This window comes from Lactuca serriola, chromosome 9, assembly GCF_051521515.1.
Source record: "Lactuca serriola cultivar US96UC23 chromosome 9, Lser_US96UC23_V15, whole genome shotgun sequence".
Lineage (NCBI taxonomy): Eukaryota > Viridiplantae > Streptophyta > Magnoliopsida > Asterales > Asteraceae > Lactuca > Lactuca serriola.
This window is the reverse complement of record NC_136416.1, coordinates 189687784-189759872: the sequence shown is the minus strand read 5'-3', so window position 1 is coordinate 189759872 and position 72089 is coordinate 189687784. Positions and strand designations below refer to the sequence as shown.

Genomic DNA, 72089 nt, shown 5'->3' with positions numbered 1-72089 from the left:
AGTGTATGCATTACGGTTGTATATAACTAAGATCTTAGAGCCTGCGAATGTTTGGCTTGGCCTTATTTCCTGTTCTTGTCTAATGAAGGTCTTAGAGGAGAATTGGATATTCGAATCTCTATAGGGTCCAGTGTTATGTATGGCTAGCATACACGAGTGTTGCAGGGTTGGTGGAAGTTTCATGGATTATGTAGGGTCAGTCAGCTGGTATGAGTAATTTAGTCTTCCTCTAGGAGTGAGGATTTAGCGCTCACCTATGCTTATGAGTATTGCTATGGCGTTGTGATGATCCCTGAGACAAATACGGGTAGGTGTGGAAGGTAGTATGGGCCCGTACTACTGAAACGACAGGCCCCGTAGGCATAATAGGGAAGTCACAACCGCTAGGGATTCTTTGGGAGTTGGTTTCCCCATTATTTATGTGGATTATCTAATATCTTCTTGGTGTATTTTCAGTATGGCGGTTACGAAGTGATTCGAGACTAGATCCGGGTCAGGATCGAGAGCTGGCCATCAGGGTGGGCCAGCCTTGTCAGAGGACCGTGTCAGGGAGATTATCCGTGATGAATCGGGTATGCAGGTTGATGCTCGATCGCTCATTTATTGTGTTTATCGGTGATATCTTGGTGTATTCCAAGACCAGAGAGCAGCATGAGGAGCATCTCGGGGAGCTTTTGGGAGTTTTGAGGCGAGAACAGCTCTATGCCAAGTTCTCAAAATGTGAGTTTTGGTTGCGATAGGTTCAGTTCCTTGGACATCTCATTAACCAGGATGGGATTTTGGTCGAACCGGCCAAAATAGAGGCGGTGATGCGGTGGGAGGTCCCAAGATCTCCTTCGGATATCAGGAGTTTTCGGGGTTTGGCAAGGTACTACCAGAGATTTATTCAGGACTTCTCCAAGATTGCAGTACCCCTCACTCATCTGACGAGGAAAGGGGTAGATTTCCGGTGGGGCCCTGAGCAGCAGACAACATTTAAGACCCTCCGTAAGCGACTTTGCGAGGCTCCAGTCTTGACCCTCCCGGACGGAATAGAAGATTTCGTGGTTTTATGGTGCATCCATCAGCGGATTGGGAGCGGTCCTCATGCAGAGAGGACGAGTGATAGCCTATGTGTCGCGACAGTTGAATTCGCATGAGACGAGATATCCCACGAATGATCTTAAGTTGGGAGCGGTACTGTTCGCCCTCAATATCTGGAGGAATTACCTCTTCTAAGGGGTGCATTGCACCATCTACATGGACCACAAGAGCTTGAGTCACATTATGGATCAGCCGAACCTAAACATGAGGCAGTGCAGGTGGCTGGATGTGGTCAGGAATTATGACTTCGAGATCCTTTACCATCCGTGTAAAGCGAATGTGGTAGCAAATGCCCTGAGCCGCAAGTCAGTTGGACCTTCTGTTCCAACATTATGTAGGAGTATTTCCATGGACTTTCCACTAGTGGGGTTGATTAGAGAGGCTCAAGACGAGGGAGTGTGAGAGGAAAATTGGAAGATTGAGCGGATCAGGGGCGAGATCACTAGATTTATTCAGGACACACGTGGGTTGTTGACTCGTTGTGGTCAGGTATGGGTTCCAGTGTCTGGAAGGCTTAGACAGATCGTACTATAGGAGGCTCATAAGTCTTGTTTCTCTATTCATCTCCCATTTCTGGTAGAAGTTCCATGAGGAACTGAGCACGAGACTGCATTTTAGCACCGCTTACCATCCGCAGACAGACGGCCAGAGCGAGTGGACCATTCAGACCCTCGAGGATATGTTGAGGGCCTTCGCCATTGATTTTGATGGGAGATGGGACTCCTACCTACCCCTTGCATATTTCTCCTACAACAACAGCTATCATTCAAGCAATGGTGCTCCACCTTTCTAGCTATTGTATGGGCGTAAGCTGCCACACCAGCTACCTTGAGGATCACCGACGAGAGTCGGGGTAGGGCAGAGCCCCCGAAGGCTCGGGGACGCGCTTTCCAGCTCACAGTTGAGTAGGCCAGGACAACACCAGATGTGGTGGTTGGTATGTTTCTATCCCTTATCTCATTGATTATGTTTATTGTATGCTCATGTGTTTGCACCTATGTTAGGTACATTCTTAGTGAACTCTTTGCCTTATCTGATATTGTTTGACTCTGGAGATAGTCTATCCTTTGTCTCTCGATCTTTTATTAGGGAGTTTGGTTTGCCTTTAGGAGAGCTAGAGTGTCTGTTGCGAGTTTCCATCGCCAACAAACACGGGGTATCTGCTTCATCAGTTTATTGAGGCTATGTTTTAGAGATATTCGGGGTGTCTTTTCCGATTGACTTCATTCTGATTCCCATGGGGGATGTTTGTGTTATAGTGGGTATGGACTGGCTGAGTCATTTCGGTGCCATGATCGAATGCAAGGGTTAGTGTGTGGTAGTTCGAAACCCAAGTGGGGACAACTCGTTATCTATGGTGAGGGCACCAGGTTGAGTTCAAGGTTTTGCTTTGCTGCTAGGGCTCGACAGTATATCTAGCATGGGTGTGCGGTTTATTTGGTGTATGTGGTGGATACGCGAGTCACAGATCATGTCTCGGTTTCAGATGTTCAAGTCGTCAGAGAGTTCGCCGATGTGTTTCCGGAGGAGCTACCCAGAGTAGACAATGGAAAGGAAAACCCTAATTTTCATGGTTTTTACCCTATTTAAAGGCCTTAAGCCTCACTTGTAGCCTCCCTTATCACCCCCTTTGTCCAGAGAAACCCTAAATCGTGTCTCATCTCCCATTTTGAGTGTGTGAGGGCTTAAGGAGTACCTTTTTGGTGTTTATGTTGAGAAGCTTGAAGTGGTTGGTGCATAGCTGAAGGGAGAGGCTGAAGATCCGGGGTTTACTTTGCTGTGGCAACCATTTTAAGGTATAAAGTTGAAACCTTGACCTTCCATTTCTTAGATCTCCTTCTATGAAAATTTATGGCCATTATTAGCCTAGTTTGGAACCATTCTTAGTTATGAGCATGATATGAACATATGGCTTTAGATCTGGACATCTCAGGGCCTTTGGGGACTTACACTTGTCAAGTTTATCAAGTCTTGGCCCTCCTTCATGCTCTCAGCCACTTGAGAAGCTTTGATTAAGTGTTTTTAGCCTTTAATGCCTTGCATGCATGTAAAGTTTGCAACTTTACGTGGTAAGTACACTATAAGGGGTTGGAAGAGTTGTAAGACTGCGGGATAGCCATAACATTCACAGATTCTTTTAGAAGAATTAGGCTAGGGTAGGCCAGTTTGCAAGGTTGTGGGAAAGCCACATCTTAATTAGAATCAGGACCAGAGATGTTTGTTCGATCAGTTATTCGTGGGCGAGCCCGGATGGTTATGGGAATTTGGGATGGAACTGGTAGAGACTGTTGAGTCAAGGGTTTGGATCTTGAGTTGCAGGATCATGTGGATAATTAGTATGTGACACAGTAAGGCTATAGTTGGGTAGTCCTGATATTGATCTCTTGGGAACCTGGTGGTTGGACCAGGTGTGAGACGGGTAGTCTCGGGAATCAGCTAAGGGTATATATTTATCGGTCAAGTAGGGGATGTTGGAAGTTATGGTGTATTATGCAAATGCAAATTCATGGATATCGGGGTAGGAGCGGGATATCGCTTCATTTTGAGGAAGATCCTGAATTGGAATCCGTGCATGTTCAGTGCAGGATTTCGTTTTAGTGATATGAGAATTGGGGGTATATATATGCCGAGGGAGACAGGTGCGAGGTTCGAGGGTAATGGTTGGACTCAGTTGATGGTAGCGTGAGTTATTTTCATGTGTCCTAGTTTAGTCTTATCTGTTAAAGGGACACAACGTACTTGAAGTGAGGAAAAGATGGGTCGATGGAGACCAGGGGCGATGTAAGACTACAATGGTTCTGGTAGCAGTCACTTTTCGTATTATATTATGTGACGACAAGTTGTCAGGCGATTATGGTTAGATGTATAAGAAGGATTGATGGAGCCATGACTGGCAGTATAGCTAGGACAGTTATTTTTGGACGAGGCCTCTTTCGAAGGTCGCGTGGGGCGAGTGTGAGGTTGCTAGTCGGCTAAGCAACCAGACGGGAAATAGATATTTTGAGTTTGGATGATCGGCATCCGGTTATGGTAGGTGGATTCATTCAGTTAATAACACCGAGATAACCAGGATCGGAGAGACTTTGGTGTGGTCGAGCCCTGTTGCCTTTGGAAAGGCCATTGAATGATCGGGGTGACGAATGTGTCTCCCGGAACGTCGAGTGTATGTATTCGTTGGGTTGAGAACTATTTGCCAATTATTGGTAAGAGTTAGATACCCAACTTTTATCGGGGTTGAAGTAATCTCAGGGTTTCGACTTGAAGGGTGACACCCGATTCAGGAAGCAGGGTTGAAGGCCAGGTGTGGTGATACGGTCAGAATTTGGCCCGGTTGGGCAAGGAGATGCATCGTGTAGGACTGTGGCGGAAGCTCAGACTTATTCATAGTACATACTATGTATCAACTACGAAAGTATTTGGACGACAAATCTACTGTATTTCCTTATAGTCGAAATTCAGGCAAAGGAGCGTCTGAATCATGGGAGGAAGTTAGTGTTGGTTATCGAACAGAAAATGTAGGCCATGAGGAAGTAAGGTGGAAAGATTAGAGAAGGTGCAATGGGAATCATCAGTCAGGTCATAATAGGTAATGGAAGTGGCGGGCGTGGCTTGTGAGCAGCGACCGGAGGAGAAGATGAGAAAGCATTAACCAGACCCTGTGCATCGGCAAACTTCAAGGATGAAGTCTAGTTCAAGTGGTAGATATTTATAATGCTCGTCTCATATATCAAATTATTTTTAGAATTTTTAGTGTTTTGGATTGGAACTCGATGAGTTGGGAGCTCCAACTCGTCGACTAGAGATCATTTATGAGGACACGGGACTTCGGATCTACTCAGAGAACAAAAAGGGGTTGGATCTATAGTTTTGAGCCTTGGATCTCATTGGAAAGGACTGGACAAAAAGGGTTGAAGGGACTTGACGAGTTTCTTAGCCAACTCGACGAGTCGGGTAGGGCTTTCCCATTTTCGAGATCCTGAGTGATTTCGGTGAGCTGATTTTAGATTCCAGTCAAAAGATTTCAGTTTAGTGTTTTCATCCCTTGGATATTAAGGAACTCGACGAGTTACTCAGGTGACTCGGTGAGTTGATGGACTCTGAAGGAACTCGACGAGTTGGGTCAACATAGACTATTGACCTTGACTGTTGACTTTGACCTTGACCTTTGACTTTGGGCAAATTAGTCCCAATGGGTGCATGGATAAACCAAATTATAATGAAGGAGATTATAGGATTAGAGTAAGGCCCGTAAGCAGTTGGGGCCCAATTTGGAAAATTGGGCCAATGATGGATTTATGGACATCATAGTGTTGGGCTTTTGTTTTGGGCATTGGCCTTAGTTTGGATCATACTGGGCCAGGGTAGAATGGTCATTTTACCCCCATGTATGGATTAAGGATTATAGTATGGAACTTAACTGCTAATTGGGGATATTGGTTGGTATTGATAGCTTGGGAAGTCGGCGGGGCGGCAGCTAAGGATGTCATTCGGGAAGCTTCTGCATTCGAGGTGAGTCTCCTCACCATACCAATGGGTCGAAGGCACCAAGGTCGGCCCATTTTCTGTTATGTGGTACACTAGTTGATGTAGTGATATGTGGTATACTAGTTGGTTATATGCTATGTGATATGCTAGTTGTCTTTATGATACTTGCATGGAAGACTCCGGGGGAGCCCGTGGCGCTTCGTTATAAGACCATGTAGGGGATCCCATGGCAATCCAGGTAAAGACCATGTGGGGAGCCCATGGCACTGGGATGTAAGACCATGTGGGGAGCTCATGGCTTTCCTACTAAAGACCATGGGAGAGCCCATGGCACTTAAGTGTAAGACCATGTGGGGAGCCCATGGCATCCTGGAGTAAGACCGTGGGGACGAGCCCACGGCATCCTTATATGTTTATATGCATGGCTTATGTGATTGATATGGTTTATGTATCTGTTATAGCTGATATAGATTATGTGGTTATGTGGATTATGTGGGGTATGCTCTGGGGAACCCACTAAGCTTCATGCTTATAGTTTTGTTTATGGTTTCAGGTATCATTGGTTTTGAAAGGAAGGGCTGGTTTTATCGCAGCGCACACACCCGTGTTTCCATAATATATGATTTGGGATGAACTCTAATGAATGTTTTTAATTAATCATGTTTTGTGGAATGTTTGGATTTAAAGATATATGTGTCTTGACTGTATTGAAAAATGATATTTTTACCCTTGATTTTTGGGACGTTACAAGTTGGTATCAAAACCTTGGTTTGAGGGATTCGGGTATACCTTCGGGTGTGTCTGAACTCAAACTGAGGATCTGTAAAGTTTTCAAAAAGAAAAAATGCTTTCAAGGAAAAAGTTTTCTAAGACAAGAAAGGGTATGGTGCATGCAATCCACCGACCTCAAGTAAGTTTCCCCAAAATACCCATATATGTTATCTATTATGACTTGATTTATGAATCTGAGAATCGCATGCTAGTTAGGGCTAGGAGAGATGCCCTTATATGTTGTATGAGCTGGTAGACTTGCATGCTAGTGTTGAGTAGTCAGTGATAGGTTGGCCTAATATGTGATGCTTGTAGCCTTAGAGATACTAGATGCCATGCTAGAATGAGAATTATTATTGATATTGGTAACTGCTAAGTGTATGCTTTAAAAACTATATACGGTTAGGATCTTATAGCCTTAGAATAATTGATTTGGCTTGTTTCCTGTTCTGTGTACAATTTGCATGCATAAGGCAGCCGGCAGTGAGAATAGGTGGACGTGGACAGCTGAAGTTGTGGTATGTGGTTCGAATGTTCGATGATAGTTTGTGGGTCGGAAATTACCCTAGGGTAAGCCTATGATGAGATTAGTGACAAGAGTCACCTGATTGCGGATTGTATGTATAGATAGAATTGCTTGATTGGAGTATGTTGGTTAGTTTTTCGTTGTCCGAATGCTGCTTGCTTTATGCTTTGAAGTACATGCTACTAAGTGACTATGCTAAGTCACATGTAGTACAGGCTGGATAATCTCAAAGTGATGGACTTGACCGTATTGCGCAACTTCGTATGAGTCCAACCGTTCTAGTTAGGGCTAGGAGAGATGCCCTTATATGTTGTATGAGCTGGTAGACTTGCATGCTAGTGTTGAGTAGTTAGTGATAGGTTGGCCTAATATGTGATGCTTGTAGCCTTAGAGATACTAGATGCCATGCTAGAATCAGAATAATTATTGATATTGGTTACTGCTAAGTGTATGCTTTAAAAACTATATACGGTTAGGATCTTATAGCCTTAGAATAATTGATTTGGCTCGTTTCCTGTTCTGTGTACAATTTGCATGCATAAGGCAGCCGGCAGTGAGAATAGGTGGACGTGGACAGCTGAAGTTGTGGTATGTGGTTCGAATGTTCGATGATAGTTTGTGGGTCAGAAATTACCCTAGGGTAAGCCTATGATGAGATTAGTGACAAGAGTCACCTGATTGCGGATTGTATGTATAGATAGAATTGCTTGATTGGAGTATGTTGGTTAGTTTTTCGTTATCTGAATGTTGCTTGCTTTATGCTTTGAAGTACATGCTACTAAGTGAATATGCTAAGTCACATGTAGTACAGGCTGGATAATCTCAGAGTGATGGACTTGACCGTATTGCGCAACTTCGTATGAGTCCAACCGTTCTAGGGATGAGTCTTTTACTTGAAGGATTATCTTATCTCTGCTACATGTGGCTATATTCATGAGGTAGCTAGTTGACATTACTGGGAATCTTTCAGCAGCTGAGGACTGGGTGGGTTCGAGAACCTAGAAGAACCTAGTAGTTGCTTTGGTGGGAATTGTGGTACTATTTAGCCGATATTTGGTGCATCAGTGAAGTAGGTAATTTAGAGGATTTGGGAGGATTCCTGAGGAAAGTATGGATAGGTGTGGAAGGTAGTATTGGTCCCGTACTACTGAAAGCATAGGATCCATACTCGAATCGGTGAGAGTCTTGGAGAATCTGATAAGCCTAAGGGAAGGAGATTCTTGGTTAAGCTTGGACCGTGGGAAAAGCTGTTGTGCAGAATGAGGATGAGCACGCAAAGGGAAGGACCAGGGTTTGGTCTCGGCTCCGGTGGTGAGCCAATTAGTGGAAGGATAACCAGGATTTTGAGTTCGCCTTGGATCTCTCGTGTCAGGTGACAAGGATTGATTGTGCGGTCTATGGCACTTTTGGGATTGGAGACTATGTCTCAAGGATAGTTTATAGCCTAGTTTAGAGCATAGGTTACTCCAGCTATTGTAGTTCAGTCGTTGACAATCGAACTGGAGAGTGTGTCAGGTCAGGGTGAGGGAGGAGGACGTGGAGAAGACCGGATTCCGGACTCGTTACGGACATTACGAGTTTGTGTTGATGATGTTTGGGTTCACCAACGTGTCGGCAGTATTCATGGACCTGATGAATCGGGTATACAGGCCGATGCTCGATTGCTCAGTTATTGTGTTTATCGGTGATATCTTAGTGTATTCCAAGACCAGAGAGCAGCATGAGGAGCATCTCCGGGAGCTTTTGGGAGTTTTGAGGCGAGAACAGCTCTATGCCAAGTTCTCAAAATGTGAGTTTTGGTTGCGAGAGATTTAGTTCCTTGGACATCTCATTAACCAGGATGGGATTTTGGTCGGCCCGGCCAAAATCAAGGCGGTGATGCGGTGGGAGGTCCCGAGATCTCCCCTGGATATCAGGAGTTTTGGGGTTTGGAAGGGTACTACCAAAGATTTATTCAGGACTTCTCAAAGATTGCAGTATCCCTCACTCGTTTGACGAGGAAGTGGTAGATTTCTGGTGGGGCCCTGAGCAGCAGACATCATTTGAGATCCTCATACAACAACTTTGTGAGGCTCCAGTCTTGACCCTCCCGAAGGGAGTAGAGGATTTTTTTGGTTTTCTGGGATGCATCCATCACCGGATTAGGAGCGGTCCTCATGTAGATAGGACGATTGATAGCCTATGCATTGCGGCAGTTGAAGCTACATGGGACGAGATATCCCACACATGATCTTGAGTTGGGAGCGGTAGAGTTCGCCCTCAAGATCTAGAGGCATTACCTCTATAGGGTCCACTGCACCATCTACACGGACCACAAGAGCTTGAGACACATTATGGATCAGCCAAACCTGAACATGAGGCAGAACAGGTGGATGGACGTGGTCAAGGATTATGACTGCGATATCCTTTACCATCCGGGTAAAGCAAATGTGGTGGCAGACGCCCTGAGCTACAAGTCAACTGGACCTTTTGTTCCGACATTATGTATGAGAATTTCCATAGACTCTCCACTAGTGGGGTTGATTAGAGAGGCTCAGGCCGAGGGAGTGCGAGAGGAAAATTGCAAGATTTAGAGGATCAGGGGAGAGATCACTCGATTTGTTCAGGATAGTCGTGGGTTGTTGACCCGCTATGGTCGGGTATGGGTTCCAATGTCTGGAAGGCTTAGATAGATTCTACTTGAGGAGGCTCGTAAGTCTCATTCTCTATTCACCCAGGGGCCACAAAGATGTTCGGGATTTGAGTTTAAGTTACCAGTGGTCGTGCATGAAGAGAGAGATCGCTATGTACATCAATAGGTGCTTGACCTGCAGGATGGTCAAAGTCGAGCATTAGAGGCCGTGTGGCAAGCTGCAACCTCTAGAGGTTCCCATGTGGAAATGGGAGCAGATCACGATGAACTTTATCACCAAGTTATCGAGAACGGTGAAGGGATGTGATGTTATATGTGTCATCGTGGATTAATTGACCAAGAGCGCTTATTTTATGGCAATTTAGGAGAGTTCGTCAGCCAAGAAGTTGGTTGATGTGTATATCCGCGAGATCATTGCTCGCCATGGTGTGCCGGTCTCTATTGTCTCAGATCGTGATGTTCGATTCACCTCCAGTTTCTAGAAGTTCCATGAGGAACTGGGCACGAGACTGCATTTTAGCAACGCTTACCATCTGCAGACACACGGCCAAAGCGAGCGGACCATTCAGACCCTCGAGGATATGTTGAGGGTCTGTGTCATTGATTTTGGTGGGAGCTGGGACTCCTACCTACCCCTTGCATAGTTCTCCTATAACAACAACTATCATTCAAGCATTAGTGCTCCACCTTTCGAGCTGTTGTATAGGCGGAGATATCGTACCCATGTCTGTTGGAGCGAGGTTGGTCATTGGGCTATGGGACGGACCGAAGTGGTTCTGTAGACTACCAAGAAAATTCAGCAGATCAGGCAGTGATTGCAGACTGCTCAGAGTCGGCAGAAAAGTTATGTTGATTGGCGCCAATTCGAGTTGGAGTTTCAGGTTGGCGATATGGTGTTGTTGAAGGTCTCACCCTAGAAGGGTGTGATCCGCTTCAGGAAGAGGGGACTGTTGGGTCCCCGATATATTGATTGTTTCGGATTGTTGCCAAAGTTGGCAAGGTGGCATATAGACTGGACCTTCTGGAGGAGCTCCGTCAGATTCATAGCACTTTCCACGTTTCGCAATAGTGGAAGTGCATATTAGACGAGTATACGGTAGTTTCATTGGATGACATACATGTTGACGAACGCTTGAATTATGTTGAGCAGCTGGTGGATGTCTTGGAAAGGAAGATAAATGTTCTGCGTAACAAGGAAATACCTTTCGTAAAGGTATAGTAGCAACATCAGAATGGGTCCGAGTTGACTTGGGAGCTGGAGGCCGAGTTGCGGGAGCATTATCAAGATCTATTTGCTACACCAGACTTCGAGGACAAAGTCTCGTTCAAGTGGGGGAGAGTTATAACATTCTGGATTTCAGGTATTCTATGAATCCCTCTTTGGTATTTTAATAAGTCAATTTTGGCCCCTGATATTGGTTTGGACCTAGCCCAAGGGGCAGATTGGTAATTTTGGAAAGTTGAGTAGTACCCTGGGCGTACATTTGGGAACGCCCTAGATATTAAGGCGCACCCTAGTATGCTGGGCGTACACTCATGTACGTTGGGCGTACGTGTGTCCGAATGAAACCCTAATTTTTAGGGTTTGTGGGGTATTTAAGCATCATTATGGGACATTGTGGCTCACTCTTTCAGCCTCCAAACCTCCCTTAGCCGTCTTGTGAGAACCCTAGCCTCATAGTGAGCATTTTTGAGCTCATGAGTGTGTTTTTGTGCCTTGAAGAAGAAGCTTGTGCATCAGGGAGTCAAGGAGGGAAGATTGGCTTGTAGATCTTGGTTCATCATTTGTTTTGGGAGCTCCATAAAGTACAAAGTTGCTACCTTTGTGTCTATTTATTCTATATCTCTCCATGGTAGCTCATTTGCATTCTTTTGTCCCAGAATGTCCTATTATAATGCATGATTCATTTTGGACATTTTGAGTTGTCCTTTCAGACCCTAGAAAGGGTTCTAAGCAATAAAAATGATGTCCCAATGGATAGAAATGTCTCATTCAATTGGTAGAAAGGTCTTAATGGATTAAGACTATGTATTAAGGGCTTTTTGGGCGTCCAAAGTCAAGTTTGAGACTTTGTGGTTCTAATATACATTTGGTCAATGGATATGGAATTTGGACTTAAGTGCTTAAGCCATTAAGCACTTATTGGAGTTTGCATACAGCTCACATACGCCCCGCGTAGAGAGTAGTACGCCCCACGTATGCAGTCAACGTCCCCGTTTTCTAGTCAATGCAAGGCTCGCGTATGCTCCGTGTTACTTTGGGGTACGCCCATCGTACGCCATCTGATGGGTTTTTGTGAGTTGGGCTTCAAATTTGGGCCGCCTTTGGGCTAGTTTGGTTTGGGCCCTTGCTGGAATTTATGAATGGAAATGACTTGGGCCAATTATGGAAATGGACCTTAGGATGAGGCCCAATTAAAGAGTTGGGCCCAATTTGGAAAATTGGGCCAATTATAGGCCTTGTATATTTGGACCTTCGGATCAAGGATTTGGAGTTGGGCCTTAGCTCAAATTAGGGAAAGGGTAAAATGGACTGTTACCCTATGTTTGGTCCCTTAGCCAAGATTGATATTCCAACTGTTGACTAGTGTTCGTTTCTGGTGATAGTTCGGGATTTTCGATGAGTCAGCATCCGGAGGTTTTCAGTTCAGTTCGACATTGTGAGGTGAGTTTTTCCTTACTATACTTATGGGTTGAAGGCACCAATGTCAGCCCTTATTGGAGGTTTATCCTAGTAGAATGTTGCTATGTTGCTATGATCTGTTTGATCTGTATATTAATAGATAGGATGATGTCATGCTTAGTGATATGTAAGATCTGCCTGTTTGTCTATAGAATAGTTTTGTGCTAAATTGCTATTTATATGTCGACATGTATGTATGTGTGTGTGGTTGGGTTGACGCAGTCCTGCTTTGTGTTGTATGCCAATAGACCCATGGCGGTCTGGATAGGCTGTAGGCCCTGCGAGGCGGTTCAGTCATGCCGAAGGCTCGGGAGCTGTCCAAATAGGCTGAAGGCCCTGCGAAGCGGTCCAGTCAGGCTAAAGGCTCATTATGCATGTTGTTGTTGGTTATGATTGTGTGGTGGTTTTTTTAGGGAAGACTCACTAAGCTTTGGGCTTACAACTTTTTGTTATATTTCAGGTACTTCAGGTGATCGCGGGAAGACGAGTGCTTGATCGTGCACCTCCTCATATTTTATGTTATGATTTCCAGGATTTTCTCTGATGTGAAACTATTTTGAAAACAATTTGTAAACAATGGATGGTTTTAGAATGTTTAACAGTTTAAATTTTTCATGAATTTTATGGATGTTACAACCCAGCTATTTTCTTGCTCGCTTTTTTTGGTCATACCTTCAGTTTGAGGTGAGGAAGAAGACCAAAACACACACATACACACACACACACACAGAGAGAGAGAGAGAGAGAGAGAGAGAGAGAGAACCCTTTTCTAATTAATAATTAATGAATACTAAAAAAATCATTTAAATATTATATAATAAAACATAAGTATAATACTCTTTTTAATTTCGACAGGGACCAAATGTGCAACAAAGCCAGACGTAAAATGATTATTTCTATAATTTGTGAAGGGTTTGGACCCATTTTATGAATGAATGCAAACCATAAGGACAATTTTTAATAGTACTGTCTTTCTTTTATAATAAAATCTAACATGGACACAAGTTTTATATTTCTCTCGGACAAAAACAAAAACAGTTTACAAATAATATACTCTGATTCCACAATAAAGAAAAATGCACAAAGTTGTGATATTATTGAAGAGTAAAATGTTCTCATATAGTAAACTGTATTTTCCAAGTTATTTCAAGTTTTTATACTATTAGAGAATATTAGTATCATAATCTTTTATTCGTCTATTTTATGGTTAAAGTTGGTGAATATCCACGCTTTGTACTAAATAAATTATATAGTTAACATTTGGCAAATTCATGTCGAAAATAATTATGTTATTAATATTAACCATGAAATATTAAGTTCTTAAATAAATTTGATATATAAAATTGTGATTATTTTGAACCATAATATAACATCTATTTAAATACATATTTTAATGGACGCTACTCGTGAGTGGCATGATAATGAAACTAAATATGATTTTCGATTTATTGTAACTTTTAATGATATGTTTATCTAATTTAAAAATTACTAATATAATTTTTTCACAGTTTTGATCATTATAGTTATTTAAAATGTAAATCATTGCTTGTTAATTAACATAATATAATTTAAAACTTTATGTTATTTATAACTATTATTGTTGTTAATTAAATTAAAAAAAAAACTCTTCTTTAAAAAAATTAAATTCTTATAAACATAGTTTTAGATATTTTTTTTTAGGTAATTTGAAAAATAGATTCAAGTTTTATATTTAAAATATTCAACTAATTTAAACATTTACTATTTAAAAAAAATAGTCTTTGAATATTTTTAAAATTTTATTTGATATCTTGATTTATATTTTTGATTTAACATGATATCTAAATTAATATTTAAATATATTATATTGATAATTCAAAAAAATTATTATTTACTATGATAATATTTTATATGTAACATTATATTTAAAACAATTAATTTAATACATTAATTTGAAATTTGAATAGTTTGGAAATTTCCAATACATTTGGTACAAATAAAAATGTTATAATCCATTAACAATAGATAATAGATAAATTTAATTGGGCTAAAAAAATTTTGAACAATTTTGTAAAGTGAAAAATTTCTTAAAATCTGTGGATGATTTGGACGTTTGGACCCTATGAACTATAAAAGTTTACAAAGGCCCAATTATAGATTTTTTGAGTCCATGCCTCGTTTAGGCCCGAAATACATGATTCGATAATATTTTAACACTCAGGAAAATAATAAATCAGAAAAATGTTCTTAAGTAAAATTTCTTTATATTATTTAACTCTCATAACTTAAGATATATGTTACAACAATAAATCATCTTAACAAATGCATGAAAGAGACTACTCGAGGCCATATGGGATTAAACTAAGAAAAATCTTTTCATGTAATCCTCAAGGAATGGAAAAAACATCATTCCTAACATACTACACATATTCCCGGTAATCATGGCCTATTCCAGTTTACTTCGGAATGGAATTGGAATTGGAATTGGAATTACCTCTTCAAGTTCAAGCTAGACGCATCAAACAACTCCATAAACTTTTGATCCGATACTCTTGCTTTAGCAGCCGCAAACCTTTGGTACTCATCAAAAATAGAAAGTAGACTCCATTTTTGCATTTTTCTTAAACATCCCACAAGGCACCCCGTTCGATGCTGAATCAAAGGGTAAATATGTCAATTCATGTTACGGATGAAACCGAAGATATATAATATAGATATTTAAGTGGATATAACACATACCTTTCCTCTTTTACAATGAATCAACAAAGGATGATTTCTTACATCTGTAAAGAACAAATATAATAATAAGTAAAACCGAAAAAATCATTAAAGTCATCATGTTTTATATTTTTTTCCTGAGTTAAAGTGATCAAAATAGAAATTTTAGTCAAAGTTTAGTGACAAATTTTTTTTTTTACAAAAGTCACTAAACTTTGATAAATATTTTTATTGTGACCACTTTTAGCTGCTATGACATGTCAAAGTGGTGGACAAAGAAAAAATTGTCAAACTTAGGTAGTTTTTATTGAAGAAACTAAATTAAAATTATAATGGTTACTATAAAAATGGTCAAAAATATAATGGCTTTCATGAATATTACCCTAAGTAAAATCCAATTTAATTAGGCTACATTTTATATTTTATAAAATAAATAGATGAAATGAAAAGAATATGTTGTTATATACCAAGGACAACTTTTAAGGCTTCTCTAATGGTATCTTCAGGAATATCATAGAAGCTTTCCTGCATCATTACAAGGTATTATAATTTATATGATTTGATAAACTAAACCTTAATTTGTTTACTTCTTGTGTTGTTTTTGTGAATTTGTGTTTGTTGATCCAAAACATGCTTGCAGTTACTAGAATGCTTACTCTTTTAATTATTTAAGTATGTATGCTTTAGAAAGTGTTAAAGAGATAGATTCATTATTACCTATTTGATTCCTGAATTGACTTAAATACTTAGATATGTAAGTCAAATAGGCTTTCACTCCTACTTCGGAATTTATGTTGCTTAGCTCAAGTTATGAGCACAAAATTTCTCGTATTTTTTCAGGGAAAATGATTCTCAAGTTTGATAAATGAAGGTACAGTTGTTGATTTTGAGCTTTCAATGATAAAAATGATAAATCAGAAACACAAATTTGAGATTTGTGGAATAGGTGAATGGTGGACAAGTAGAAAATTAGAAGGAAACATGATAAGATAACTATCAGATCTCAACTAATCTCATGATTACAGGAAGAGATCATGATGAAATTCAACAAACTTACCATCAATTATCACATGGAGTTGTCGGTTAGTCTACAAAATCTCTAAACAAAAGTGACAAAATAAACGATCGCAATCCGTACCTTAGTGCCTTCAATACCAAAATGAAACAATTGAATCCGATTTGACTTCAGGAACTCCAGATTATGCTCCGGATATGCCTCAGGACACAGATATCTAGAACAAAAAATCCCCCAAAACTGTAATATTTCAGTTAACACATTAATGTGATGTGAAACTGATATGAAGAACGCAATAACACATGATTTATCATCCAACGCGTATGTGTTGATTGAAAAATGAAGGATCAGAATTCAGAAGTTATGACTCTTAGAGTTCCCAAACGCAATCAATGTTATTCGGCTAACAATTAGCTTTAAGATCGAGTAAATAATGACTGACTTACACGATAGAGCGGAGGTCAAGGGATTTAAGGAACGAGAAGTTGGCGGAATCCGGGAAACTAGAACGGTAGATTCCATAATCGACCATGGAGAAGTTAAGAGGAGGATATAGCACTTCGCCGGTAGCATCAACTTTTCCGGTAGCCATTGTTGATAGCGTGCGAAGTGGCTCAACGAACTTGATCGTTCTGCACACGTCACCACCTTCTTGTTTGAGTTCTTGGTCCAGTTTCATGGTATGAAATTTTCAGAGAGAAGATCCAGAGAGAAAATATGAAGAAGAAGAATATTCCAGGAGTGTTTGTGGTCTACGGCAGTTATCGAATGTGACAGGGAGCACCGGAGCAGCGTATTTATAGGGTTCGGATGATGGTTAATGAGCATTGTGGGATGTGTACATGGTAACATGGCTAGTTAGATAAGCTACAAAATTACAAATATGTTTTTTAGTGGGGTCCAAATCTATATTTTTAGTTTAACTTTTGATACTTTGACATGGTTAATATGTGGTTTCGAAATAGGGCTAATGACTTGAAAGGGTAACGAACTTTTGATTTTGTTCAGATTTAGTCACTAAACTTTTTTTCGTTATTTATTTGACATTGAACTATTGAAATTGTTCACATTTTACCTTTATGACCGGCTGTTACCGGTCATAAGGGTAAAATGTGAACAGTTTCAATAGTTTAGTGGCAAATAGATAACGAAAAAAAGTTTAGTGACTAAATGTGAACAAAGTCGAAAGTTCGTTTCCCTTTAAAAAGTTCAATGACTAAATATGAATAAACTTCCTATTGTATTATGTTTTAGCAAATTATTTATTTTTATTTAATTGTAGCAACATTTGTTGATGAAGAAATCTATGAAATAAAAAAACAAAATGTAACATCCGGATTTCCAGGCATCATAATTTAAGTATTTTTCTTTTGAGTTAAAAAGAGAGACTCAACGAGTTGACGCCTCAACTCGTCGAGTAAGGTCGCGACTGATGACTCGGATTAATGAATGGACTCGACGAGTCCGCGCTGTTGGTAGAAACCCTAAATCTTTGGGCCCGAACCATATTTAAAGGCACTTATGGCCTTCAATTGCGACTACCTTTCCCATAAGTGAGAACCCTAGCGAGCTTGAGTGTGTAGAGTGAGAGGAAGAGCTATCTTGAGCTTTTTGATGTGATTTTGCAAGAAAGGAGAAGAGTTCCAGCAAGAGGGACCAAGGAAGGTTATTGTTCTGATTTATTCAAGCAAGGAGCTTCATTCTGAGGTACAAAAATGAACCCCTTTCCTTCCCTATTGTGTAGATTCCATTTTGGGGTTAGGGCTTGAATCACTTCATCTTTGGGGTTTTGAATGCCTCAAACCCCTCTTGCAAGTTTGTGTTATAGATCTAGACCCTTCTAGGTCCAGAGAGCCGAGAATATGAAGCTTTAGTAGAGTAAACCTTGGGGTTTGAAGTTAGGAAGCATTTATGGGATTTTTATGGTATATGTAGTTACTTTCATCTTACACATAGATATGAAGTATTTTATATAAATTACGTGCTATGTGTGCATATTATTTGAATACTTGTTGTCTATGCTGGATGAACGCTTTTATACATGTTTTAAAATATTTAAACGGTATATTTATTTTATATCTACAAATATGTTGCGGATGAAACATGGGTAGATGAAATAGTTGGTGTGTGATGAAATAAAATGATGATAGAAAGGTGATGATAGAAAGGTGATGATAATTAGTTAAATAGATGATGATGAATAGGTGATGTAGGATGAAAGGAGATACCATAACCTTAACCGTAGGGGTGTAAGTGAGCTGAGCTACTCGTGAGCTACTCGGGATCGACTCGTTAAAAGCTCGACTCGAGATCGAATTAAACGAGCCCGAGCCGAGCTCGAGCCCAAATATGAGGCTCATTTATTAAACGAGCTCGAGCCGAGCTTCAGCTAGTGGGCCCGCGAGCCTAAATGAGCCTAAACGAGCCTGTATATATATATATATATATATATATATATATATATGTGTGTGTGTGTGTGAGAGAGAGAGAGAGAGTGTGTGTGTGTGTGTATATATATATATATATATATATATATATATATATATATATATATATATAGGCTTGTTTAAGCTCGTTTAGGCTCGCGAGCTCACTAAATTGTTCACGAGCCGAGCTCGAGCTTCATTTTAAGGCTCGAATCGAGCTCGAGCTCGAGCTCGAGCTTCTTCAAATTAAACGAGCCGAGCTCGAGCTTGGTTAGGCTCGGGCTCGGCTCGGCTCGTTTACACCCCTACTTAACCGGAAATGTGGCGATGTAGTCATCTACCAGAGTATAGACGGCGACCACGGACTATTCTAGACAACCCAGTGGAAACACTAGCATGCCCATAACCTGTAGGTGATGAATTACGAGTTCAGGCGATGTTGTAACTACGTATTCATGCGATGATACTCTAACCCCTTACTATGAATTACGAGTTCAGACGATGTTGTAACTACGTATTCATGGGATGTCACAAATTCCGCATGCCAAACCACTGGTCATAATTTACATCAGTGAAAATGGTTCATTTTTTTGTAAAACAAAAATCAGATTGAAAATTTTGATTTTTTATTTTGGAAAATGTCAAACCATTGGTTTTTTATTTTGGTTTCGGTTTTTTGTTTTTTCTTTTAAATATATTTTCAGGGTTTTGTTTTTTTTTTATTTCATAGATTTCTTCATCAACAAATGTTGCTACAATTTAACAAAAATAATTAATTTGCTAAAACATAATACAAGAGGAAGTTTGTTCACATTTAATCATTGAACTTTTTAGAGGGAAACGAACTTTCGATTTTTTTCATATTTAGTCACTAAACTTTTTTTCGTTATCTATTTGCCACTAAACTATTGAAATTGTTCACATTTTACCCTTATGACCGATAACAACCGGTCATAAGGGTAAAATGTGAACAGTTTCAATAGTTCAATGGCAAATAGATAACGAAAAAAAATTTAGTGACTAAATGTGAAAAAAGTCGAAAGTTCGTTACCCTTTCAAGTCATTACCCCTTCAAAATATTACGTTGATGGTCCATGAAGTTACTTTGACATGGTTAATATGTGGTTTCAAAATATTACATTGATGGTCCATGAAGTTAACTCTGTCTAAGATTCACCGTTAAATGCTTGTGAAATGAAAAATCCGCCCTTATACTAAAATTGATAAAACAATTATATATTTTACATGCTGGAGCATGAAAATGCTCTACAAATAATGAGTGATAGTTAGGTTATTTATTTCTTTTTATTATATTGTAGGTATGTATTTTCTCACTCCTATATAAAGGGAGAGTTTGTCATTTTCTTAAGTGTGCATTAAAAATGTAACTTTACTAATGAGAGATAGTGGTGGGATCTCTCCCCACCTAGGGAGAGTTCTTTCTCCCACCTATTTGCTTGTATTGTTACATTTTATCTCTTTTTTTATTATTATCTATGAAATTCTTATCATATATTCTTCATGTTATATATTTTTATACCCGTTAAATCTCGAGATATTTTTCTTCCGCGTCTAATGTTCATTCAAAATGGGTTCTATCAATTGGTATCAGAGCGCACCTTGAAGGTTCAAGCGACCAGTTCAAGGGAACGACTCCCGTTCGGTGATTATCTTGAAGATTTTTTGGTGTTTTTGCAAGAATTTTCGGATCCAAACCGGAAATTTTTGATGAGTTTTCTATTTTCTGGTGCTGATTCTTGCTTAGAAGAATAAATTTGTTGTTGATGCTCATTTAAATTTTCTGCTAGAAATCATTTTCTTAATGTTCTTATTATTTTGTTGTTGAAGAAATGGAGAAAAATGGGAGAAGAAATTAATTTTGTGATCTTAAAAAGATGTTGAAGAATGTGCTTCAGAAGGTTCTTATTGTTGGAAGAAAAGACACAAATTATGGACTTATTATTCAAGAAAGTGGAGAATTTTTTTACCCAACAACTCTTAAATATTCATGAGGTATGAAACTTTTATTCCTCAAATTTTCTTGTTGTGAATCTTAAAATTGAAATGTTTGGGCGTGCTTGGTGTTTGCAAAAATCACAATGTCCTTATTGCTCTTTTGGGTAAAGTGTATTCCACTTATATTTGCCTTCCCAAGTAAACCATGTGACTTTGACCCTTCCCATCAACTTTTGTCCCCTTAAAACCCCATGCACACTCCTCTTTTTGCCTTCCCAAGACCTCTTTTTGACCCAAAATGCTTTAAAACGATTCCCTATATTAAAATATGAATAAATGGCCTTTTTGACATCATTTTTCATGAAAATTAACATTTTTCGTCATCTGTTCAGCCCTTCTCGGACCCCCGACCCGCAGCCAAAAACTGCCTACCGGAGTCTCCTAAGAAGCCTCCCTGGTACCCCTCTTAGCCTTGATCCGCAACCCTTCTTAGCCTAGGTACTGCAACCCTTTTCAGGCCTAAGTACGACAACCTCTTAGCCAAACTGACAAGCCCGCAGCCTCATTCTCCCTTCTGACCGATGTCCCTTTTTCCTGCTAATCGAAGCCTCTCTTTCTTGCCTTCTTGGCCCGCAGCCTCGATCTGCAATCCTTCCTCATGCATCGCAGCTCGAACCGTAGTTCTTCCCACTATAGTTTCGCATCGTAGCTCAACTTCGCCTACCGCAGTCTTCCCTCTTCCCTCGTTACCGCAGTCACTACTTGACTCTACCAACGTAACCCACTCACTTCGGTACCCACTGCAGTCCTTTTATCCCGCAGTTCTCTTATCCGCAATCAGCCCCCTGACCCGCAACACTTTCTTCCTATCCGCTACTAACTTTTTCTCCATCTACACCTCCTTCCATCAGCAGCCACTTCTTCTAAACTTCAGCCCTTCTCAGCTCCTCTTCCCTCTTCCTCTTCGGCCTTCTTCTAGCCTCCTTCCTCCCTCCCCTTTCCTCCTTCCTTCTTTCCTTCCCTCCTTCCCTCTCATCAGCCCTCCTTTTTTTTTTAAAAAAAAAAAAAAAACAAGTCTTCTTATTTTTTTAACTCCATTTTTTACACCAAATTTATTTTATTTTATTTTTTCCAGCCATTGTTTTTATTTAATTTTTTTTAATTAATTAACTTTTTAACACCAATTTTTTTATTTAGTCATTTTTTTTAACACCAAATTTTATTTAGCCAATTTTTTTATTAAAACCAATTATATTTTTTTTAAAAACTAATTATTTTTTTAACACCAATTTTTGCCACAACCCAACCTTGGATAGTCATATTGGTTCATTTCATGCCGATTATTTTGGAAGACTTCTGTTCTTTCCAAAAAGATTACTTCATACCGCAGTCGGACTTCATATTATTCTTTGTGTCGTTTGCACCGCAACGGCGATGGATCAAAAAAGTTGTTTTGCATTCTTCACTTTATGGGATTATTATGACTTGTCGCTCTTGATCTACGGTTGACGAATCATGTACCTTGAGCATGTGGACTTTATTTTCGATTGAATACCACTTCGATAGTTCCGGCACCGCAGTTTGGGTATTTTGATATCTTTTCGGCACACCAGAGATTATTTTTTCATGCAGAGTTATTCTCTTTTCTATGGTATTTATTCGAGGAGCCTCCAGCAAGCTTCAGTTTTGAACATAGAAAATCAAGTTAGTCAAATTTTCAAAGTTCTACAAGACAAATTTCCTGGGACACTACCAAATTACATAGAGACCAATCCAAAGAAAATGTAGACATAAGGAGTCTAGCTAAAGACTTCATAAAGAAGCGCTTGTGGGAAGCAACCCAACGAGTTTGAACATTTTTCTTTCATTTTCTTGTCTTTTTTTGCATTACTTTTATAACTAAATCTAAGTACTTTTATCCTTTGAAAGTGAATGAACTATTAAAATGGAAAGTTGAGTTTAACAATTAAATAAAGAAAAAATCATAAAAACACCAGGTTTAGAACTTTTCATAAGCAATTCGTGACGAGACAGTATAAATGCAATGCAATTTTGATAACCGACTTTAAACCGTAAAGTGTCTTCTATCGTAACGTGAATATATTATCACATCGAGATTTAAGCCGTAAAACAAATTTGTAAATGCTGAGTATCTTATTCTTAGAGAATTCATCTCAAATCTTTTGCTCTCTTTCTCTCCCTCTCTCTCTCTAAAATAATTCAAAAACCCTAATTTCTTTTCTTCCTCTAGAAGACAAAAATGTATGAAAACTTCTTATTTTGATTCTTCAATTTGATTGCTTATTTTTCAATTATGTTTTTGATTTTGATTGATCCATATTGAAATGATCACTATTTTTCCTTGAGATGATATTTTGTTTAGAAACTTTTCTTTAACTAAGAACAACAACAAATTTCTTTGAATACCAAGCTTTGATTTTTCGGTTAATTTGATTTGTTGGAATGTTCCATTTATTAAAAAAATGTTGTTTCAGGAAATTTTCGAAAAAAATTCATTTACCGATTTTTGCACCGTGATTGTTAAATCGTGCGGAGAAAATTGTGCTAATCATAAGAAACTATCAACTACTTATTATTGTCCAACTCATTTGATTTAATATTACAAATTTCAAGACAAGAATTTCTGAAGTTTAAGGATATTATGGAGTAACATGTTTAACATAAAGGAGTTGATTATATATATATATATATATATATATATATATATATATATATATATATATATATATATATATATATATAGCATGGAGCAACATGTTTAGGGTGCAAGAATTCTATGATACGTTAATCTTTAAGTCAGAAGTCACCAACTATCATGAAAAATAAGCAATAACTTTCCAACTAAGTGGAAAAGCAAATGTAGTGTATTAGAATCGGCATGGAGATATGGAATATACACAAAAGAGGAAGCATTAAGCAAGGAATGCAACCACTACATATCAATGTTTCCAAGAAAGATATCACAAGATTTTGATCACAATGACACTTGGAAGAAATATAGATATGGAAGCTTTGATTTAAATGCACCATCTAGTAGAATCAAAAGCCTTGCGTATAGGATCATTTACCAAGTAATTTTAAGTATCATTGCTCATCATGACAATGAAGATTTCATGTCTCAATGATTTTTACATATTAGACAAACTCTTGACATATGAAGAAGATATGAACTTGCGATATTGTCTTCCATACTATCTATGGATTCATAGATGAGGATCACCCTATAGGAATGTTATCGTTAGAGGTCACTTTATCATAAGGATTGACAACTCATTTGATATCTTATCGAATGAAGTGATTTTGAGTATGAAGGGTTATGCACTGGAAATTATGGAGATGGATTTCTTAAATCCATTGATGCTTTCGAGGAGATTCAAGGATTTAGGAGATTAAATAAGGTGAATGAGGACAGTAAAGAAAAGAAAGGGAATGCAAACAAAGGGGAAAACTCAAGAATTGCACTATGAGATTCTGATTTTTGCAAGTCTCTTCTCATATCTCATAATTTTTTGTTGTTTAGTCGTTTGGGTGTGATTCTTTAGATACATTCTACTTTGGGTACTAATCTTCCAAGAGAATCAAGGAATTCGACATATACAAGGATTCAACAAGCAAATTCTATTTTCCTTATAGGTTAGTAATCTTATTTCTCTTGGTAGTTTTAGTTAGTCGTTTCAAAAGTAGGTTGTCATAACTAGTAAAATCTAGATCCTAGGGCGCATGTACACTTAGGGTTATTTTGATTGATTTTGTTTCTAAATATTAGTGTATCTAGGCATAGAAAACTTGTCATCCACTAACCTAGAACTGATCATACATGTTAAGTCAATATATAATATCAATGAATAGACTAAGTCTGGGAAATCAATCATTATTGGTAGATAACATAGAGTCATAGGATTAGTGATATTAGCATTAAGTTAATTGTAACATCTCAAAAATCATAGAAATTTAAAATTTTCAAAAAAAAAAAAAACAACCCATTTAAACCATAAAGTGATTACAAAACCATGTTTCAAAAGTAAAATCATAATCAAAGTTTTTCCCAAGATCCAATATCATAAAAACAGGAAGATGTCCACGATCACGCCTTCACTTTCCTGCGATCATCTGAAGTACCTGAAATAATAAACTAAACTATAATCCAAATCTTAGTGAGTTCCCCCGAAGTACCAACACACAAAAATATAAAAGCATGCATATTGGGTCTACAGTTAACAGACTGGATTACCCCTTATCCACAACATGAGTCTGGCTTGCCTTCTGACCCATAGCTCATGTATATCTTGCACCCGATCCCACATCATAAGTTTGGCTTTCCTTCTAGGCCCACAACTTTGTTGGATAAGGTGTCTAAGTCCATAACTATTTCTGGTTAGTACTTGACCCGACCCGGCATGGTCCATTTGGGTTGCATGGCACCATGCAATTGGATAGACTAAATGAGAGAAATAACACTTGGAGATTATTAATATATTATAAGTTCTAATATATTAAAAATATTATTTAATTAGTTTGATCAAGAATTAATTTAGAATTAATTAAGCGATCAAAAGATAACTAATTAAATATATGGGTTGATTATGTAAATCATTCATATCTTGTATAGTGGGCTAAGAGGCTCCATGGATTATCAAGTTGGGTTCCACCCATAGGATGCTCCATGGATGCTCCATGGGAGTTACAAACCCATGGGTCATGGAAATGAAGAGTCATGACACATTAGGGTTTAGATGGTGTAACCCTAGATGTGTCAACACTATATAAGAATCCCATTCTCCACCAAAATCGGCTACACATATGAAACAATAGGGCTAGGCCGATTTCAAGAAGTGTGTGTTCTCTCAAAAGTCTTTCCAAGAGCATTTGGTGTTGTGTGAAGCATTTGAGGCATCACACTTGGGGTGCTAAGATCACAAGGTTTCAAGGAACATAAGCAACAACAAGGTAAGTTATTCTATCTTTCATTCAAGTTAAAAATTGTTCCCCATGTATGCTAGATAGGAATATAACCTTGGAATTCAACTTTGCATGATAATTAGACAAACATAGATCCAAGGTTATTAAGGTTGCATGTACACTTAGGAAGTGTTAGAATGCTCAAAAACCTATCAGTGGTATCAGAGCCTAGGCTTGTTTGTTTGTCATTTGTGCTTAAAAGTTGAAAAAAGTCGAAAAACTTGCTATCTGCCTGATGAACTCGCCGAGTCCATGGGGAGACTCGCCGAGTTCACTTGTATCTTCAACCTACTCACCGAGTAGGTTCATGCACTCGGCGAGTAGGAGCCACAGAGTGCAGATTTTCGACTTTAGTTGCTGCAAATGGACTAGAAACATTACCCTAAACTGTTTTGGTACTTGAAAACTTGTTTTAGATGGTGTAATGTCTTTGCTAATCCATTTACAACAACTAGTTATCAAAATTACAAAGTTTTAAGTGTAATTTTTATTCATGAAAGTGTTCATGTTCATGTTCTTGATCTTATGATGTTTAGATGATCATATGAATTATTTGTAACCTATGTGGTAGTTTAATTCTTGATCATAATGTGTTTTTGGAGTCCATAACTTGTCCTCAAGTTATGGAAAACCAAAAGTCACTTGAATTAAAACCATTAAAAGAACACAAGAGTTAGAAAAATGAAGAGTCTTTATTTTTATTACTCTAATAAACTCATAAGTTACAAGAAATGAAAGTTTTGAAAGTTTACAAAACTTGCCCTCAAGTTTTGGAACAAGTAAAGTCATGCTAAAACTTTAGTTCCAACCCTTAGAATTTTGAAAGTTAAAATTCTACCCTTATACTTATAATATTATAAGTTAATAATATATATATATATATATATATATATATATATATATATATATATATATATGTATATGTATGTATAAGATTAAAGTCGTCTTACCGCTAGTACGCCTCATTCACGAAGCCGGTCTATAAGGTGGGTATAAGGTTGTTGCCTATAAAATGGCAACTTAATGGGTGTCCACTCTCACCCACCGCTTGCTTGACTGGTGGAGGGTCGTTAGCCGAACGGGTAGGACAAGGACTTATAAATTCTCATTAAAAGTATGATGAATATTATAAAGTAACTAAATGTTTTATTAAATTCCCAATCTTAGTTACTTTAGGAAAAATGTGAATAAGGTGCTAATCCATGAAATTACACTTTACACTTTGTTTAAGTCGTTGGTGGAGCGTGTGTGGTTAACCGGCACACTAACTTGGACTTAACAAGGTAGGTAAAGGGTGACTTAAGGTTTATTATAGTATCGGTGGAGCGTGTGTGGTTTACCGGCACATCGATTGAGTGATAAACTTTAAGGGTACCAAGTGATTTGCATGGTTACTTCACACCTTGTTTTGTGATCCTCGGTATCCCAGTCACAAAACTTAGAGGGCACACTCGAGATTGAAACATGCCTTTGAAAAGTTCATTGAATCTCAAAGAATCTAGGAATTTCTAAGAACCAATAAAAAACCTAATATTTAATATTTCGTTTTTCGTGGTGGAAATTGGTGAATCGTCATTCACCTACCTTTCAAATATGTTATAGCTTGGATTACGGCATACCTCTTCTAAGTTATAATATATTGTGATTGGATCCTAGCCTTAATATTACATTTGGGTGTTTTATTAAGGACTCTCTTAATATCTAAACTAATCTTGTCCTCTTCCTTCAGATGTCTTCAAACAATGCTGCTTCTGGATCTAATCCTAATGGTTCCTTTACCCTTATGAACTTGTGTGGGAAAGTCACTTTTGATGGATCCAAATTCAATGAATAGATCAGTAACATCAGGATGATTACCCGCTACGAGGACAAAGAATATGTCCTTGACAAGGAGCTTAAGGAGATTGATGAGACCACTGCAACTCCCCAGGAGATCGCTGACTTTCAGGCACATGAAAGGGATGCTACCAAAGTGGCATGCATCATGATGGCCACGATGAAAGCAGAACTCCAAAAGTCCTATGAGGATTTCTACCCTTATGAAATGCACCAAGATCTGATGGAAAGATACCATCAAAGTGCACGACAAGAAAGGTATGAAATCATCTGCTCCATGATAACAACCATGATGAAGGACGGGGAATCCCTCACGAGCCACATGCAGAAAATGCAAAGGTATGTGGATCGATTGCTGAAGCTTAATGTGAACTTCCCTGAGGAGCTTGCAATAGATATCATTTTTCACTCCTTACCATCGTGATATGATCAATTCCGCATGACATATCACATGAATAAGGAAGAGGTCACATTCAGCAAACTTTAGGGACTTCTCAAGACCGCAGAAACAGGTCTTAAGGGGAAGTCGGTTGTTAACACTCCTACTCCAAACTCTACTCTGGTTTTGGCAATCGGGAAAAGTCGAGGGAAGAAGAGAAAGAGCTCTTCAAAGGGTACCAAGGCTCGGACCCTTGATGGCTCTTCTTCAAGTGGAACCAAGAAAGGTTTCGTTACTCCTTCTTCTGACCCAAAAGAGGCTGAATGCTTCCATTGCCATGAAAAATCACATTGGAAGCGGAACTGCCCAAAATACCAGCAAGATGTGAAGGATGGGAAAGTTAAACCCAACCATGCAGGTATTTACACTATCATTTCTAATAACTCACCCCATTCTAAATCTTGGGTCCTAGATACCGGTTGTGGTATTCACATTTGTTGTGACTTGCAGGGACTAAGAAGAAGTGAGAATGTGGAGCAAGGAAGAATAAACCTAATCATGGGGAATAGGAAAGCTTTACCTTTCACCAAGATTGGAGTTTATACTTTATCGCTAAGTAGTGGGTTTAGTTTAGATTTGAATAAGTGTTGTTATTTGCCAGAAATGGTAAGAAATATTATTTCCTTTCATGCATTGTATAAACAAGGTTTCACCTTTTCATTTGATAATGAAGTTGGTTCGATTAATGCTTTCTTTAATAATGTTCTTTGTTTTAAAGCATTACCTTGTGATGGCGTGTATGAAACAGTATATGTGGTTGATAACTTAGGAAATAATGTATTGTGTATTGATTCTGTTAATAATAACTTGGATAAAGCATCATTATGACATTGTCGTCTTGGACATATAAGCAAGAAACGCATAGGCCAACTCCAAAAGGATGGAGTCTTGGAGTCATTTGACCTAAAGTCAGATGATAGTTGCGAATCATGCTTACTTGGAAAAATGACAAAGTCACCCTTCACAGGCTCGTGTGAGAGGGGTGAAGGTTTGTTGGACCTTGTACACACGGATGTGTGTGGACCATTCAAACATGCCACAAGGGATGCTAATCGTTATTATTTGACTTTTACTGATGATGACAGTAGATATGGATATGTCTACTTGATCAAGCATAAATTAGAGACTTTCGAAAGGTTTAAGGAATTTAAACAGGAAGTCGAGAATCAATTGGGCAGGAACATTAAGATGCTTCGATCCGATCGTGGTGGTGAGTATCTTAGTTCAGAGTTCCTTGACTATCTAAGGGAATGTGGGATAGTCTCACAATTGACACCTCCCAGGACACCACAGTTGAATGGTGTGGCTGAGAGGCGTAATCGAACCTTGTTGGATATGGTTCGTTCCATGATGAGTCGAGCTTCGCTACCAATCTCGTTTTGGGGGTATGCCTTAGAGACTGCCGCCCATATCCTTAATCTAGTCCCTACAAAGAAAGTTGCTAAAACTCCTCATGAGATGTGGACTGGTAAAGTACCTAAAATAGACCACATCAAGATTTGGGGTTGCGAGGCTTTCGTGAGATGCGAGACTCATGATAAGCTCGAACCTCGAAGCGAGAGGTGTATTTTCATCGGCTACCCACAGCAATCCTTTGGTTACCTCTTCTACAGACCTAGTGAAAATGTGGTCTTTGTAGCTAGGAGGGCTTTCTTTAGAGAGAGAGAGAGAGAGTTTATAAGCCAAGGAAACAGTGGGAGGCAAGTTGATCTTGAAGAAATTCAAGAGTCAAGCGGTGAAGGAACTTCAAACCCTAGCACTCAACTTGAGGAGGAAACTCCTGTTGAGCCAATTGACAAGTCTGTACCTCTAAGGCGGTCCACAAGGGTTAGGAATGCTCCTGAGCATTACTATGGATTCCACATTACTGCAGAAGGTGATACACTTATCAGTGATGAGACACTGATAGGTCTGGATGAACCTTACAGTTACGCGGAAGCCATGGCAGGCCCTGAGTCAGCCAAGTGGAAAGAGGCAATGGACAGCGAAATACAGTCCATGTATGACAATCAAGTTTGGAACTTGGTTGAGAATGTACCAGGTCGTAAGACAGTAGGGTGCAAATGGGTCTTCAAGAAGAAGACCGACATGGATGGTAAAGTACACACTTTTCTCCAGTAGCCAAGATTAAGTCTATTAGGGTTCTGTTAGCCATAGCTGCATTTCATGACTATGAAATATGGCAAATGGATGTCAAAACTGCTTTCTTAATGGAAAGTTGGCTGAAGATGTTTACATGAGTCAGCTAGAGGGTTTTGTCAGCAATGAGTACCCTAATAAAGTGTGTAAGCTTGAGAAATCCATTTATGGATTGAAGCAAGCACCTCGCAGATGGAATCTTTGCTTTGATGAAAAGGTCAAGGAATTTGGCTTTTCTAGAAGTGAAGATGAGTCTTGCGTGTATGTCAAGGCTAGTGGGAGTATAGTTAGCTTTTTGGTATTGTATGTGGATGACATACTACTCATAGGAAATGACATCCCAACTCTGCAGGAAGTTAAGTCCTGGCTTGGGAAGTGGTTCTTTATGAAGGACCTAGGAGAAGCTGCCTATATTCTAGGGATAAGGATCTTGAGAGATCGGAGTAAAAGACTAATTGGACTTAGTCAGAGTACCTACTTGGATAAGGTGCTGAAGAGATTCAGCATGCAGGACTCCAAGAAAGGAGAGTTACCCATCCAGAGTAACGCCAAATTGAGTAAGACACAAAGCCCTAGCACTGAGGCTGAGATTGCAGAAATGAGTCGAATACCTTATGCTTCGGTTGTAGGATCGATCATGTATGCAATGATGTGTACTCGACCTGATGTAGCCTTTGCACTGAGCATGGTTAGCAGGTATCAGGGGAACCCTGGAAAGGCACACTGGACTGCGGTAAAGAATATCCTCAAGTACCTACGGAGGACTAAGGACTGGGTCCTTACCCTCAGTGGGAGTGATGACTTGAGAATTGTAGGGTATAGTGATGCTAGCTTCCAGACTGATAGGGATAATTTCCGCTCTCAGTCGGGCTGGGTCTTTACCCTAAACGGAGGAGCAATTTCTTGGAAGAGTTCCAAGCAAGAGACAGTGGCTGATTCAACTTGTGAATCAGAGTATATTGCAGCTAGCGAGGCGGCAAAAGAGGCGATATGGCTGAAGAACTTCATTGGAGACCTTGGAGTTGTACCAGCTATTAAAGAGCCAATGGAAATTTTCTGTGATAGTGAAAGCATTGTTGCCTTAGCCAAGGAACCAAAGGATCACGGGAGATCCAGACACATCGACAGAAAATACCATTTTATCAGACATCGGATAGAAGAAGGACTCCTCGTGGCAAAGAGGGTATCATCGGATGAGAACCCAGCAGATCCCCTCACGAAGGGACTGACTCGGGTTAAGCATCTCCAGCATGCTCGGAGCATAGGGCTGAAGGATGATATTAGATTTAGTAGTTAGATAACCTAGAAATTTGTAAAGTGTAATTGACATTAGATGATGAATAAAAGGTGTTTTATTTATGAGTAAAGTGTTGCTATCTCTTGTCGATCGTTTACTATATTTCTTTTGCATGTTTTGACTTCCAGAATAATTTTTGTTTGGTATAACATATTATTCAAACCTCCACAGTCGGTCATATGTCGAAAGTAGGTATGAATCAAGGCTGTCATGATTGGTTGTAGAGGTCTAAGGTGTTGGACAAGGCTACAACAATCATGAGTGCTCATAAGTTCTGAGCATTGGACTCAACCCACGCTCACTGGAATCACTTCATGGAATTTATCTCGAGTGATCGTGAGACGGTAATATCATATAAGTCTTCAAACCTAGAGATATGATTTGTTACTTACAAGTTGGTTATGCATTGATTGTACGAAAACTCATTGGTAACTCGATGTTATAAAACGTGCTTTTGTGTATAATTCAATGAGTGGTAGAACAAACATATGAGTCGAAGTTTATCTGTTCCTTCTTTGATTAGAAGCTGATATCTGGGCCCCTCGATGATTTTGTTTTGACCTATGTACCGGGCCCCGTCAGAACTAAGTTGATGTGTTAAGTTCTTTGTCAAACAAATCGGAAATCGAGAAACAAACTGCTGGACAATAAGTAAGACATTGTTCCATGTATTTGTCCGGCTGATATCTAGAACAGAGGATTATATGCTCACTTATCTTAAATGGCATATCAACATCTTCTCAGTTTCGAGAGACCTTGAAAGAGCTACGATTTCCGGTTGGTTCCTAAAGTACTGGAGTTATAGTTATTAGACTTATCCAAGTGGGAGATTGTTGGATAAGGTGTCTAAGTCCATAACTATTTCTGGTCAGTACTTGACCCGACCCGGCATGGTCCATTTGGGTTGCATGGCACCATGCAATTGGATAGACTAAATGAGAGAAATAACACTTGGAGATTATTAATATATTATAAGTTCTAATATATTAATAATATAATTTTATTAGTTTGATCAAGAATTAATTTAGAATTAATTAAGTGATCAAAAGATAACTAATTAAATATATGGGTTGATTATGTAAATCATTCATATCTTGTATAGTGGGCTAAGAGGCTCCATGGATTATCAAGTTGGGTTCCACCCATAGGATGCTCCATGGATGCTCCATGGGAGTTACAAACCCATGGGTCATGGAAATGAAGAGTCATGACACATTAGGGTTTAGATGGTGTAACCCTAGATGTGTCAACACTATATAAGAATCCCATTCTCCACCAAAATCGGCTACACATATGAAACAAGAGGGCTAGGCCGATTTCAAGAAGTGTGTGTTCTCTCAAAAGTCTTTCCAAGAGCATTTGGTATTGTGTGAATCATTTGAGGCATCACACTTGGGGTGCTAGGCTCACAAGGTTTCAAGGAACATAAGCAACAACAAGGTAAGTTATTCTATCTTTCATTCAAGTTAAAAATTGTTCCCCATTTATGCTAGATAGGAATATAACCTTGGAATTCAACTTTGCATGATAATTAGACAAACATAGATCCAAGGTTATTAGGGTTGCATGTACACTTAGGAAGTGTTAGAATGCTCAAAAACCCATCAAACTTATCTCTGGCTTGCTCCCGGGTTTGTTTGCTTCCGCACAAAGGTGTATCGCCTCAACCCACCGATACTATGTCGACATATACATAACAGATAACCAACATATTCAACAGACAGATAATCATATAGCCAGTAATCATAGATAGTCCTACAAATCTACTAGTATAACGCATATCATCAGCCATCATATAATCATACGGATCCACCAAATACTCAACATATCATCAATCACTATATATATATATATATATATATATATATATATATATATATATATATATATATATATACAAGGATATCAATCTAATGGGCCGATCTTAGTGCCTTCCAACCACAAGTACAGTGAGGAACTTCTTAGTTTGAACAAATAGCTGAATAGGTCTCTACTCCGAATCTCAGCTCTACCAGTCACCTATCCATCAAATAGGAACCAATCTCAAATACAACTCAAAATACCCAATATACCCTTAGACCAACTTGGTCAAAACATGCCAAAGTCAAAAAGTCAAACTTGGTCAACACAACAGAGTATGATGGGCATACTCAGCCTGTACGCGGGGCGTACTCATCCCTTGACCAAAACACGAACCTAACCTAGTATGCTTAGCGTAACAATCCGTACACCTGGTGTACACATCATTCCCTTAATCCTCTTATTAAGAGCTTATTCCCTTAAGCTCTTTCGTCCAATTCTCATATTTGTCCCTAAACTAATGTCCTTAAACATAAAGTTTCCAAATTTATGGTCTTGCATGGCCATTAAGTGCCCAAACACAAAACCCCTAACTGCTTAAGCCATTAAGATCTTGTAACTTATGCATGGAAGGAATTTAACAATCAAGATTACATTTTGATGCTTCTAGATGCATCAAAACGTCTGAAAGGACAACTTATATGGATTAGAGTAACCCATACTCATAATATCAAGCTTATGCGACCAAAAGAACACCATTTCATAACTAAACAAGATATAAACAACTCTTAATCAAGTTCATAGCTTTTTACCTCCAAACGACACCAAATGATGTTGTTATTTTGGATCCAAAGAGTCGCACTCCTCCAAGATGATCTTCTCTTCTTCCTCTCTCCTTCAAGGTTACCAAAACACACATAAAACGCTCAAGAATGCTCAAAAATAGATTAGGCTTGCTTGGGGACAAAAGTGGGTTGGAGGCTGATGAAAGAAGGCAAGTTGGGGGGATTTAAGGATGCTTAAATATGGTCCAAACCCTAAAAATTAGGGTTTGAGGTTCTGGCACCTACGCCCAGTGTATGCTATGTGTGCCCCCCGTATGTGAACTCCGCCCAATATTAAAAAAAATGCCACTGTGGGCCATTTTGCAACAGTTCTCATACACAAGGGCAAAAATGAAAATGATCTTCATACTTCAAGTTTAAAATGAAAATACCTCAATATCAAGAAGTTACATTAATTAAATTAGGAATCGGTGAATAACTATCAAATGTACCTCATATGAATTACCCATATTTCTATAGTGATTCGAAAATCTAATCAAAAGTATCTTTTAATTAATCGTATTTTGCTAATTCAACATTACTTTTCTTTATTTATTTTATTTAGTACACCTTGATTCCCCTTGAGTTCGACACCCATACTTACTTTAACTAATACTATTTGTGATCAAGTACGCCATTTGGAGCTAGTAGTCAGTTCAGTTTGTTAGGATTTGTAAATTTAAAACTAGATTTGGAGTTTAAATTGGGTTTATTTTATTAGATTATTTAAATCACATCAATAATATGATATGATGAAAATGAAATATGTGTAAATAATCTATATCTTAGATCAAGATCATTTAAACGCCTTTTGATGATCAATTGAGAAAAACAGGGTATTAAGCTAAACCCTTTCCTTTATATGCATTAAAGTTAGAAATGGGATAAATTCATTAACCCTAGCTCATCTCATGAACCCTGTTTTTAAGGTTTGATTATATAGGTATATTGAAGATAGGAAATGATTGACATGGTATATATATATATATATATATATATATATATATATATATATATATATATATATATATATATATATATATATATATATATAGAGAGAGAGAGAGAGAGCTAGGTTCAAATGTAGATTGACATATATTGTATGGACATGTGGATAATGCTATTCTGTGAGAATTACAAAGAAAATATGTTGTTTGATAATATGAATACGTTCAATCTTATATAATTATTTTAATTATTAAGCATTTTCACTAATTAAATCGTCTATAAGGTTATTATACATATTTCACTACTAGAAAAACAACCTTTTACGATGCTCATTGCGCGTCGTAAAAGGCTCAAACGACGCGCAAATGCGCGTCAAGGAAGGCCCTGTCATAAAGAGAGGTGACGCACATTTACGATGCTCATTTACGACGCGCAATTACGACGCGCATTTACGACACGCAATGTGTATCAGGGAAGGCACTGTCATAAAGGAAGACGAAACGCATTTGCGTGTTGTAACCTTACGACGTGCGTGTTAATGACACGCAATTCGTATCAAGAAAGCCCCTGTCAAGAAAGGTCATGTCATAAATGAAGATGACACATATTTTTGCGTATCATAATTTAAATGTTTAAAAAATATATTATTTATAGATTTACTAATTTTCAAATTAAATAATAAATTAAAAATCTCATAATACAAAATAAAATACCATAAATAACAAAGATAATTCATTTCACTAATATGTCAAATACAAATAACTATTCTAAAAGTGAGTAAATCTTATAAAAAAATGAACTCATTTATATACAATTGAACTTAAATTCACTTGTTCCATGTAAATGTTGACTCAAGTTTCCATTTTCAATGAAATCATACACCAAAAAAGGGAGCCCTCCACACAATATCGTATTAAACGCACCTGCAAATATAAAGTCAAATGTTAAATAAATATGGCCAACTCAAAATCTTGATAAATATATTTATCAATTGAAATACTGCATACCAGGTTTAGATGATGAACATGTGTTAATAGATAAAATAATATAATTATGTCTAAAACTAATATTCCAGACCTTGCCTATGAGTTCTGCATAAATAAGTGGCAACAGTTATGGAAGAAGGCCCATGATGAGATTTGGCTTGTTGTGGCCAGCTATACTCAAAGCCAAAACAGTTGCACGCCTAACATGCTGCCCATGTTTATCAAAATTTAACAGATCATGCTAATAACTCATACATATAGAATTATAAGGAAAAAAGAGTAGGGTTTTCCCCATTCCGTTGAATTAGATAAAACAAAATGTTTTCTTTCCATTCCAATGGAATGAAGAATTCCATTCCTCCCCTGATTCCAGCATATATAGAGATACTTACCCTGATCAATTAATTTAATCAAATATGCATAAAAATACCAATCAACCCACCAACACTTTTGTTAAATCAACACAATAACACTATTATTAAAAAACTATGACTCAAATTTTGTAAAGGAGTTGTGTTTTAAATATTGAGCATGTGAAAGGAACCAACGCTTCATGTGATTTAAGTTTGAAGCAACTCCATTATTCTCTGATGAGGAAGCATCCAGTTCTTCTGTCACATCCATTTTATCACCCGAGATACTTGCTGCAAAAAATTGTACATTTTTTGTCATTTTTAAAACAATATTCAAATAATTTTCTGTCATGTTTTCACAAACATCATTTATCTAGATAGCACTTTATCAGTGTATCACTTAATGAGGAAAAAAAGCAATTTGAGAAGGGAATAGCAATATACGAAAAGGAAAAAAAATAATAATAATAAGAATAAGTATAAGAAACCTGCTCTAGAAATGAAATATGGAGGTAGCTCTCCTAATGCAGTTCCAAGGCCCCAAAGAATAGCTTATACTTGTACTTGAGGCAAAATGCTGCTAAATGGAACCTGAACACCTTGAGAGGATAAAAAAACAATGGAGGCCCAAACTCTGAACAATCCTTTTGAAGCCATGTAGGGCCTCTGTTTAACTTTATTGTATCATAAACAACACTTTTAAGATCCACCCGACCACACTACATTGCTTTTATTGTGAAGAAAGCAATGTGGGGACCAAGATATAGAACAAAAGTGTGCAGCCCAGACCATGATCAATTAATTACAAATACAACTTAACAAAACTTCAAAAACTTTGGTTTCCAAAAAAGAACATAATAAATGAAAATGCAAGAATATAATTATCTAAAGGGAAAAATATAGAACAACACTTGTACTTTCACCATTTTATTGATTTAGCCACTAAAGAAGTATTATTTTTTTTATTAAATTAGCTATTGAACTATTATTATAATAATAATAAATGATAATGGGGATAAAGTTGATTGAGCTCACCAAGACCAATGGAAGATGCAACACCAAGAGCTACCCACCACAGTCCAAACCTTGCATATTCAAGAAGCTCTTCAACATGCTACAAGAACACATGTATCACATATTCATCATTATATATTAATATGTAACATATAATCATGAAAACCAAGGAACTTACAACCTCATCGATAATTTGAAGGAACTTTGAGTACGATGAATCATAGGCAAAGAATTTGTTAACAAACAGAATACCTATTGAAGATCAATGTACAATTGATTTTGGGTTTTGGTTTGATTTTATGCTTTTCTTGGAAAAAAAACTAATAAAGATCAATAAATAGAGACCAAAAAATGGTATTTACTCGGTTTTATGGATGATCTCGTGATCAATAGAAGATTTCATTTGAGAGAACTCATATACATCATTATTTCAAATAAAACTGCAGAAATATGTAGTTGTAATGGCCTAATGTAAGTAATAGGCAATAAGAAGTACCTTTCCATGAGGACCATCCACAGACAGAAACAAGAGTCCAGCTGCAACTGTGAGTGTGACAAAAAGCATAAGCCAGACAACATGTGTCAGAAGGTATACCAGTGATCTTGTTATATACTGAAGAACAGCCACTATAAAAAGCTTCAATGTTTTGAAAGGTTGTGCTATTAATGTCATATTCTCGAGTTCTTGTTTATGCTTCTCACGCAGTCCTACAATTACAAATAAGAAAACCGATTAGCCAAGGAAACAAGGCATCCACTCACCATTACAAAAATATAAACCCAAAATTGGAAAAAAAATCCAAATGGTAAAATGAGAACTTCCATAATTAAGGATGTGTTTGTTACACGAGACAAAAAAGATTACAATTTTATCCAATTGACATCAGTCCACTCAATGCACACTAGACACAGAGCAATGCCATTGTGTTGTGTCATGTCTTATGTATATAGACATAGACTATAGAGAGATGATAAATTTTTTCATAAGAAAAGAGTGAGGTGATCTTATTAGATCAATTATACAGAGAGAGAGAGAGAGACAGAGAGAGATACAGGAATAAACACAACCATGGTTCCATTGTGTTAGTTTGATATTATTACATTGTCATATTAGTTTCATGTAAACTCGAGTAACCTAGAGCAAGTTATCCAACAAACTCATTTCACATCTTCAATGACATTTAATCAATATTGTTTCGATTTACCAAATTAAGTAGGTAAAACTTTCTTAGTCTGAAAAAAGAAACAATACAAAACCTCAACGGAAATAGAGTAAGTAAAGAAGACTAAAAAAACCCTTACGAAAGTGCAACAGACAAAAGATATGAATCAAATAAAATAAGCCAATCAGGCATGGAGAAAGGGATATAATATGTCCCTTGATTTTATAAGGTTAAGAAGAGAGAAAGAATGGTAGCAAGAATCAGCTTTTCACAAAGTCAAAACAATTAACCAATGAAAAAGGATAATAGTTTAATCTATTAGACAACCAGATCAAAAAAGTTGTGGATCTGGACGGATTGAGCTACCCTAGTTATGTCCATGTATTACAGCCAACAACATCAAATGTTAGAGGATTTGATATAAACAATCCCGGCATCTCAAAAATCAAAAGAGGTACCTGAGATCGGCATCTCGAAAGCCTGAGAAGACAACAAGATTTATGAGTGCGATTGAAGTTCTTCTGCACTCACATGCTAAAACGAAAATACATCTTTTGAATCAGTTTAAATTCTCGATAAAATCTCAAATCAGTGACAATCGGGATGAATACAAGTCCTAGAAAATCTGATAAACTCACTATTCAAACAGAGCAGGCTAAGATCAGTAACAACGCGAAAGCAGATCTTTGTTGTTGTTACTGGAAGAGGACTCCAGGAAGATATGAGATTCGCAGCATTCACTGATTGTGCGCCGTCTCTCTATGGATATGATTTGTGCTCGTTGTTGCTTGCTTTTCTTGGTCTCGAGTTAGATGTTAAATCAGACAGTCCAGCCAACATTGGGACAAAAAATAAAAAGTGTAGAAAATCTTACATACATCTGGTTGGGATCGAAGATGGATTTAGTTATTTCTCCGTTTCTTTTTCCTTATTCTCTATACATTGTTCTTTTCTTTTCTCCCTTTTTCCATTTGAAAGTTTCTTAAAATTTTAGGGCTTCTGCACTTGGAGTTTGCTAAAATTTGTTAATCAGTCACACAAACACACCCTTATTTCTCCGTTACCGAACAATCACCAGCCATCATCTCCTCACAACCCCTTGACAACCTTTGAACGCCACCTCACACCCTCACCTGCAAATCGAAAAAAAAAATAATAAGAAAGGAGAAGAAGGGTTGTGATCGAACCAGAGGAAGAAACGGCACATCTTTTCTTTTTTCTTTTCGCTCTCAAACTCCAGCTGTAAATAGGAAAGCACGAGAGATATTGGGAGAATAGATACAAGAGAGACAGAGATATCCATTCAGGTACGGTTGAGAGGTGAGAACATATAATCATTTGAAGAAGAAGGAATTTGGATGGGTGAGGGTGGGGACGAGGAAAACCTGTTTCCTGTGAGATCCAGCGCACAAAAGCCCTAGTTCTTCCAATTTTGGGATGGCGTGTATTTCATGTCTCAGAGGGAGAAAATGGTAGATAAAAGAGGATAATTGACATCGTTGACCACTATATCGCTGCCAAACTCCAAAAATACGAAAGGGAGGAAGAGTTATAGCCGCATAATGAGGTCTAGGGTTTACAGAGAAAGGAGAAGCAGAGAGTGAAGGTTGTCGGCTGATGGAGAGGATGAATTCGTTATTCCTTCCCGAACAGCAACAAATTGATCACAGAACGAAACCTGAAAATGAGGTCTAGGGTTTACATGGAAACCCTAAAAGATGGAAGAAAAGCGGGGTTTTTAATTTTTTAGTATTTCATTTCCCCCTGCTATTAAAGGATGGAACGCGCGTTCCATTAAAATTTATAAAGCGACATCCTTAGATGACACACATGTGCCCTCCGTGTTTTTTTTTGTTTAGACACTAATTTAAGGGCACACAATAATGCATGACCTAAATCCTTAAATTTTTTGAAGAGACGACTCTTTTTTAATGTCACTCTCTTTTGTGTAACATAAATCAATGAGTGTCGTGGTTTGCGCGTCGTAAAAGGGTCTTTTTCTTGTAGTGTTTTTTAATTATTCTCATTCTATCATAATGTTATCAGGATGTTTATTGAGACGTATTATGTAAGAATTAAAATAAATAAAAAACAATGAATGAGAACAAAAATGAATTAGAATTGGTGAGAATTCATTAAAATAACAATAGTTCTGTGAGATTGAATGTATTCACATTACTAAACAACATATTCTCTTAGTAATTTTCATAAAATAGCATTATCCACACGTACACGCAATAGTTGTCCATCCACATTATAACCTAGCGCTATATATATATATATATATATATATATATATATATATATGTGTGTGTGTGTGTGTGTTATTTCAATACATTTGAGCTATATTTTGGTTAAAATACAAAGATTGAGTACTTATTAGTATAAATTCTATCTTGTATCCAAAGAAGGATAGCCTCGCAGAAAAGGACCAAAACTGGAAGAAGCTAGAAACTTGGATGATAAATCATGCATAAAGAAGAGAATAGAGGATAAGAGTTGCATAGTGAAGATTCTACGACGTGGTAAACTCTGGTCCACAACGTGGCAACATAAATGGTTCACCAGTGATTTGTTGATAACTTGCGGCATACGCGTTTATAATGGATTCCACGGTGTGACAACTATCTGGCCACGATGTGGAAGCGATAATTTGGCAAGTATAAATATCAGTTTTTAGGTTAGAATCCGGCATGCATGCATAGAGAGCTGTAAGGATCTTCGAGAAAAAGCCACTAAAACTCTCTAAGAAACCATTCGAGATTAGATTTCGATTGCAGGAAGAGTATTAGAGAGATTGGAGTAAATATCTACAATTAATCATTTGATTTGCATAGGTTTTATCATGTCTAATTTTGCGTACTCTTTGATTAAGTGTTTTTCTGTTGTAATCATGGGCTAATAACCCTTTACTTTTGTTTAGATTAGATAACCCTAGTACTATGTGTTAATTTCTATTTTATGCATTACTAAAGTTGGATTTAGCTTATGTTTGATAGATCACCAACTTAGCATGTTAAAGTTCCTATGTTTATTATTTTTCATCAATTTTTTTGTAGTCAAGTGGCCATTGATTGCATGAACTTATTTACTTAGTTGTTTATGCTCATTAAATTGCTAGAGATGTAGGTTGATCATACCCTAGTATAAGGGGTAGAGTTAGTTGCTTAATTATGTTAAAGAAGAATTATTTGATCATAATAATTGTTTGATTGTCTAATCTTGATCATGGATAGATAATACTTAAATTTGTTCATTCATAGCCCAAATAGCTCTTAAATCAATTTAGTGTTCTTAATTTGCATGATAATTGTAGTTAAGGTTCATAAATTGATATATGCTAGTTAGTCTGATCATGATAATTAGTGACTTTTATTTAGTATCCAATTGAAATTAATCCATTATTTGAAATTGACCATAGAAAAAGAGGGGATTCAAAGCTAAACGGAAGTATCCCTTTCTCCTGATTGAAAATCGTTTTCTAGTTGTTTGCTTTAGTTTGAAGTATTTAGTTATTTAATGTAAGTTTTCATGAACTTGTAAAATCAAATAAAAAACTGCTATTTTAAGTTTTCTTTTAGTTTAATTATTAACATTATTTTCTTAATTAGAATTATGTTCCTAGTGTTCGACTCTTACTTACTCTTCTTTACTACTACGTCACTAGGTAGATTGCCTATTGTTTTTTAGTTGAGTTGAAAAATTAGGATATAAATTTAAACCTTTTAAGTGGTTATATATAAAAACATCAGCATAAACATGTTTTCCACAATAAATAGCATGTAATGAGCTTGATTACTTAGTAATTAATTCATGGATTGCAAGATTTGGTGATTAAACAAAAATATGACGAAATAATGGGACAACAATACAAATGTTAAAATAAATTGATATGTGATATATGAGCTCATAGAACTTACAAGAATAGTAGGAAAGGTTTATGATCATAACCACAGTGTTGATAAACAAAAAAGAAAACAATTAAGTTAATTGTAAAATAAGGTGTTGGTTACATACTGTGGGTATAGACATGATATATGCATAAGTTATGTGATAGTAAGTTGAATAATTAAGTGACTGTCAATTCTATAGGAATTGAAGATGAAATAAATAAAGATCAACTCAATGATCAAAAGTAATGAACAAGTGAATTTGTGTAGATAGACAACATAATTATTAAGGTGATTACATGTGGACTTGTATCTTGGTATATATGGCTAAATCTATTATTTTCTATAAATAAAATTTTAATTTTTTGCATATAAATATGAATGTTTGTAAGAAAGAGTTAAGCTAGTTACTTTATGTTAAGAACTTGGCAAGCATGAAAAGTGTTTATAGCTCGTTTTGAGCATTTACATAATATGAATTGAGTTTCCATTTTGGTTCTTTTCTTAGATTTAGTTATGCTTTATTGTTATAAAATTTATAACATATTTTTTTATTTATATTCAAGTTGAAAAGTTTACAAATTTATTGAGTTTCAAGGTTTTAGCATTTCTTATGGAATTGAGTATTTGTAAACTTGCGTTATGTTTGTTTGTTAGGTTTATTTCTGGAACCCTAATAAGAGTCATGGTTATTTTTCAAGTTAAAATATAATCTTGTTTTATATTAATATTGTAACATCCATAATTTTACGCCACATTTAAACTTTTCAATCATAAATAAAAACCAAATAGCATTGTTTACAAAATGTTTTCAAATCATTTTCCATCAGAGTGTCCCAAAAATCATAACAAAAGGATGAGGAGCGGTACGGTCACGCCTTTTCCTTTCCATGATCTCCTGAAGTACCTAAAACAATAAACTGAAAACTATAAGCCCGAGGGCTTAGTGAGCTACCCCCAAAATACCAATACCCTACTGACAATACCATATCAGTAATAACTAATCAATCAATCAACATGAATACTGGGCCATCGGCCTGAATGGACCGCCCTACCGGGCCTACAGTCTGTCTAAATCTATCCTAAGCCTTCGGCACAACTGGTCCGCCACGTGGGCCTACAGTCTCCCCGGACCGCTCATAGGGTATATTGGCCTTCAGCACAAAGCAGGACCGCCTCAACCCAACCACAAGCAAATAACCATGTGCGCATATTATCATATACAAGCATATACAAACATCAAACATATCTGTCACACTAATCATCGATAATAGAATTCTCCTGTGACTAGAGTACCGACCTAGTAGGTTACTAACAGACCAATCCCTACAGATCATAAGAGCATAACATACTGTCTACCCTGATTCTGATCTAACAGATCATGACTACATGTATCATACCATAACAATAACAACTAAAGGGTCGGCCTTGGTGCCGTAGACCCTATCGATATAGTGAGGATAACTCACCTCGCAGATGTCGACACGAAAGGTAAACTCCAACTCTTGGATCACTTGACACAGGCTCTACCACCTATTATCATAGTACAACATACTCATAAGTCCTTAACCTTATAAGGTACTCCATAACCCACCAGTCAATCCCTGGTCAAAGTCAAAGTCCTCAGTCAAGGTCAACAGTCCATGTTGACCTTAACTCGCCGAGTACCCTTGGCTACTCGTTGAGTTCCATGAAGTACATTCCAACTCGCCGAGTCATCGAAGTGACTCGTCGAGTTTCTTTGATTCTCAATCAAACTTAAGTTCACCCGACGAGTTACCTCCTTGCAACTCGATGGATACACACTCATACATATCTCAGAGAAAACTCATTTAACTTGCCGAGTTGTTCTTCAACTCGTCGAGTCTTATGACGATCTTCATCGGACTCACCGAGTTGTTCATCCGACTCGTCGAGTTCACGACCATCTTCATGTGACTCGCCGAGTCACTTTGCGACTCGCCGAGTCCATTCAGTCCTTTTTCTCCATACAGACATATTTTGAGCCATGCAACGACTCCAACTCATAGATCCAAGCTTCTAGGGCATGCTTATCACGTAAAGTTGCAAACTTTACGTGCATGCATGACTATAAAGGCTCTAAATGTCTATTCTAAGTTCTTAATGGAACTTCATGCTCAAGAGGGACCTTAATCACAACCAAGACTGTGACTTTATGCTTCTAGAATCCAAGGAGGGTCCAGATCTAAAGTTACAACTTCAAATCTAGCCCATAGCTCATCATACCCACTTGAAAAATCCATAAAAAGCCCTAGAAACTCAACAAAAGGGAAAAAGGGAAGTAAGAATGGCACTTTGATACCTCCAAAGGATGCTAGCTGAGGTAAATCCTGCTTCCCACTCCTTCCTTGCTTCAATTTCCCTTGCACTCTTAGCTTTCTTCCTCCAAGATCCTCTTTTCCAAGCTCCAACACCACACCAAGGCACGTACACACGAATTAGGGTTTTAAGGGGCTCTCAAAGACTGTAAAAAGGCCAAAGGAGGCTAAGGCTCCTTTAGATAGGGGTGTAAACCCCGGGATTTAGGGTTTCCACTGCCAGCTCCTACTCGCTGAGTCCCAGCATGGACTCGTCGAGTAGGTCACATAACACACGATCCCACCCCGCTGCTACTCGACGAGTAGGTCAACCAACTCGTCGAGTAGAGCTTAACCCAATAAATCTTATTTAAGCAATACCTGAGAATCGGGGCGTTACAAATATTTTGAAGCATGACTATGAGTTATGCTTACCTTACTTCAAGTATAAGTTACGTTTAAGTTCAGTACCGTTATTATGAACCTATAAACAAGATTTATCAGTGATTCAAAGTTGTTATACTGATTGATCTACTAATGGGAGAGATGTCTAGAATGTTCATGTTGGGTTTGGTTGTTGGATTTCAGAAAAGCTATATGTCGAAATGGTCCTGCCTCCAAACTGTCCTGTCTGGCTGATCCTTACTTGATAGATCATGACGTAGACTTTGAGTTAATGATGAATCTAGACTAATAATTAATCGCAATAAATATTAGACTAAAATCTAGTGATAATAATACTAGGTTTCGTCAACGGAAAAGACAATTATTAGAAGCGAAGCGCTGCCCGAATTATGAGTCATCACTTTAACAAGTGAGTGCATAGTTATTTTCATATTACACATAGATATGAAGTATTTAATATAAATTACGTTCTATATGTGACAATTATCTGTGTTCCTGATATCTATGTTGGATGAACGATTTATACACGTTTTACTTCATTTAAACTATATATGTATTTTTATACCTATAAATATATTGGGTAAAGATGGGTAGATGAAAGATGAGAGATGAAAGATGATATAGACGATGAGAGGTGAAAGATGATGAGAAGCCTTGACCTTAAAGATGATCCAGTCATCTAGCAGAGTATAGATGAAGACCACATACTATTCTAGACAGTCCAGCGGAACGCTAGCAGGATCGCAACCTATAGGTGTTGTGAACGATGTGTTCACTGGATGTACTCTAAAAACCTTGGCAGCTATGAACTTAGTTCCTATTGAATAGATCCTGGTAGCGATGGAATTCGTACCTATTCCTTAGGACAATCCTTAGGAATGAATGAAGTAAGAATAGATGATTCTTAGGGTAGATCCTTAAGAATAAAGAACATAATGGGATGGGAAGTTAGGTTAATTGTTTGATGATTAAACATAATAATTATATTATCATGGGTTGAAAACCCTATGTACTCACCAGGTTTCCCAACCTAGGTTTCCCAACCTGACCCACTCAGTTTATTTGAATCACAGGTATCGATGTGAAGATACATTACACTGAGAGATTAAAAGAGATGTAAATCATTAGTGTAAATGAATGTAAGGTCTGTTTATGATTATGTTTCTGCATTGACGATGACATCCCGATGTTTTAAATAAAAATACATTTCTTTGGAAATGCTTTGATAATACGTTTATCATATGTGGCTATATACAACCCTTAGGGCATCCTTCTAATAAATGATAACCAAAACTAGTGGGCTGGCATTGGTGCCTTCAACAGTCAACAACCCCTTATGACGTGACCATCTATGGCTCACGTTGTGAGCCACTGCATGACAAAATAGTCGAGTCTCATAATCCTCATGACGTGATAGGCATATCCTCACGTCGTGAGATCGGTCGGAATGCCATTTTGATCTAAAAACTTCTTAATCTATTAAGCCAATACTCCATCTTTTCTAGGAGACTTCCTAACACTCTAAGGATCATAAAAATCAATTCTTTAAGGTATTGTATGTCCAATAAAAATACGTGAGCTCAAACTAGGGAATTCATGAAGAAAAAGGAGATCAAAACTCAAGCATGAACTTAAACATCATCCAAACTTCAGATCCATAACATATAATCACTAAGGGACCCTAAGGACCCATAAAATTGCTAACTTTATGGAGTCCCAACACTCTAACTCTTAAAGCCAAGGATAAACATGCATAAAACCTTAGATCTAGAAACAAGGAAACAAAAAGCTTGGATCTTGGTTACGTATAATGGTCCATAGGTGTTGCTAGAGGTTGTAAATGGAACTTCCAAGCTGAATCGATTCTTTAATGGTGATCTCTTCTTCTTCAAACCACCAAAACTCCACCAAAAGCTGAAGAATCACAAGGAGAGGCTAGGGTTAGGGTTTTACTGAGCTTAGGGACGAAGAAGGCTGTTTACGATCCCTAAAATGAAGTTTATGGGGTTTAAATATGAAGGAAACCCAAAAAGATCATGGGATTGGGCTGCAGTGCATCTCACGTCGTGAGCTCCTATTTCTTACGGCGTGATCTCAATTTAAATCAGAATTTCATTTGATCAGTACTCATGTCGTGACCTATCTATGGTCATGTCATGGACCTTGGTTTTACCCAAAAACCAAGCCTTTGACTCCTCGAAACCTTAAATCGATCCGATCTGGAAACCGGGTGTTACAACTAAAGACAAACCTGAACTAGAAACCATATGTTTTAGTATCTCATACAAAAAATCATCCTACACGTCATTAAACATAAATTGTTTTTTCTACCATATAACTTGGTATCAACGAAATCCTTTTATGAATTTGGTATAGAGCACAAGAAAATAAGGGTACGATCCTCATCTTTAAATTTAACTTTGACACCTTATAGATCAATAATAATAACATTTAAATTGTTTAAATGATCATTTACATAAGTAATTTTTGTTATCTGGAGGGTATAAAAATGTTGCTTTTGATACAACTGATTTGTGATAGAGTTATTATGATACATATCATAACTTTATTGCATATCTCAGTAGAATTTCTTTGTTCAACAACCTCCATAATAATTCACGAATCATACATAACATAATTGTGTTATTTGCTTTTGCCAGCATATCCCTCTTTGCATATGTTGTCTACTTCAACAGTTTCGCATCTGCTTCCAATGTCGTAACACCTCCATATTGAACCATAAGAGTCTTCATTCCACCTTCGACGCCTTGGCTCATTTGATCCATTGAACTTCTCCAAAAAGAGCTTGTAAGATGCCATCTATTCAATTAACAAATGTATCCATACAAATAAATTTCGCTTTGATCCCACTTGTTGAGAAAGCAATCGAAAAACAAGGAAAACAACAAAGAGAATTAGCGTGTTTCGATCGATGTGACCTACGTTCTGTAACGTCCCAAATTCTAGAATATACTTTTCATTTTTAAATAGAATAAACAACCAATTTTATAAAGTTACATTCAAGTCAAACCAATTGTTCATAAACCATAATTCAAAAATCAAAGTTATAAGGAAGACAATGTGGAATCTCGAATCATAAAACTGTTGATATGTGTGTACAGTCCCACCTTTACAATCCGATAAGCACCTGAAAAACATTTAATCCACAACGGTAAGCATAAAGCTTAGTGAGTTCCCAAAAATGTCACATACATCACATCATAATAATCAGTTATGGGTTATCAGCAACCTGAGGACTATCAACATTCCTAAGGACTATTAGTAGTCCTAAATATCACATACAACACAACAATATAAACAACTATAGTTATCAACGACCTTGGGACTATCAACCGTCCCATAGGATCATAGTAGCCATGTGGGTTATTAAAAACCTTATGGGTTATCATCAACCCTGCGGACTATCAACAATCCTAGAATTATCAACAACTCAGATACACATATAATAACAATCAGCAAATACGAACCAGCTGGCCTGGCATGCATACACTATGATATAGGTAATACAGTAAGAAGACCCACCTGAACAAAGTGCTAAAATCCACTACTCAAGGTCCCACAGAATCAGCCACATGAACCTCCTAAACCAATCACAAGCTAAACCTCATACTACAGCTCAACACCTCTCATAGTTTGACCAAAAGTCAAATTGATCAAAAAGTCAATGGTCATAGTTATCAATCAAAGTCAACCCCGGCTGACCTCCACGTTGTGGCAGTTACACGACAAAACAATTGTTGTAACACTAGCCTGCACATTGTGGCGAGTAACATGCCATGCTATGGGAACTGGTCCCAACAACTTAATGGGTTACACTTAACTCTTAAACACAAGCTTCCAAATTTTTAGATATGATATCTAATAGCTTCATAATAGATAAAGTTTCCAACTTTATTCATTAGAATGGTCCAAACAACCAAGATCTAAACTTTAGGTCTCAAAGGGACCAAGAATGCATCTTTCTCAACTTAATCCATTAAGTCCAAGTCTCCAACCTTTAGATCTAAATCAACATGATGTTTAGAAGAATAAAGTTTCCAACTTTATCAATAATGATGCCACAAACTTTCAAGATCTAAACTTTAATACACCAAAATAACCTAAAGGACAAAGATAACTTGCATGGCTTAAAGGGAAGACAAAAAATCATAACTTTCCTAGTCCATATGGTCCAATAAACATTCCAAACTGATCAAAAGATGTTGGAGTTCACTCAACTCCAAAATCACCCATAAAAATGACCAAAAGTACCAAAAAAACACAAATGACAAGACCTAAAGAACTTAAGAGCAAGATATGAACTTTATACTCACAATAGTCCATAAAATTGAGTGATTTTGATAGATCCAAACTTGAAACAACTGTCCTTGCAACCAAAAGAACTATCTTGATCTTCAAGCTTCATAAAATCACCACCAAAAGCACCCAAAAGAGGTTCAAGGAGAGATGAAGAGCTCAAAACATGAAAAGGAAGGCTAGGGTTGCTCTCAAGGAGTTAAAGATGTGACGGAGTCTGAGAAAATGCCCTACCTTTAAATACATTGAAAACCCTAAAAATCATAGGCTTGGGTCTGCCTAGCTTCCGCTATGTGGAAAACACTTCATTGCTCCGTGGTGATTACCATGTCGTGGAGACCTGTTCAGCTGCTCTCCACCCCATGAAGACGGGGTTTCATTCAAATCCATTCCAACTTCAAACAATCATAACTTCTTCGCTTCAACTCCATTTCGGCGATCTTTATATCCATATGAAGGTATTGACGAGCCCCACAATTCTATCTAATTACTTTTGACTAAAAACATACAGAACTGAAATCATTAAGAAGCACAAAATATCACATTTGCCATTTCATTATTTTCTTCAAAGAACAATTTGAGGGCTTTAATCACTTAACAAACATTATCAATATTCGATAGGGTCTAAACTTTATTCCCTTGAAGCCCAAGACCTTTACTTGATCACATTACGGCCCGAAATCCCAAAATAAGAAATGTCCCGAAAGTGGATGTTACACGTTCACATACATGAATCATATATATCTCTTTGATTACTCAACTGTTTCGAAAATGATACATAGGAAAATCTAGTTATAAATACGCATAATCGAAAAACTATGACATCTATTACGCCAAGCCCATATAAATATAATCCATATTAACAAAACGGACCTTCAACCTACTTCAAACACGCATCCCTCTGAAATCGTCATTCAGGCTTATATACTTCGTCATAAATTTCTTTATTTGGATCACCAAATTTCAATCACACTCTAAAAGATACTAATAATATTGATACCGGTATATACAAAAATGATATATGTTGATAAGGTTGGTAGGTATGAGTCCTAAACGTCTTGGACAAGGCTAAGGTGGTCTCCCTCCACGTCATGATCCACACAGGAACACTGCCTTAGTGCAACACATCGTGGTAGTTATTGGAGGATGCACCATCGGGCATCGCAAGTGAGAGAAAGAAATATGCCCTAACCACTTGGACTTTCAACTATCTATTCATTCCCCCAAACAATCACATAGAAATTAAAATGGTGTCTGTTGTGTAGCAAAATATGAAATGGTGTGAAGATAACACAATACGGTGTGAAAAATATGACTCATATCCATCACCTTAATAGATAGTAAAAGACTCGTCACTTGAAGGATGGTTTCTTTAAATTCTTTTGGAAAAGAACGAATATATTGGTGACGTGACTTTTCACGCAAACAAATCTTCGCGTATATTCATTCACCTTTGAATTAGTTAATTTGAATAACTTCGACCATTCTAAGAATAAAGGGTTAATGTCTTTAATTTAAAAAATCATATACCGTCAATGGGATTGGTGTTCCTAATTGATGAAAGGAGGAAAAAAAAGAACAACCAGTGATTGATCTCTGTCGGTTTCGGTTTTTGTATGGTTATTCCTTTTTTAATTTGTATAATTCTAAATAGTTTATTGAGTATTATCTAGGCTAGGCATGAAGTATGCTTTCCTGATCACTAATGTTGTATTAGTGGGATTATATGCTTTCTGATTGCGAAAGTCGAAAGCTTATAAAAACGAACTTTACATACAACTTTTTGATGATGAAAATTACTTAATCTTTTATTAAAATAAAAATTACTTAATTTTTTATTTTAATACTAGATTTTGAAATATTCTAATTAATTACAAACGATATTTTTAACTAAAATTCAAATTTAAGTTAATAATTTTGAATTAATTAACTCGAATTACATTATATGTCATTAACGGTAAAATATTTTAAGAATTACATAAACACCGATTTACATAATATTCGACCATACGCGTATCGAAATTTACTCACTTATATTTCACATGATTTTAGTTTATTACCTTAGCTGTCTGACCCGTGTATATGTCCAAAGTAATGAAATATAAGTAAATTAAGTTTATAATCTATTTTGGCTTTTGTCTTTTTTTTTTTTTGTCTTTTTTTTTTTTTTTTTAAAATTTTAAAATAAAATTATTGACCAATTTTCTTATACTTTTTGCATGATACGAGTGTTGATGCTTTTCGAAAAGGAAGGATGATGAGGAGAACATTCGTAGAATATGCTGTTGTGGGATTGTTTTTTTGTATTTTGTTATTAGTCCGAGACCTATGCGCCACGTACTTCGCTGGTTACTTTCTGCCTTTCTTCTCTTTCATTTAAACAAATATTTACCGTTCAAATAGATGTACTCTTCTTTTTTTTTGTTTCTTTTTTTTTTTATTAATAATTTATTTTCATCATTATATATATATATATATATATATATATATATATATATATATATATATATATATATACAGAAATAGAGAGTTAGGTTCAAATGTTTTCACTATCTATTATGTGCATGTATGATTGATTTTGAACCAATCATTTTAGTTACTTTAAAAAAGTAATTAATGCATATTAAATGTTGAAGATGTAATTAATATTCATTATATCTTCAACATTTAATATGCATTAATTACTTTCTTAAAATAATTAAAATGATTGGTCCAGAATCAATCATACATACACACAATAGATAGTGAAAACAAAATAACCTAACTATATATATATATATATATATATATATATATATATATATATATATATATATATATATATATATATATATATATATATATATATAGGTAATAGGGATGGTAAAAAAACCCGAATCCGACGGGGAAACCTGAAACCCAATCATTTCGGGTCAGATAATGGGTCGTTATCGGGTTTTTTTATCGAGTTCGAGGCAGAGAGTGGGTTCTTCTCGTCCTGACTCGCCCCGCCCCGATTATATATATATATATATATATATATATATATATATATATATATATATATATATATATACACACACACACACACACACACACACACAAATCCTTTTGATGTTAATTGCACGCATTCAAAAATAAAATACTTATTGTGGACAATCTTTTTAACTTTTAAATATTTGATTTGAATGATCATTTTTTATGTTTTGACGTATTACACTAAACTTAAATCAAATATTCTTTTTAGTTAGTAACCACTATTTATGTTTTTACGTATTATACTAAACTTAAATAAATTAATTTTTAATATAACGTTAGATTTATTTTATTAAAGTGATGCATCATATTTTTAATTTAAAAGGAAGTCTAGAACATGTATTTTTTATAAGACATCGGGGTACCCCAAAACAGAATAAAGATTTTGTTATAAATTATTATAAACACGATAAGATACCCGAAACCCGACGGAAAAACCCGAAACTCAATGGGGCGCCCCGATAAGATACCCGAAATTATCGGGGCGGGTTTGGAAAACCATGTCCCACCCCGAACCTACCCCGTTGTCATTCCTAATAAGTAAGTTCAATTGAGAAAATAAATGAAGGAATCATTCTCAGCCATTTATTTATTTTTGCCGTAAAAGCCTCCATGGTACACATGTGCTTTCCAACAAAACATGTTTATCATTACCTTAATATATATATATATAAAAACATAGTGTTTTTTCGTTTTTTTAATTATTAAGGAGCTATTTTTATCGAAAAATGATTTTAAATATATCAAAATTCATAATTTTTTATTCTCTATAAATAGACATTCATATTGATATAGTTTTAAGATAAATTAATTTTTTTTTTTTTTTATAGTTTCAGCTATCGTTCTTCATAAATAAATAAAAATGTATCAGATTTTTACTATAGAACATTCGTTATTTACTTATGAATAAAAAAAAATATTTTTTTTTTTTTACAGTTGAAGTATCATTTATACTACTTATTCATATATGAATAACAAATTAACCGTAATAAAAATCTTATAAATGTTTTATTCATATACGAATATAAAATATGACGACAACTAATACACATTTTATTCATATATAAATATAATATATGATGAAAGATGATGTAAAAAATATATTTTAAGTAAGAAAACTTTATTACGTGTTATATTTATATATGAACAACGATACCCAAACTATAAAAAAAATTAAGCATATGTTTTATTCATAAGTGAATAATGAATGTACTACAATAAAAATCTGATGAATTTTATTCACTTATGAATAACGAGAGCTGAAACTCTAAAAAAAATATTTTTTTTATTTTATCTTAAAACTATATCAATATGGATGTCTATTTATAAAGAATAAAAAATTATGAATTTTGATATATTTAAAATAGTTTTTCGATAAAAATAGCTTTCGAAAAAAAAAATATATGTTTTTGGGTATATTAAGGTAATGATTAACATAGTTTAAAGAAACATGTTTGGTTGGTAAACACACGTGTATCCGTTATCTATTTCTACCGGTACGCCTAAGTGTTTTGCGGCAATATAAATGTGTGGATGAGAATGATTCTCTCATTCTCAACCTTTTTTTTCTTAATTAAACCCTCATATCTCTCTCTCTCTCTCTCTCTATATATATATATATATATATATATATATATATATATATATATATATATATATATATATATATATATATAAAAGATCAAATGTGGATTGACAACTATTGTACAGACGTGTGGATAATGTTATTCCGTGAGAATCATGTAACAATGTAAACTACCAATCCTCTATGATGGGCGTACTCGACTGCCATGCAGACATCGGGGATGCTTGACCCCTACGCTACGCGTATTGGGATTACGTCCAGCGTACGCCCCAGTTTTACTCTTCTCACATTTTTGGTCTTAATTAGTTAAGACATTGACTCATATCACAAATTTGGACTTTCCCACATCTCTTAATCCATAAAGTTAGTGACTTTAGGCCTTTGCATGGCTGATTAGGTCACAAACACTCAAAACATCTATTCTTTTGCCTCATGAAGCTTATATCTCATGCATGGCTTATTTCTAACGTCCAAGATTGGATTTTTATGACTCTACTCCACAAAATACACTAAAAGGGGATAGATCCAGGTCTTTGGAGCTTATTATCTCATAAAGTCTCCATCTTTTAGGACAAAACCCTAAAATACACCATCTAATTACACAAACCAAAAGAATGAGAAAGCATGAAGCTTTATACATCTGAGTGAAGCTTTCCACACAACTAAGCTCAGATCCAAAAGCATAGACTCTCCTCCTTCTTCTCCAAAGCTCCTTCTCTACTTCAAGAACACAAGATTCTCCTCACAAGCTCTCCAATGCACTCACAAGCTATAAGAACGAAGATTTAGGGTTAGGAGGGTTTGGTGTCTGGAAATGGTGGCCAGGAATGAGGCCATCATATCCTTTATATAGGGTCACACCCTAAATTAGGGTTTCTACTCTGAGCCTAGTACGCCCAGCATACCCTCCGGTACTATCACACCCCCGAACCAGAAGGCGGAAACGTCTGAGGGCTCACGTGACTTTAATTGATTACCATCATAATGAATATACATGAATCATAACATACACGTCACCATGCATCAATATATTACAACTGGAATTGTTCACATCAAGTACATTGTTTTAACATTATACATTCATTACATAACTAGTTTGAGTGTTTTTAACAATATAACATCTAACATTACTTCATAATACTCTTCCGCTTACCTGTTACCTGAGAATACAAGTTATTTTGGAAAAATGTCAACATATGAAATGTTGGTGAGCTCATAAGCAGTGTTGTGATAAAATGATTTGTGTAGTTCGTAAAACCCAGAAAATCCGATATTTTCTGAAAAGACTTTTGTTTATCAAAGCATGAGATCCATAAGTTGATGCATGAATAATTTCAAAAACATATATATATGAGGGGTATTTTGTATTATAGTTATAAGATTTCGAGCGAGTAGTACTGAATTCCCCGGAAAACCCGATGTTTTCCGATATTGAAATGTATTCGTGATTACTGATTTTTGTATTATCTTAACGAATGAATATTGAATAATCCACATTGTATATCGTCCTAATTTTGTCTAATTTGATTTCTCGTAAACCTTAGCGAACGAAGAGAAGGAGAGTATTATGTCCCACTACTATCGTAAGTACCTTAGGCTGTCGTGGATGCGAAAGACACGATGGTCCAACTCGCATTTGATTACTGTGACCTTACTAACTTTTCTAACGGGACACTTTGGCCCACTAGCACATAAAAGCTATTGAAAGTCCTTTTATAAAATATTGGGTCATTGAAGGCCCAATAACATATAAGTGTTATCCCTTTGGGCCCAAAGATCATGTTGGTGGGCTTGCAAGGCCCAACAAGCATGATTTTGAAACTCATAAGCCCAAAGTTTGTAGGTTTATTCATCTTAGTCATCACATATCTATTGGAGAGTTTTGATTTAACGATTGTTGTTTTGTATTGATTCAAGACCGAATCAATTCATTTATAACGATATTTGGTATTGAAGGTGTATTCGTTTTCCGTTTTATCGTTAGTCGAGTATGTTGTATTTTGTCTTAATAAATTAATTTGTTTAAGAGTATGATTTGACCTTTTCACTACCTGTCTTTTACAAAAATAACACTTTTAGCCCTTTATATAAAAGAATTTCATTTTTAGCCCTTAAAACATTTTCTTGACACTTTTGAATCATAAACTTATTGAAAAGACATTTTTGACCCAACATTTATTTTGTAACAGCTTTAGCCCTTCCAGAATGGAGTTTCTCGGTTAGAACCCTAAATTTCGCATCTTTTACAGTTTTGGCCCAAAATATAAAAAGTTTACATTTTTATCCTTTTTGGAATTAAAAAGCATTTTTGACCTTTGAAATAGTTTTATTTCACTTCTTATCCCCTGTTTTGTAGAATGTTACAATTCAGCCCCTTAAAACTTCAAATTTCGCAATTATGGGCTTATTGGGCCGAAAAGCCCAAATTTAGCCCATTAAGCTAAATTTTTGCATTTCAAGTCCTTTGAAAATTACAATATTCAGAAAAATGATTATAGAAACTGTTTTGACTCCTTTGACCCTCAAGAAACCATGAATTTATAGTTTTTAACTCAAGTTTTGTATTTTTGACAATTTAAGCCCTAAAATGGGTTTTATGTTAGAATATGTTCCTCATAACCTTATAAGCTATTTTTCTTGACTTTTTTAGTGTAAGATAACTTAGATTATGTTTGTTTCCTTTCTCATGTCATAGATCTCGAATTAACACCCCTTTTGGTTACATATTTGTCACAAAAACACATAAAATCACACACATACATGTATAAAATCACACATAGCATAGATATACACATAGATCTACAAATTTTCTTGTATCCTCCCCCATAAAACATATGAAAACCGCAAGGAGAGGGGTATGAAGCTCACCTTGAGTTGTAATTTCGGTTTTGAAGAAGAATAGAAGAAGTTTGATGCTATTTCTCGGCTTTAGCAACCTTCCTTGGAAGATCTCGAACTTAGATGATTTCTAAGAGGGTGATCATGATTTTGTATGGATTAGAAAGAGGTTTTTGATAAAACAAAGAGTCTAGGTCATAGATCCAAGTATGAATTTACCTTAGATGATCAATTTTGTGGAATAATCTCTTTGAAAGCTTCCTAGATCTCGAAAATTTGGAGAGGAATGGACAGACAGAGTTTCCTTGAGAGAGTTTGAGAGAATGGAGTGAATTTTTGTGAGTATGTGTGTTGTGTTCAGCCGAAAAGAAGAAAGAGAGAAGAAGAGAGATGGTTGATGAGATAGGTGCATGGAAATATGAGAGTTGCATGGATAACCATTATGTAAAAATGAGGTGACACACACACAAAGTCAACTCTTCCTCTTTGTGGGCTTGGGCCGAGAGTGGAGAGGGAAAAGAGAAAGAATTGGGTCTTGAGTGCTTAGCCCATATTATGACTCACTTTGGGTGATGTTTGGGCCCAAATAAATCAAAGTGTAATTTTTATGACCTAATAGGGCTAAATTAATTTGGTTGTGATCCATTAAGGCCCAAAATATTATGTTTCATGTATATGGGTCCATTTAGGGCCCATTAGAGAGTTCTAGATTCAAGATGGATAATTTGGAAGTTTATTAGTCCATTAGGCCCAATAAGGAAATCCTAGTCCAAAATGAACTCAAATTGGGATTTCAAAGGTTTCCAATTCTTTGTTGACCATTTGTAGGGCTAGAATGAAGTATTTGATGAAGTTTTGTTGTTATAGAATAAGAATCATGCATGCTTTCATGTTATTGATTCACAGTTGTTATAAGTGTTGTAGTTATAAGGCACCAAAATTTCTAGTTGTGACATCATCCCCCCGTTAGAGGGAATTTTGTCCCGAAATTCTTTTGAAAACTAGATTTGAGAATGCGAGAATAGATGGGGGTACTTCTGCTTCATTTGATATTCGCGTTTCCATGTGAATTCTGGTCCGCGTCTCACATTCCATCGAACTTTCACAATCAGAATGCGGTTCTGTTTGGTACGCTTTACCTCTCGGTCCATGATTTCAACCGACTCTTCGATGAACATAAGGTTCTCATTGATTTCAATTTCCTCTAATAGAATGATGAGAGTCTCGTCGGATAAGCACTTCTTCAAGTTGGAGACGTGGAACACAGGGTGTACACTGCTGAGCTCGGCGGGTAGTTGCAATCTATAAGCCACTGGACCGATTCGGGCAAGAATCTTGAAGGGTCCAATGTATCAAGGGTTCAGTTTGTCCCGCTTCCCAAAACGAATCACTCCTTTCAAAGGAGAGCCTTTAGTAACACCCTATTTCCAACTTTGAATTCCAAGGGCTTTCGTCGTTTATCGGCGTAGCTCTTTTGTCTGTTTCGTGACGATTGCAGTCATGCTCTGGTCTGAATTATCTTCTCGGTCGTCTCGCGTATGATCTCCGGTCCCGTTAAGGCGTTGTTTGGCGTTTTCTCTCTCGCTAGCCGGGTGTCTCCTACCTCAGCCCAGCACAACGGTGATCTACACTTGTGCCCGTATAATGCTTCGAAAGGAGCAACTTTGATACTCGAGTGATAACTGTTGTTATACGAGAACTCGATCAAAGGCAAGTGGGTATCCCATGATCTTCCAAAGTCTATTACACACGCTCGGAGCATATCTTCTAGTGTTTGAATGGTTCGCTCGCTTTGACCATCCGTTTGTGGGTGGTAGGCAGTGCTCATATCGAGTTGTGTTCCCATAGCTTTTTGAAGCAATTGCCAAAAGCGTGAAGTAAATCTACTATCTCTATATGAGATGATAGATACCGGTACTCCGTGGAGTCTCACGATTTCCTTGATGTAGATTCTTGTTAGGCGCTCCATCTTGTATGATTCTTTTATTGGTAGGAAATGGGCGGATTTTGTTAGTCTATCAACTATTACCCAGATCGTGTCCAAACCGTCCATCGACTTGGGTAGTTTGGTCACAAAATCCATGGTGATCCTTTCCCATTTCCACTCGGGAATTACTGGTTGCTGTAGTAATCCAAAGGGCTTCTGATATTCCACCTTTACTTTAGCACAAGTGAGGCACTTGCTCACGTAAGTGGTAATCTCTGCCTTCATATTTGGCCACCAATAATGTTGCTTAACATCCAAGTACATTTTGTCTGAACCCGGATGGATGGAGTATCGCGTCTTGTGAGCTTCGTTCATGACTACCTCTCTGAATCCCCCAAGTTTAGGACCCATATGCGGTTCATGAAGTAGTATGCTCCATCTTCCTTCACCTCCAAGTTCTTCTCCATTCCACGTAGCGCTTCATTTGTTTTGTTTTCCGCCTTCATGGCATCTGACTGGACTGTTCTGATTTGTGAGGTTAGGTGTGATTGGATGGTTATCGAGAGAGTTTTCACACGACGACTTGAGTATTCTTTCTGACTCAAGGCATCGGCTACCACGTTAGCCTTGCTTGGATGGTACTTAATTTCGCACTCGTAGTCATTTAGCAGTCCGACCCATCTTCGTTGCCTCATGTTTAGCTCCTTTTGATTCAAGATGTGCTGAAGACTCTTGTGGTCAGTGAAGATAGTGCACTTGGTACCGTACAGGTAGTGTCTTCAAATCTTCAGGGCGAAGACCACTGCTCCCAGCTCCAGATCGTGGGTCGTATAATTCACTTTGTGCGTCTTTAGCTACCAGGACGCGTAAGCTATCACCTTTCCACGCTGCATGAGTACACAACCTAAACTTTGATTTGACGCATCACAGTAGACGATAAAGTCATTCGTTCCTTTTGGGTAGTGATAGCACCGGCGCACTGCATAGTGCTTGCTTCATAGATCGAAACGCTGCTTCCAGCTTGTCCGTCCATACGAAGGGTACGCCCTTTTGCGTAAGCATGGTAAGCGGTTTGGCCGTCTTAGAGAAGTTCTGGATGAATCTCCTGTAATAGCCTGCGAGACCCAGAAATTGGCGAATTTCTGTGGGTGTTGTTGGGATTGCCCATCCTTCGATAACTTGGATTTTAGAAGGATCCACATGAATTCCTTCCTAACTAACAACATGTCCCAAAAAGTTCACGCTTCGGAGCCAAAACTCGCACTTGGAGAGTTTTGCGTACAACTTTTCGGTTCGCAGGGTTTCCAGGATTTGTCGAAGATGTTGGCCGTGTTCTTCTTCACTTCGGGAATATACTAGGATATCATCGATGAAAAAGATTACGAAATTATCAAGAAAAGGTTGGCAGATTCGATTCATTAGGTCCATAAATGCGGCAGGAGAATTCGTTAGACCGAAGGGCATTACGACAAATTCATAATGTCCGTAACGAGTTCGAAAGGCGGTTTTTGGAATATCCTCCTCCCGGACCTTGAGTTGGTGGTATCCAGATCGTAGATCTATCTTTGAGAAGTGACTAGCTCCTTGGAGCTGGTCGAATAGGTCGTCGATTCGTGGAAGTGGATATCGGTTTTTGACAGTAAGCTTGTTAAGTTCTCTATAGTCGATACACATCCTGAATGTACCGTCTTTTTTCTTAACAAAGAGAACTGGGGCTCCCCAAGGTGAGAAACTGGGTCGGATGAATCCTTTATCCAGAAGCTCACTGAGTTGGTTGGACAACTCTTACATCTCCGTAGGAGCCAATCTATAGGGCGATTTGGCGATGGGGGTAGCTCCTGGTTCAACGTCAATTCAAAACTCGACTTGCCTTTCTGGGGGTATCCCTAGAAGATCATCAGGAAAGACATCTGGGAATTCACAAGCTACTGGAATGTCTTGAATGTTGGCCTCTTTCTTGGATTTGTCTACTATGTGAGCCAGGAACGTCAAGTCCTTCTTTTGTAGGTGCTTCTGCGCTTTAATACACGAGATAGGACGAAGGTTTGTGCTGGGTTTATCCCCGTAAACAACTAGGGTTTCGCGATTTGGGAGATGAAGGCTAACGGCCTTCTCGTGACACATAATTTCAGCATGGTGGGGGCTTAACCAATCCATGCCAATAATCACATCAAAACTCCTAATGTAAACATGCATTAAGTTTATTTGAAAGACGTGGTGATTTAAGGCTAGGGTACATCCGATATAGATTTCCCCAGTGGATTATGTCTTCCCATTAGCCATTTCCACCGTGAAGGTTTCATTAAGCTTCTGTGGTTGTTGATTTAACAAGTGTTTGAATTTATTGCTCATAAAACTCTGTTCTGCCTTGGTGTCAAATAGGATGCATGCATAAGTGTGGTTTAGGAGAAACGTACCAGTAACAACAGTGAGATCCTGAACTGCTTCTCCATGACCCATAACTAGCACCCTTCCTGTTCCTGCGTTCCCAAAGTTGTTGGTGTTGGGGCAATTCCGACGGATATGCCCTGTCCTTCCACATCTGTAGCAAGTGGGGATTGATCCCGTGTTATTGTTGTTGTTGTTGTTGGTGCGACTATTTATTGTTTTTGCGGTTGCTGTTGTTGTTGTTGTTGTTGTTTCCTTGTGGTTGATTCTGGGGAGGATAGGTCCTGCAATACTTTGCAGTGTGAACCTTCCGATTGCAACTGGTGCGATTCATTTCCCTGCATTCGCCGTTATGGTGGTAGTTGCACTTGTTGCACTTTGGGAGATTCCCAGAATACTGCCTAGGAGCACTTGGATTAGCTGAGGCTGGAGCATGTGGTGTGAAAGGTACTTGAGTGGTTGCAGCATTGACCGTCACCGTTTGTTTCTTCCTTGCCGATTCCGAGCCTTGTCGCCCTTTTCTCTTGTTGTTCTTTCCTTTCTTGTTGTCATTCTCTTTCTTGCCCTCGATTTCCGCTGGCTTCTCGCCCTTTTTGTTGTTGTGGTCGTACAGCTTCTTGTCCAATCTCTTGGCACCGTCGAAAGTTTCAAGTTTAGCAGTGATCACATTTCCTTGGATCGGGGAGGTGAATCCCCAGACGAATCGTTCGATTTTCTTTCCTTCAGACTTAATCATTCCAGGGCACAATAATGACAGCTCACTAAACTTTGATATGTATGCATCTATATCCGAGTTTCGGATGGTGAGATCCTATAACTCTTTCTCCATCTTTTGAATTTCGCCACGAGGGCAGTACTTAGCCATCAACATTTCCTTCAGATCTGTCCATGGCATTGAGTTGGCTACAGGGAGAGTCATGGCCTCTATATGTCCATTCCACCAGGTGAGAGCCTGGTCAACAAAGGTGCACGCGACAAACTTCACTTTCAATTCCTCGGGGCATTCACATATTTCGAACACTGATTCCACCTTCTCAATCCACCTTTTCAGGGCTATTACACCACCTGTGCCATTAACGGTTTGCTGCTTGGAATTGATATTGTAGGAGCATGTTTTGGTTGGTCCTTGGTTGATCCCGTTGTTCGAACTTCCAGCCCCTTGTCCGTTGACTCCTCCATTGTTCCCTTGGTGAATCTATGCCATTGCTGTAGTGACTGCAGCAGACACAACTGCTTGGAATGCAGCTGAGTCAACTTCTAGAGGGGTTGGTCCAGGGTTACCGCGAGTTGGTCGTCGAGGCATCTTTCTATCATGGAACGGAAAGATGTTGAGTGCCTATGACTTTGTGAGATTGTGATCCTATATACTAGGTGTGTAGCACGAACTTACACAATTTCACAATTTAGCATACAATCATGGATATATAACACATAGCAGATTACAACATCACAGTGGAACACATAAAACCTTTCATTAATATTATCCTCATTTTTGATACATGAAAATTTTGCTCGAAAGAGCAATACATAAGTGGTGCAAATTCAGCAGCATAACGGCTCTATGAGTAGTGTAATCACTTAAACATAGAGTCGATGATACATTGCATAGATCACATAAGCCTAATACTAAGGACAGGTACAACTAGTTCCTCGTACGGTGAGACATATATAGCAGGTAGTAGAGCAGGTCTTATTAGTAAGGATGACGACGACGCTCAATCGTCGAGGTGACATACCAGAAGTTCAGCCAGTTCATCCGCCTCTTGGGTAATTACCTCTACTTTTTGCTCAGCTCGCACAACCCTTGCCTTGGCCATGATGAGTTGAAGCTTCAGGCTGATAACTGCCTCCTCGAGAGAGCGTAGATAGTCTGTATCCACCCCTTGAAACATGCGGAAATTTGACGGGGCTTCCGATTGGTGAGGTTCACTACGCGCCTCCTCTACGCCCTTTTCTTTGTCTGGCTCCTGGTCTAGCTCATCACAATCGAAATCAACTATCACGTATTCGTCTTGTTCCTTTTCAGGTCCAATGTCGTGTGCCCCTCCTTGATCTACCTCTGGCTCATCCTTGATCTTCCCGTGGGTTACTAGGACTTGATGAAACTGAATGCCCTAGTTTTCTCCTTCCATGTCGACTGAGAGGGGCATGCGAATAACTATCGTTACTCCTATGACGCTTCTATTATTGTATAAATTAAGTTGTTGTTCTCTTTTTGGTGCTAAAGGGGTATGCTTTTAGGTTTTCCTACCATCGCGATTTCCTTGGGACACGTGATAGTTGTACCTTGGAGGAAATGTAGTTGATCAGGCTACATCCTCTCCTTGATAAAACCATGTACAGTCCCGGCTCACCCGAGATGATAGCATTATCTTGTTTGGTTTGGTATTATATTCTTTTTCCTAATTCACATAGGCAAAAATGTTTTATAGTTGTGTTCTTATTTGTTTTGTTTTGTTCAGAGTCGGGTTAGTCCCTTTTCAGTTTGTAGTTGCATATCAATGTGTGGTTAGATATGCTAGTTCACTATAAACAATGCTCTGATACCAACCTGTCACACCCCCGAACCAGATGACGGAAATGTCCGAGGGCTCGCGTGACTTTAATTGAATACCATCACAATGAATATACATGAATCATAACATACACGTCCCTATGCATCAATATATTACAACTGGAATTGTTCACATCAAGTACATTGTTTTAACATTACACATCATAACATAACTAGTTTGAGTGTTTTTAAAAATATAACATCTAACAGTACTTCATAATACTCTTCCGCTTACCTGTTACCTGAGAATACAAGTTATTTTGGAAAAACATCAACATATGAAATGTTGGTGAGTTCATAAGCAATGTTGTGATAAAATGATTTGTGTAGTTTGTAAAACCCAGAAAATCCGATATTTTCTGAGAAGACTTTTGTTTATCGAAGCGTGAGATCCATAAGTTAATGCATGAATGATTTCAATATATATATATATATATATATATATATATATATATATATATATATATGAGGAGTATTCTGTATTATAGTTATAAGATTTCAAGCGAGTAGTATTGAATTCCTCGGAAAACCCGATGTTTTTCGATATTGAAATGTATTCGTGATTACTGATTTTTGTAATGTCTTAACGAATGAATATTGATTAATCCACATTGTATATCGTCCTAATTTTGTCTAATTTGATTTCTCGTAAGCCTTAGTGAACGAAGAGAAGGGGAGTATTATGTCCCACTACTATCGTAAGTACCTTAGGCTGTCGTGGATGCGAAAGACACGATGGTCCAACTCGCATTTGATTACTGTGACCTTACTAGCTATTCTAACGGGACACTTTGGCCCACTAGCACATAAAAGCTATTGAAAGTCCTTTTATAAAATATTGGGTCATTGAAGGCCCAATAACATATAAGCGTTATCCCTTTGGGCCCAAAGATCATGGTGATGGGCTTGCAAGGCGCAACAAGTATGATTTTGAAACTCATAAGCCCAAAGTTTGTAGGTTTATTCATCTTAGTCATCACATATTTATTGGAGAGTTTTGATTTAACGATTGTTGTTTTATATTGATTCGAGACCGAATCAATTCATTTATAACGATATTTGGTATTGAAGGTGTATTCGTTTTCCGTTTTATCGTTAGTCGAGTATGTTGTATTTTGTCTTAAAAAATTAATTTGTTTAAGAGTATGATTTGACCTTTTCACTACCTGTCTTTTACAAAAATAACACTTTTAGTCCTTTATACAAAAGAATTTCATTTTTAGCCCTTAAAACATTTTCTTGACACTTTTGAACTATAAACTTATTGAAAAGACATTTTTAATCCAAAATTTATTTTGTAACAGCTTTAGCCCTTCCAGAATGGAGTTTCTCGGTTAGAACCCTAAATTTCGTATCTTTTACAGTTTTGGCCCAAAATATAAAAAGTTTACATTTTTTATCCTTTTTGGAATTAAAAAGCATTTTTGACCTTTGAAATAGTTTTATTTCACTTCTTATCCCCTGTTTTGTAGAATGTTACAATTCAGCCCCTTAAAACTTCAAATTTCGCAATTATGGGCTTATTGGGCCGAAAAGCCCAAATTTAGCCCATTAAGCTAAATTTTTGCATTTCAAGTCCTTTGAAAATTACAATATTCAGAAAAATGATTATAGAAACTATTTTGACTCCTTTGACCCTCAAGAAACCGTGAATTTACAGTTTTTTGACTCAAGTTTTGTATTTTTGACAATTTAAGCCCTAAAATGGGTTTTATGTTAGAATATGTTCCTCATAACCTTATAAGTTATTTTTCTTGACTTGTTTAGTGTAAGATAACTTATATTATGTTTGTTTCCTTTCTCATGTCATAGATCTCGAATTAACACCCCTTTTGGTTACATATTTGTCACAAAAACACATAAAATCACACACATACATGTATAAAATCACGCATAACATACATATACACATAAATCTACACATTTTCTTGTATCCTCCCCCATAAAACATATGAAAACCAAAAAGAGAGGGGTATGAAGCTCACCTTGAGTTGTTGTTTCGGTTTTGAAGAAGAATAAAAGAAGTTTGGTGCTATTTCTCGGCTTTAGCAACCTTCCTTGGAAGATCTCAAACTTAGATGATTTCTAAGAGGGTGATCATGATTTTGTAGAAAGAGGTTTTTGATAAAACAAAGAGTCTAGGGCATAGATCCAATTATAAACTTACCTTAGATGATGAGTTTTGAGGAATAATCTCTTTGAAAGCTTCCTAGATCTAAAAAAAAATGGAGAGGAATGGAGAGTGTTTCCTTGAGAGTGTTTGAGAGAATGGAATGAATTTTTGTGAGTGTGTGTGTGTGTTGTGTTCGGCCGAAAAGAAGAAAGAGAGAAGAAGAGAGATGGTTGATGAGATAGGTGCATGGAAATATGAGAGTTGCATGGAAAACCATTATGTAAAAATGAGGTGGCACACACACAATGTCAACTCTTCCTCTTTGTGGGCTTGGGCCGAGAGTGGAGAGGGAAAAGAGAAAGAATTGGGTCTTGAGTGCTTAGCCCATATTATGACTCACTTTGGGTGATGTTTGGGCCCAAAAAATCAAAGTGTAATTTTTATGACCTAATAGGGCTAAATTAATTTGGTTGTGACCCACTAAGGCCCAAAATATTATGTTTCATGTATATGGGTCCATTTAGGGCCGATTAGAGAGTTCTAGATTCAAGATGGATAATTTGGCAGTTTATTAGTCCATTAGGCCCAATAAGGAAATCCTAGTCCAAAATGAACTCAAATTGGGATTTCAAAGGTTTCCAATTCTTTGTTGACCATTTGTAGGGCTAGAATGAAGTATTTGATGAAGTTTTGTTGTTATAGAATAAGCATCATGCATGCTTTCATGTTATTGATTCATAGTTGTTATAAGTGTTGTAGTTACAAGGCACCAAAATTTCTAGTTGTGACAGGTACGCCCAATGTACTTGGTGTCTTCCGCATCAAATTCATGCATATGAGTACGTTACGCATACACTCTAATACGCCTCGCGTACTCATTTACCACCTTTTCATTCAAAGGGCCAAAATGGACAAATGCTCAATAGATCAAGGTTTACAAGGTATTCCTGGACTTGGGATGTTACAATTATCCCCCACTAGAATCAGACTTCGCCCTCGAAGTCATGCTCCGCAAATAACTCTGGATGCTGCTCCCACATCTCCGACTCCGAATCCTAACTTGACCTGGACCTCTTCTGATGCTGCCACTAGACCTAAACCAGGGGTACTTCCTTGTTCCTCAGAACCTTCATCTTCCGCCCCAAATCGCAATCGGTCTCTCAATATAATTCAGGCTTGCATCCACCTGAATTTCCTCTAATGGCACCACTGATGTCACGTCGGCTACATACTTCCTCAATTAGGACACGTGAAAGGTGTTATGAATCCGACTCAACTCTGCAGGTAACCCCAACCGGTGGGTTACTCTAAAAGGACCGATGTATCGGGGGCCCAACTTGCCCTGCTTCCTGAATAGGATCACCCATTTCCATGGGGATACTTTCAGGAGGACGAAATCTCCGACCTGGAATTCCAGCTCGGATCGTCGCTTATCCGTATAACTTTTCTGGCGGCTCTGGGTCGTCAGCAATCTTTGTCTAACCTGCTGAATTTGTTCAGTCGTCTTTAGCACTATCTCAGTGTCACCCATCACTCTCTGCCCCACCTCCCCCCAACAAATAAGAGTCTGACACCTCCTCCCATATAAAAGCTCAAAAGGAGGCATACCAATACTTGAATGGTGGCTGTTGTTGTAGGAAAACTCAGCCAGGGGTAAGTATGTGTCCCAAATTCCTCCGAAGTCCATGACGTAGGCATGTAACATGTCCTCAAGCGTCTGAATCGTCCGCTCGCTCTGCCCGTCCGTCTGCGGGTGGTTCGCAGTAATAAAATGCAGGCGCGTGCCCAACTCCTCATGAAATTTCTTCCAGAATCTAGAAGTAAAGCGCACGTCTTGGTCTGACACTATCGAGATCGGCACCCCATGCCGAGATACCACCTCTCTCACATATATCTCGACCAATATCTCTGCAGAAGAGCTTTCACTAATGGCAAGGAAGTGAGCACCCTTCGTCAGTCGATCCACCATCACCCAAATCGCATCAAATCCATGCATAGTCTTTGGCAATTTGGTGATAAAGTCCATAGAGATATGTTCCCACTTCCACTGGGGAATCTCCAAAGGATGAAATGGACCATGTGGGTACTGGTGCTCCGCCTTAACCCGACGGCAGGTCAAGCACCTCTCAACTATCCAAGCAACATTCTGCTTCATACAAGGCCACTACTAATCTCTTTTCAGGTCCAAATACATCTTAGTAGCCCCGGGATGGATCGAGAATCTCGATCTATGTGCCTCCCCCATCAGTATACGCCGAGCTCCGCCCGAAAAGGGCTCCCAAATCCGCCCTCGGAAAGTCATAAGCCCACGAATTTCTGTCATAAACTCAAAAACATGCCCAACCACACGCTCTCTCATGCGGTTCTCTGGTTTCACAGCCTCCACCTGAGCCTCTCGGATGGTAACTAAGACTGGAGTCATCACCGTCATCCTCATACATACATCCCGGATCGAAGCACTCTCAGCTCTACGGCTTAAGGTGTCAGCTACCACATTAGCCTTGCCTGGGTGATATAAGATCTCACAGTCGTAGTCCTTCACTACATCCAGCCATCTCCTCTACCACATATTCAGGTTAGGCTGATCCATCAAGTACTTTAGACTCTTATGGTCCGTGTATATGGTACACCGGACTCCATACAAATAGTGGCGCCAGATCTTGAGGGGGAACACCACCGCCCCTAACTCTAGATTAGGGTTGAGATATCTCGTCTCATGAGGCTTCAACTGCCTCGATGCGTATGCTATCACGTACCCTCTTTGCATCAATACCGCACCCAACCCGGATATATATGCATCACAGAAAACCACAAAGTCTTCTACTCTCTCGGGAATGGTTAACACCGGGGCTTCGCACAATCTTTGGCGAAGAGTCTCAAATGAGGTCTGCTACTCAGGACCCCAAGTAAAAGTAATGCCCTTCCGGGTCAACCTGGTGAGGGGGACGGAAATCTTGGAGAAATCTATGATAAACTTCCGATAATAGCCGGCCAATCCCAGAAAACTTCTGATCTCGGATGGGGATCTTGGAACCTCCCATCGCATAACTGCCTCAATCTTAGCCGGTTCGACTAGTATCTCATTCTAGTTAATGAGATGCCCAAGGAACTGGCCCTCTCGTAACAAGAAATCATACTTAGAGAATTTGGCAAAAAGCCTCTCCGATCTCAAAACTCCCAAGACCTATCTAAGATGCTCCTCGTGTTTTTCCCTGGTCCTCGAGCACACAAGAATATCGTCAATGAACACGATCATCGAACGATCTAACATGGGCCTGCACACCGGATTCATGAGGTCCATGAATGCCGCCAGTGCATTGGTGAGCCCAAAGGGCATCACCACAAACTCATAGTGCCCATAACGAGTCGTAAAGGCCGTCTTCGGAATACCTTCCTGGCAAACCCTCATCTGATGATATCTAGACCTCAGATCAATCTTGGAGAACCAATATGCCCCTTGCAACTGATCGAACAAATCGTCGATACTCGGGAGTGGATAACGGTTTTTGACCATCAACTTGTTTAACTCCCGGTAATCAATGCACATCTGGTGCGAACCGAACTTTTTATTGACAAAAAGGATCAGAGGTCCCCACGGTGAGCTACTTGGTCTAATGAACCCCTTCCCCAGCAGCTCCTGGAGCTGAGAGGATAACTCTTGCATCTTTGGTGGCGCAAGGCGATAGGGTGCCTTGGCAATAGGCGCCACACCCGGAATCAAATCAATCTGGAACTCCACCTGCCTCTCGGGAGGCAAACCCGACAACTCCTATGGGAAAACATCTGCAAACTCACACTATCGGAACCTCGGAGATAAAACTCGGTCTCCCAGCAGCAACCTGCGTATTCGTCACGTATGCCAGAAAACCCATGCAACCATGTTGTAAACTTTGTCTCGCTTGGGCAGCAGAGCAGAATGCTGACCCAGACCTAGTACCTTCTCCATACACCGTAAGTACTCCCCCACTAGGATCTTGTATCATCACTAACTAACGCTCGCAGTCAATCACTACTCCAAATCGACTCAACCAGTCCATGCCCACTATGACACAGACATCACCCATAGCGATCGACACTAGATATATCAGAAACTCAATACAAAAAATCTCCAAAGTACACTCACGGATCACATCAATAGCAAAAACTGCATGCTCGTCGGCTATAGAAACCCACATAGGTCAACTCAATGTCTCACGTTGGATACTGTTGTGATGACTAAAAGCTATGGACACAAAAGATCGACTCGCACCCGAGTCAAATAACACCAAGGCAGGAACATAATTCCCAAGAACTCGAGTCAAATAACACCAAGGCAGGCACATAATTCACAACAAAAGTACCTACACACAACAATATATAAGCACAAAATAATTCAAAAGAGTAATAACAAGAATACATACCGGCCACAACGTCAGGTGTTGCGCGAACCTCCTCCGCTGTCAGCTAAAAGGCTCTCCCCCGAGCCTTCGGTGTCTCGGCCTTCACTGGCCGACACTCAGTAGCATGCAAAGAAGCAGATGCAGATCCCTGTGCTGATCCTTACATGAGCTGAGGGCACTCGGTCTTCCGATGGCCGGTCTGGTTGCAATGAAAGCAAACCGAGAACCCCTTGGGGAAATCCTTTGCCAAGTGCCCCTCCTTTCCACATTTGTAGCAAATCCCAACATGACACGAACCCTCATGGCTCTTGCCACACTTTCCACAAGTGCGGCCCTTATGGACTACAACTATGGTATCAGTGGGCTTAGACTGCTTCGTCACTGGCTATAACTGTACTGGTCTCCTGTCCCTACCCCGAGACTCTTCCACCTCCTCCTTGGACTGCAACTCAAGCTTAATTTCCCTTCTCCTAGCATTGGCCTGCAGCTCGGCTAATATCCTGTATGACGAGTTCGCCAAAAACTCTCCTATATCCCTCCTCATTATGCTCAAATATCAGCTCACACGTGCCTCTCGTGAAACATCCTCGAAATCTCAGTCACTGACTCTGTCTTTTGCTTGAGAGACAGAAACTCTTGCGCTAACCGTTCCCTCTCCACCGAGGGAACATACTCATCTCAGAACAACTGGACAAATCTCTCCGATGTCACTGCAGCATGATCTATAGAGGTAAAACTGGCAGTCACAAACTTCCACCAATCATTCGCCCCCAAGCGAAGCTGGTTCAGCGCAAACCGAACTCTTAAGTGATCTGGGCATGAACATGTGCAAAAGAACCCCTCAATATCAGAGATCCATCTTATCACAACAATCGGATCTTGTATCCCATCAAACTTTGGTGGCTTTGTATTGCTGAACTCCCGGAATAACAACGAGTCACCTCCTTGTGGCCTAGCAGTGGTGACAGCTGCAGTAGCGGCAACAACAGCAGCGTATCGCTCATCAAATGTCTCAATAAGGTTAGTCTTGATAGACTGAAACATCTCGGGAATCTCTGCTCGGATGGCTGTGGCCACCTCCTCATGAATCATCCTCCGAATCTCGTCGTCACTAGTCCCACTGCCTGCAGGTTGTGGCGTGTACCCACCATGATGCCTCTGAAACACAACACAAAATCATCAGAGACTCACTCGAGCATACTCACACTTGATTAACCATCCTTACTTGTTCCTTAGCTTCCTAAGGATTCTTACTTGGGTTGCATACAGATCTAGTGTTTTCAGTAGTACAGGCCCAATACTACCTTCCACACCCGGCCTGTAGTCACCCCAAGTCCTCCTCCTAGGATTCTAATTCCCAAGTACTCTATCACTCTCATATCGAAATACTCTCGTCTCAGAACTCTCTCTCTAAGTTCTCTTGCTCACTACTCTCGATAGCACATACTCAAAACACAAAACAAGTAACTGCGACTATTAAACTAAGACATTACAAATCAGACAACCCTAGCCCTAAGATATGAAATACCTAGCTTGTTCTCTAGCATGCAACACCATCAATTCAGAATTATCTCATAACACTCTAAGTAAGGGTGTTTTGGGAAATCACCGTTCGGGCTCTAGCTGATTGTACACACTGCTCTATCTCGGTTCCTCTCAAAACTCTTTCTCTTTTTAGAAAATTTTATTCTTTTTGAAAATTTTTCTCAAATCCTCAGTTTGAGTCCAGACATACCCGAAGGTGCATCTGAATCCCTCAAACCAAGGCTTTGATACTAGCTTGTAACAATGGAAATTTCCAAACCAAATTTTTTTTCAAATTTTAAAACACATTTTCTCAATTCCAAACATTTCAAAAAGTGTTATAGTATCAAATCATCAAACATATAACCCAAAAACTAAACATATAACAAGTCCAGGATCCTCTCAATCCTAACTCATATCTCTGACGTGTGTACAATCAAGCCGATGCCTTCTCGTGATCTTGAGAAGTACCTGAAACACATAACACATAACACGGTAAGCACAAAGCTTAGTGAGTTCCCCAAAATACCACACAATTTATTAGCCTCTCATGGATATACTTAGATAAGACCCTCCGGTCAATGTGTCTCAGTGGGACCCTCTGGTCCCATAACTCAGTCGGACCCTCTAGTCCCTCAACTCAGCAACTCAATATAATACATGTCATATAAATCACAAAGACAACTAGAAGGATATATCAATACACAGTATATGCAAATAAGACTATCCGGTCACTCATAGAACACCACTCAAGGTAAGTATAGTGAGAAGACTCACCTCGTA

The 72089-nt window shown here is 37.9% G+C and overlaps 1 protein-coding gene and 1 pseudogene across 1 annotated transcript; both read right to left on the bottom strand.

The window, feature by feature from the left end:
• Window positions 1–14486: 14486 nt before the first annotated feature.
• LOC145076774 (inositol diphosphatase DSP1-like) lies at window positions 14487–16692 on the bottom strand. The gene is made up of 5 exons (XM_079022566.1): window positions 16339–16692; window positions 16016–16109; window positions 15345–15402; window positions 14899–14942; window positions 14487–14811 (listed from the first exon to the last, which is right to left on the bottom strand). Exons 1-5 carry the CDS (start codon window positions 16569–16571, stop codon window positions 14650–14652), a joined length of 591 nt encoding a protein of 196 aa, XP_078878692.1. The 5' UTR covers window positions 16572–16692; the 3' UTR covers window positions 14487–14649.
• Window positions 16693–36009: 19317 nt separating this feature from the next.
• On the bottom strand, window positions 36010–61472 carry LOC145076394 (vacuole membrane protein KMS1-like; annotated as a pseudogene).
• Window positions 61473–72089: the final 10617 nt, after the last annotated feature.

Bases quoted from the DNA above. Each gene is read 5' to 3' on its own strand.
- LOC145076774 (XM_079022566.1), bottom strand. From the start codon at position 16,571: ATGAAACTGGACCAAGAACTCAAACAAGAAGGTGGTGACGTGTGCAGA. The intron at 16,110-16,338 runs GTAAGTCAGTCA...TTTTTGTTCTAG, and splicing joins CTTGACCTCCGCTCTATCGT to ATATCTGTGTCCTGAGGCAT. The intron at 15,403-16,015 runs GTACGGATTGCG...GTAATGATGCAG, and splicing joins TTGGTATTGAAGGCACTAAG to GAAAGCTTCTATGATATTCC.